General features: G+C 45.6%; 1 protein-coding gene across 1 annotated transcript; it reads right to left on the bottom strand.

Moving 5' to 3' along the window:
* Nucleotides 1-5,044: 5,044 nt before the first annotated feature.
* Nucleotides 5,045-45,813, bottom strand: RAB12 (RAB12, member RAS oncogene family). Its single transcript, XM_063923491.1, has 6 exons — nt 45,315-45,813; nt 37,094-37,154; nt 19,457-19,595; nt 17,524-17,613; nt 14,290-14,394; nt 5,045-6,372 (listed from the first exon to the last, which is right to left on the bottom strand). Exons 1-6 carry the CDS (start codon nt 45,565-45,567, stop codon nt 6,259-6,261), a joined length of 762 nt encoding a protein of 253 aa, XP_063779561.1. The 5' UTR covers nt 45,568-45,813; the 3' UTR covers nt 5,045-6,258.
* Nucleotides 45,814-72,089: the final 26,276 nt, after the last annotated feature.

The raw sequence follows: 72,089 nt of genomic DNA on the forward strand, positions 1-72,089 counted from the left end.
CTCGGCGGCCTTATCTCCCGTTTTTGTGTGTATTCTGGCAGGGGTTAAATTAATCCATATAGCCCAGGAGCTATATGTGATGCATTTTTTGCCATCCAAGGTGTTTTTATTGCGTCTCAGGGCGCCCCCCCCCAGCGCCCTGCACCCTCAGTGACCGGAGTGTGAAGTGTGCTGAGAGCAATGGCGCACAGCTGCAGTGCTGTGCGCTACCTTGTTGAAGACAGGACGTCTTCTGCCGCCGATTTTCCGGACCTCTTCTGTCTTCTGGCTCTGTAAGGGGGCCGGCGGCGCGGCTCTGGGACCTATCCATGGCTGGGCTTGTGATCGGTCCCTCTGGAGCTAATGTCCAGTAGCCTAAGAAGCCCAATCCACTCTGCACGCAGGTGAGTTCGCTTCTTCTCCCCTTAGTCCCTCGATGCAGTGAGCCTGTTGCCAGCAGGTCTCACTGAACATAAAAAACCTAAAACTAAACTTTTCACTAAGCAGCTCAGGAGAGCCACCTAGTGTGCACCCTTCTCGTTCGGGCACAAAAATCTAACTGAGGCTTGGAGGAGGGTCATAGGGGGAGGAGCCAGTGCACACCAGGTAGTTCTAAAGCTTTACTTTTGTGCCCAGTCTCCTGTGGAGCCGCTATCCCCCATGGTCCTTACGGAGTCCCCAGCATCCACTAGGACGTCAGAGAAACCCTTGTTAGGTATGATAGCCAGTGTGGGTATGCAGTGGTGGCTCAGCACGCCCCTCACAGCGGGACACACGTCTGTGTATGTCCTCTGAGCCCCCTGGAGCGCAGCCTGCACTCAGAGCTGCGCTCCTACCCTTGTGCCGCCATTCCCATCGGCGACCCACTAACCGGGATGCCGGTGCTGTACTCGCCACTCTTCTATCTTCTGGCTCTGTTAGGGGTGGCGGCGTGCTGCGGGAGGGTACGCTCGCCGTGGTGGGGCTTGCGAATGACTCCCTCAGGAGCTCAGTGTCCTGTCAGCGGAGAAACATGGTACAAATGTGGACCCCAGTATCCTCTAGGACGTAAGAGAAAAGGGTATATGGATAGAATGTGGATTTAGTTTAAATTTATGCCTTAATAACAGCCACATTCTTATCCTTGTCATAAGAAGGGGATTTATCAAGAATTTTCATGAGGTATGTCACGACCCTCCATATGTAAAAAAAAAAAAAAAAAAAAGTCACCAAAGAAACCCGAGACAAAACGTTTTGCTCCAGTGAAGTATTGCCATAAATCTGGGGAGCAATCAACCAATCCTTCAAGTAGCGAAAACAATGCCACATAATTATAGGTCAACACATCTGGGAAATTGATGCCCTTATTCCATTCAGGCTGACATAACTTTAATCATTCCAATCCTTGCTCGTTTACTGTTCTAAATTAAATGACATAACAGACGAGTAATGGATAGGGTATCCTTCTGAGATAAAAGAATATTAATAACTTGGAGGAAATATAGGAGCTTTGAAAAATAAACTATATGTAAAAGATTTGCCCTTCCCAGATAAGATTGCTGGAAATGGCTGGGCTCAGCTCTCCCAGTTCAGCAGTAAGCTTGGTAAAAATGTTGTCAATTATATATTTAATACAGATTATGAATATTTTTGTGAAGAATAATTCCAGGTGTAGAAATTGCCCCTGCGCACACTTAAGTGGCAGTTGCGTTGCCCATGCAGAATGAATAAACTCATGTTTCAGGTAAACCCATTTAAGAAAAAAAAATCCATACTATTAACTCTAGTCAGCACCTATATAAACTAGATATACCTACTTACTGTACTTACTGGGCACTTTTTTTTGAGGTTGTACTGTAGCAACTATGTCAAAACTATAAGATATAAAAGTGAGTTCTGAGTTATGTTTGATGTTACTTGATTTACATGTGAAATACACCTGATCAAGTCTATTATAGTTTTCAAAATATCTCACTGGGATGAAAGAGAATACTTTATTTCCCAATCTGCATAGATCAGCAGATGACTGATAAAGTCTATGATACCTGTAATTTAGAGATTAAAAGAAAGGAAAATACCTGCATGGAAAAGTAGCCGAATATAGTTGACCACTTAAATGAATCTCTGATCCGGCAGTCTGACTATCTTATTTAGTCTTTAACAAAGCTGAAACTAGAACCATTAATTATTTCAAAGATCATCCTTTTCATCATTGAGTAAAATTGTGCACTGGAAAGCCCCCTGGTTCTTATCCTACACATCTAAGGGGCCCTATACACGGGAGAGATGTGTGCTGAGCGAACCCCCTCAGCACACATTTCTCCTGCCACTCAACACAGCGCGATGTGTGCTGAGCGTGCGGGGGGAGACGGGGGGGCACTCATTTCACCCAGCAGGTGAAATGAGCGACGTGCTAGATTGGCCAATCTAGCACCAGCGATAGCAATTCGCGGGGCTGCACTGTAGGGGGTACACACGAGTGATCTATGCTTAAAATCTAAGCAATCTAGTCAGATTGCTTAGATTTTAAGCATGGATCTCTCCGTGAGTACCCCCCCTTTAATCTCCAAGAGCAGGTGATTGTAATTGTCCAACCCCCAGCACATGAAGGAGGCCCAAGATAGACATGACATCCCATTGTAATCTGGCCATATCTACATCACAGTTGTATAAGGCTGTCGCATCTCCGCAATATACAAGCCCCAATGGCCTCACTGCAAGGGAGACAGCACAACCTTAGGAGAGGAGGAATAGGTTCTAGGGTAAATAAGCCATTCAGACAGGAGGCAGAACGGTTGGCAGACTATAGAGCAAGAAAAGTGGCTGCGCTGTGTGTCAGCAGCTATATAAAATAGAGAGCACAACGTATAAAATGTAAAGAATTTATTCTCTTAATCAATATAGTTATAAAACATGTAGGTTAATAATACACCTATATCTGTCTCAGGTGATATAAAGGTTCAGCCGTGTGATAAAAATGGCTATCCAATATATTAAATCCTAATTGTGCAATAGGGAGGGAACAGGAGAATTTGTAGATGTAGTTCCAGATAAATGTAAACATATACTACCTCTCCGGCAAGGGCTGGTATAAACTTGGCCGGGCGTCCCCGGCTAGTGAGTCCTGCGTTGCCCGATGTTCTGCACAGAGGAGAGGAGTATTGCGGTGCCCAGTGCCGAGCACCTCCCAATAGAAAGAGATGTATAATCGTCTCCTGTATTCCTGATCGCCAGCCGGCGATGAAGCAAGCTGCTGAAATGCACAATGTGATTGCACAGCGGAGCGGAAAGGTGGGTAACCCAATGCTGAGTACCTGCCGCCAGGAGGAAATGTGCGGTCGTGTCCTGTTCTCGTGATCGCTGGCCGGCGGTGATAGCAAGCTGCTGTCGGAGAGTCAAAGGCGGTTTCTTGCCGCGGTCAGCCGGTCAGCTGGATGGAAGAGAAGCTGTGTGGATTGCACAGGATAAATTCACCTGGACCAGGTGTATGGAAGGCGGGGTCCTGACGTGTTTCGTCACGATCACGTGACTATCAAAGTTACCTTTGATAAAGTCACGTGATCGTGACGAAACACGTCAGGACCCCGCCTTCCATACACCTGGTCCAGGTGAATTTATCCTGTGCAATCCACACAGCTTCTCTTCCATCCAGCTGACCGGCTGACCGCGGCAAGAAACCGCCTTTGACTCTCCGACAGCAGCTTGCTATCACCGCCGGCCAGCGATCACGAGAACAGGAGACGACCGCACATTTCCTCCTGGCGGCAGGTACTCAGCATTGGGTTACCCACCTTTCCGCTCCGCTGTGCAATCACATTGTGCATTTCAGCAGCTTGCTTCATCGCCGGCTGGCGATCAGGAATACAGGAGACGATTATACATCTCTTTCTATTGGGAGGTGCTCGGCACTGGGCACCGCAATACTCCTCTCCTCTGTGCAGAACATCGGGCAACGCAGGACTCACTAGCCGGGGACGCCCGGCTAAGTTTATACCAGCCCTTGCCGGAGAGGTAGTATATGTTTACATTTATCTGGAACTACATCTACAAATTCTCCTGTTCCCTCCCTATTGCACAATTAGGATTTAATATATTGGATAGCCATTTTTATCACACGGCTGAACCTTTATATCACCTGAGACAGATATAGGTGTATTATTAACCTACATGTTTTATAACTATATTGATTAAGAGAATAAATTCTTTACATTTTATACGTTGTGCGCTCTATTTTATATAGCTGCTGACACACAGCGCAGCCACTTTTCTTGCTCTATAGTCTTCCAATCCATCTCACATAGTGGTGTGGCAAGCGCAGTGTCTCAGGAGCCTGTTGTACCTTAATTTGTTGGTTTTATTTAAATGATTGATTTGTTTGAGGCGCTGAACAAGTAGTTTCTTTTGTTGTTCTGTAGAACGGTTGGCAGAGACTCAGTTGACGAGTCCATTAAAACTAGTACCAAAATAATCCTGTGCATTTTTTGGGTAAAACTCACTCCCCGACTTTGCAAACCTTAAGTACAGCTGAGGTAAACAAATGTTTTTGATAAAGGGGGAGAGCTTTACTATAGTGTGTTATCAGGAAATTGCTTTTACCACTGTGATGTGACATCGCAGAGAGTTATTGGCTATTTAAAAATAGCATTGCTCGATCTGCTATTAAAAAGCTGCAAAAAAAAAAAAAAAAAAAGATTTGGAAAAATTAAAAAGCACCTGTGTGATACCACCCTTAGGGGTATAATTGCTAAGATGTGAGTTTTTTTTTTTTTTTTTTTAGAAGTGGAGATGTTTCCCATAGCAACCAATCAGATTCCACTTAACATTTAGCTGCTTCTAAAAGATAACAGCTAGATTCTGATTGCTTGCTATGGGCAACATCTCCACTTCTAAAAAAACTCACATCTTAGTAAATATACCCCTTAGTTTCTGGAATTGGTTGTAACATGCTGAAAAAGAAAGCAGGGGGGTCCTGTGTGGCACGGCTGGTGGACCCTGCGGGCTTCAGTCTCAAGGATATCTTCAGAACAACGTTCAACTAGCAGTGTCTAAAAATATCTTTTGGAAAAGAAACGACACTACACAGACATTCATAAATAAAAAAAGTTTATTTTCACTTCATTAGTTAGAAATACTATGTTGTTTCAAATAACACAAGGACACACATTTATTCAATGCATACCTGTCACTGTTTTCCCCACAATGAAAAATACAGTGCATTTGAATAGAGATATATCAAATACGTAAGTCACAAAACCATCATTATTAGAAAACCAGTATGTGCCATTTAGGTGTAGGTCATACCTTCCCACTAAAAAAAAAATACCCCCCAAAAAATTCCACCCTCCCATAAAAAGTGGCAAGGTTATATGCACAGATTAGTAAGTGAATAGAAAAACAGACATTATTTTCAGTCCTCTTGTGGACCCAAATGGAAGAGTGGTGCTGCATACGCATTGCTAGCAGCCTTTTCAGGTATTATTTCCCAGTAAGCCCAATAAACGGTGTGTGTAATCACATCTCAACAGAGTTCATGAATCACATACTGTTATGCTTGTCAGTGTGCCTTAATACCAACCGCACAAAAGGATCCTGTGCAAGGAGCATCAGAGAAGAGGGGGGAAAACTGGCAGTTCTGAGAGAAAAACAAACAAAAAAATGGAACACAAATGTTCTTCATCTACTGAAATGTTAATAAATACTTAAAATAAAATAAACTACTGGAACTAACATTAATACTCATGGCAAGTCCAGTAAACATCTAATGCTACAGATTAAAAATGAAAATTGCTCTGTATAATAAACTAAATATAATGCTGTATATGGAAGCATTTTTCTTGGCGACCTTAAATACTTAAATATTTTGGAGTTATAATACAATCAGCAAAGCACCATATATATGTCTAGATACAACAATATAACAAAAAAATTAAAAAGAATAAAATAAAAAATGAATTGAGCAAATTGATGCTTGATGAAATAGCCAAACAGAAAATGCCACGATTTCAACACTAAATCCTACACAACTGGTGGAGCCTGAAATAAAGTGCTTTGCAGGAACCACTGCAGTACAGCGCTTAGAACATGGGCCAATCCTTTCAATCCAGAGTCCATCGACATTAGTGTGCAAACTCTACATGGAGAAAAAGACTTCCAAACACAAACCTATCCCTCCCTTGCTGCTTGTATAATTAAATGTATTTTCTGAGGAAGAAGTGCAAAATGGGACCTTTCTGATGATTGTATTACAGGACACAGGTACGACGTGTCACTGTTTTGCTGTGTTAGGAGTACAGAACAGAATCAACAACAACGGACAGGAGGTCGAGGAGGAGGCAGCTCTGGTGGAAATTCTGGCTCTGGCTGAAGAGACAGGATGCTGTTGGATAACTCATTCCGTATTATATCCAAAGGCATCTGTGAGAGACACATATAGGTATTATCATTTGGGTTAGAAATATAAGAACAAATAAACTATGAACAAATTACAAAAAAAGGCAATTGAAAAGACATAACATGTACATGTGCAATGCTGATTCATTACTGTGCGCCCAGATTTATAAAAAAGATTTATCAAAAAGAATATCGTGCAAAAGTTCATTTATTTCAGTAATTCAACTTAAAAGGTGAAACTAATATATTATATAGACTCATTACATGCAAAGTGGGATATTTCAAGCCTTTATTTGTTATAATTTTGTTGATTGTGGCTTACAGCTTCAGATAACCCCAATCCAAGATGCTTGAAGTCCGTCCAGTGTGAAGTTTCAACAGTCTGTTGATTTGGGGAGCAATGTCATCTGCTGGTGTTGGTCCACTGTGCTTTATTAAGTTCAGAGTCAATGCAACCGTCTACCAGGACATTTTAGAGCACTTCATGCTTCCTTCAGCAGACAAGCTTTATGAAGATGCCGACATCATTTTCCAGCAGGACTTGGCACCTGCCCACACTGCCAAAAGTACCAAAACCTGGTTCAATGACGGTGGGATTACTGTGCTGGATTGGCCAGCAAACTCACCTGACTTGAACCCCACAGAGAATCTATGAGGCATTGCCAAGAGAAAGATGAGAGACATGAGACTGGACAATGCAGAAGAGCTGAAGGCCGCTATTGAAGCATCCTGGTCTCCATAACACCTCAGCAGTGCCACAGGCTGATAGAATCCATGCCACGCCGCATTGAGGCAATAATTCATGCAAAAGGGGCCCAAACCAAGTACTGAGTACATATGCATGATCATACTTTTCAGAGGACCGACATTTCTGTATTTAAATTTAACATTTTCTGAGATTTTGGATTTGGGGTTTTCTTAAACTGTAAGCCACAATCATCAAAATTATAACAAATAAAGGCTTGAAATATCTCACTTTGCATGTAATGAGTCTATATAATATACAGGTTGAGTATCCCATATCCATATATTCCGAAATACGGAATATTCCGAAATACGGACTTTTTTGAGTGAGATAGTGAAACCTTTGTTTTTTGATGTCTCAATGTACACAAACTTTGTTTAATACACAAAGTTATTAAAAATATTGTATTAAATGACCTTCAGGCTGTGTGTGTATAAGGTGTATATGAAACATAAATGAATTGTGTGAATGTAGACACACTTTGCTTAATGCACAAAGTTATAAAAAATATTGGCTAAAATGACCTTCAGGCTGTGTGTGTAAGGTGTATATGTAACATAAATGCATTCTGTGCTTAGATTTAGGTCTCATCACCATGATATCTGACTATGGTATACAATTATTCCAAAATACGGAAAAATCCCATATCCAAAGTACCTCTGGTCCCAAGCATTTTGGATAAGGGAGACTCAACCTGTATTAGTTTCACCTTTTAAGTTGAATTAGTGAAATAAATGGACTTTTGCACAATATTCTAATTTTCTGAGTTTCACCTGCACTGAGGTATAAATTGATGCAACAAATTAATTCTTGAATTTAATACTGGTGGCAGTTGAGCTTCTGCCTTACAGTAGCCGTGCACAGACTTTCCCCACCAACAGCAATTGTTATTCCATTACATTATGTATAAGCTATTCACCAATGCTCATAAATTAAATTGTAATAGAAAACAAAATTACGCCACCACTAATAGGGTTTTACAATTATCTGCATTTATCCAAACACAGAAAAAGAAAGTGGTGCAAATATGGGGAAATTTCTCTATATATGTGCCACTATCTTTTTGTTTTTTCCTATATTTACTATAAGTAGCTCTGCCAAATGATTTAGGCCCAGATTTATCAAGCCTTGGAGAGTAATAAATTGCACGATGATACAGTACCAACCAACCAGCTCCTGTTATGTTTCAGGCTGTGTTTCAAAAATGACAACTAGGGGCTGATTGGTTGGTACTTTATCACCGTGCAATATATCACTCTCCAAGGCTTGATAAATCTAAGCCTTAGTGAGGTCTTTGGGGGAAAAAAATAAGATTTTACTCACCAGTAAATCTATTTCTCGTAGTCCGTAGTGGATGCTGGGACTCCGTAAGGACCATGGGGAATAGCGGCTCCGCAGGAGACTGGGCACAACTAAAGAAAGCTTTAGGACTACCTGGTGTGCACTGGCTCCTCCCTCTATGACCCTTCTCCAGACCTCAGTTAGGATACTGTGCCCGGAAGAGCTGACACAATAAGGAAGGATTTTGAATCCCGGGTAAGACTCATACCAGCCACACCAATCACACCGTATAACTCGTGATACTATACCCAGTTAACAGTATGAAATATAACTGAGCCTCTCAACAGATGGCTCAACAATAACCCTTTAGTTAACAATAACTATATACAAGTATTGCAGACAATCCGCACTTGGGATGGGCGCCCAGCATCCACTACGGACTACGAGAAATAGATTTACCGGTGAGTAAAATCTTATTTTCTCTGACGTCCTAAGTGGATGCTGGGACTCCATAAGGACCATGGGGATTATACCAAAGCTCCCAAACGGGCGGGAGAGTGCGGATGACTCTGCAGCACCGAATGAGCAAACTCAAGGTCCTCCTCAGCCAGGGTATCAAATTTGTAGAATTTTGCAAAAGTGTTAGACCCTGACCAAGTAGCAGCTCGGCAAAGTTGTAAAGCCGAGACCCCTCGGGCAGCCGCCCAAGAAGAGCCCACCTTCCTCGTGGAATGGGCTTTTACAGATTTAGGATGCGGCAGTCCAGCCGCAGAATGCGCAAGCTGAATTGTGCTACAGATTCAGCGAGCAATAGTCTGCTTCGAAGCAGGAGCACCCAGCTTGTTGGGTGCATACAGGATAAATAGCGAGTCAGTTTTCCTGACTCCAGTCGTCCTGGAAACATATATTTTCAAGGCCCTGACTACGTCCAGTAACTTGGAATCCTCCAAGTCCCTAGTAGCCGCAGGCACCACAATAGGTTGGTTCAAATGAAAAGCTGATACCACCTTAGGGAGAAACCGGGGACGAGTCCTCAATTCTGCCCTATCCATATGGAAAATCAGATAAGGGCTTTTACATGACAAAGCCGCCAATTCTGACACACGCCTAGCCGAAGCCAAGGCCAACAGCATGACCACTTTCCACGTGAGAAATTTCAAATCCACGGTTTTAAGTGGCTCAAACCAATGTGACTTTAGGAAACCCAACACCACGTTGAGATCCCAAGGTGCCACTGGAGGCACAAAAGGGGGCTGAATATGCAGCACTCCCTTAACAAATGTCTGAACTTCAGGCAGTGAAGCCAGTTCTTTTTGGAAGAAAATCGACAGAGCCGAAATCTGGACCTTAATGGAACCCAATTTGAGGCCCATAGTCACCCCTGACTGTAGGAAGTGCAGAAATCGACCCAGCTGAAATTCCTCCGTAGGGGCCTTCCTGGCCTCACACCACGCAACATATTTCCGCCATATGCAGTGATAATGTTTTGCGGTTACATCTTTCCTGGCTTTAATCAGCGTAGGAATGACTTCCTCCGGAATGCCCTTTTCTTTTAGGATCCGGTGTTCAACCGCCATGCCGTCAAACACAGCCGCGGTAAGTCTTGGAACAGACAGGGCCCTGCTGCAGCAGGTCCTGTCTGAGCGGCAGAGGCCATGGGTCCTCTGAGATCATTTCTTGAAGTTCTGGGTACCAAGCTCTTCTTGGCCAATCCGGAACCACGAGTATTTGAGGCGGGACGCCACAATGTCTACCTGTGGCCTTTCCCAATGGTTTACAACATTTGAAAGACTTCTGGATGAAGTCCCCACTCTCCCGGGTGGAGGTCGTGCCTGCTGAGGAAGTCTGCTTCCCAGTTGTCCACTCCCGGAATGAACACTGCTGACAGTGCTAACACGTGATTTTCCGCCCATCGGAGAATCCTTGTGGCTTCTGCCATCGCCATCCTGCTTCTTGTGCCGCCCTGTCGGTTTACATGGGCGACCGCCGTGATGTTGTCTGACTGGATCAGTACCGGCTGGTTTTGAAGCAGGGGCCTTGCCTGACTTAGGGCATTGTAAATGGCCCTCAGTTCCAGAATATTTATGTGTAGGGAAGTCTCCTGGCTTGACCATAGTCCTTGGAAGTTTCTTCCCTGTGTGACTGCCCCCCAGCCTCGAAGGCTGGCATCCGTGGTCACCAGGACCCAGTCCTGTATGCCGAATCTGCGGCCCTCTTGAAGATGAGCACTCTGCAGCCACCACAGCAGAGACACCCTGGTCCTTGTAGACAGGGTTATCAGCCAATGCATCTGAAGATGCGATCCGGACCACTTGTCCAACAGGTCCCACTGAAAAGTTCTTGCATGGAACCTGCCGAATGGAATTGCTTCGTAGGAAGCTACCATCTTTCCCAGGACTCGCGTGCAGTGATGCACAGACACCTGTTTCGGTTTCAGGAGGCATCTGACTAGAGATGACAGCTCCTTGGCTTTCTCCTCCGGGAGAAACACTTTTTTCTTGTCTGTGTCCAGAACCATCCCCAGGAACAGTAGACGTGTCGTAGGGACCAGCTGTGACTTTGGAATATTTAGAATCCAACCGTGCTGTTGTAGCACCTCCTGAGATAGTGCTACCCCGACCAACAACTGCTCCCTGGACCACGCCTTTATCAGGAGATCGTCCAAGTATGGGATAATTAAAACTCCATTTTTTCGAAGGAGTATCATCATTTTGGCCATTACCTTGGTAAATACCCTCGGTGCCGTGGACAGACCGAACGGCAACGTCTGGAATTGGTAATGACAATCCTGTACCACAAATCTGAGGTACTCCTGGTGAGGATGGTAAATGGGGACATGCAGGTAGGCATCCTTGATGTCCAGTGATACCATGTAATCCCCCTCGTCCAGGCTTGCAATAACCGCCCTGAGCGATTCCATCTTGAAGTTGAATCTTTTTATATATATGTGTTTAAGGATTTCAAATTTAAAATGGGTCTCACCGAACCGTCCGGTTTCGGTACCACAAACATTGTGGAATAGTAACCCCGTCCTTGTTGAAGGAGGGGCACCTTGACTATCACCTGCTGGGAATACAGCTTGTGTATTGCCTCTAGCACTGCCTCCCTGCCTGAGGGAGTTGTTGGGCAAGGCAGATTTGAGGAAACGGCGGGGGGGAGACGTCTCGAATTCCAGCTTGTACCCCTGAGATACTACTTGAAGGATCCAGGGATCCACCCGTGAGCGAGCCCACTGATTGCTGAAGTTTTTGAGACGGGCCCCCACCGTACCTGGCTCCGCCTGTGGAGCCCCAGCGTCATGCGGCGGACTTGGAGGAAGCGGGGGAGGACTTTTGCTCCTGGGAACTGGCTGTATGCTGCAGCTTTTTCCCTCTACCTCTGCCTAGAAAGGAAGCGCCTTTAACCCGCTTGCCCTTATGGGGCCGAAAGGACTGTACCTGATAATACGGTGCTTTCTTTGGCTGTGAGGGAACATGGGGTAAAAATGCTGACTTCCCAGCTGTTGCTGTGGAAACGAGGTCCGAGAGACCATCCCCGAACAACTCCTCACCCTTATAAGGCAAAACTTCCATTTCCTTTTTAGAATCTGCATCACCTGTCCACTGCCGAGTCCATAACCCTCTCCTGGCAGAAATGGACATTGCACTTATTTTAGATGCCAGCCGGCAAATATCCCTCTGTGCATCTCTCATGTATAAGACTGCGTCTTTTATATGCTCTATGGTTAGCAATATAGTGACCCTGTCTAGGGTATCAATATTTTCCGACAGGGAATCTGACCACGCAGCTGCAGCACTGCACATCCATGCTGAAGCAATAGCTGGTCTCAGTATAATACCTGTGTGTGTATATACAGACTTCAGGATAGCCTCCTGCTTCCTATCAGCAGGCTCCTTTAGGGCGGCCGTATCCGGAGACGGTAGTGCCACCTTCTTTGAAAAGCGTGTGAGCGCTTTATCCACCCTAGGGGATGTTTCCCAATGTGACCTATCCTCTGGCGGGAAAGGGTACGTCATTAGTAACCTTTTAGAAATTACCAGTTTCTTATCGGGGGAAGCCCACGCTTCTTCACACACTTCATTTAATTCCTCAGATGGGGGAAAAACCACTGGTAGTTTTTTCTCCCCAAACATAATACCCTTTTTTGTGGTACCTGGGGTAAGATCAGAAATGTGCAACACATTTTTCATTGCCTCAATCATGTAACGTGTGGCCCTATTGGAAGTTACATTAGTCTCATCGTCGTCGACACTGGAGTCAGTATCCGTGTCGACATCTGTGTCTGCCATCTGAGGTAGCGGGCGTTTTAGAGCCCCTGATGGCTTTTGAGACACCTGGGCAGGCACGGGCTGAGAAGCCGGCTGTCCCATATTTGGTATGTCGTCAAACCTTTTATGTAAGGAGTTGACACTTTCACGTAATTCCTTCCACAAGTCCATCCACTCAGGTGTCGGCCCCGCAGGGGGTGACATCACATTTATCGGCATCTGCTCCGCCTCCACATAAGCCTCCTCATCAAACATGTCGACACAGCCGTACCGACACACCGCACACACACAGGGAATGCTCTGATAGAGGACAGGACCCCACAAAGCCCTTTGGGGAGACAGAGAGAGAGAGTATGCCAGCACACACCAGAGCGCTATATAACACAGGGATGAACACTATAACCGAGTGATTTTCCCTTATAGCTGCTTATATATATACTACTGCGCCTAAATTTAGTGCCCCTCCTCTCTTTTTTACCCTTTGTAGTCTTGAAACTGCAGGGGAGAGCCTGGGAGCGATCCTTCCAGCGGAGCTGTGAGGGAAAAATGGCGCCAGTGTGCTGAGGGAGATAGCCCCGCCCCTTTTTCAGCGGACTTCTCCCGCTTTTTTATGGATCTCTGGCAGGGGTATTTTTCAGATATATAGCCTCTAGGACTATATATTGTGATTTTTATGCCAGCCAAGGTGTTAATATTGCTGCTCAGGGCGCCCCCCCAGCGCCCTGCACCCATCAGTGACCGGAGTGTGAGGTGTGCATGAGGAGCAATGGCGCACAGCTGCAGTGCTGTGCGCTACCTTGTTGAAGACCGAAGTCTTCTGCCGCCGATTTTCAGGACCATCTTCTTGCTTCTGGCTTTGTAAGGGGGACGGCGGCGCGGCTCCGGGACCGGACGATCGAGGTCGGGCCCTGTGTTCGATCCCTCTGGAGCTAATGGTGTCCAGTAGCCTAAGAAGCCCAAGCTAGCTGCAAGCAGGTAGGTTCGCTTCTTCTCCCCTTAGTCCCTCGTAGCAGTGAGTCTGTTGCCAGCAGATCTCACTGAAAATAAAAAACCTAAAATTATACTTTCTTTTCTAGGAGCTCAGGAGAGCCCCTAGTGTGCATCCAGCTCAGCCGGGCACAAGATTCTAACTGAGGTCTGGAGGAGGGTCATAGAGGGAGGAGCCAGTGCACACCAGGTAGTCCTAAAGCTTTCTTTAGTTGTGCCCAGTCTCCTGCGGAGCCGCTATTCCCCATGGTCCTTACGGAGTCCCAGCATCCACTTAGGACGTCAGAGAAAACACAATAGTTTTTTCAATAATATTTTACGATATTGGGCATGGTGCTCAAATCCAATGCAAAACAGATACTAACGGGTAAATGTACTAGGGTCCGAGCTTGCTGGAGGTGTGGGATTTCGGCCTTGAATGCCCATATTTTTAAAGTGCAATCATTTAGAAGGCAAAACCAAGTTGCATTTGCCTTGTAAATGACTGCCGCTTTACAAATACAGGCATTCACGGCAGAGATCCCGCACCTCCTGCAAAGTCAAACCCTATTACATTTACCCCCTTATACTTTATACCCTAGCTTGATAAAGACATATTTATAGTTATTCACTTTATGCTTTTACTTTTAATGGAAAAACCGACAAACAAAATATAGTTACCTTCTTTAATATATCATCAACCAGTTTCAAAAAGATTTCATCTACATTAAAGTTGTCCTTGGCACTTGCTTCACAAAACCGCATCCCGGTTATCTGTTGTGCAAACTAGGACATAAAACATTTCTATGAGAATTATAAAAACATAAAGAAAGGCCATCTAAACGTGTGTGTATTAGGCTGTGCTATGCATATACGGAGGTATCATAAGCTATGCTATGCATATACGGAGGTATAATAAGCTGTGTTATGCATATACAGAGGTATAATAAGCTGTGCATATACGGAGGTATAATATTCCTATTCTGAAAATTATAGTTTAAACAATGAAATGTGTATATCTGTATCCTCATATTTGGGGGGGAGGAGGGATTAGCAGTACACTGAAAACTCAAATTTGATTGCATGTTTTTTCCAATCCAACTAAGATCTCAGAAAAATGATACACGACGTCTGTGGATAATACTACATGGTAACTGGCTTGAAAATCCTTTGTAGATGCAATGATGCAGATATTTAAGTAATAATGAAAATGAATCAAAGACCCTTCTGATTTTGAGAAGATGACTGTCATCAGCCATGGGCAAATTGCTCCAGGCTCATACTAATAACTGTGTGCTTCTATTTCCAAAAAATTGGAGTTGGCTGTCTTTGGTGACATAGGGGGAGATGTATGAAGCAGTCAAAAGAGTGGAGAAGTGAGCCAGTGGAGAGGTTGGCCATGGCAACCACTCAGTGTTAAAGTAACATTTATCAAGTGCATTCTACAAAATTATATTTAGCAGCTGATTGGTTAACTTCTCCACTTTTTACACTGCTTCATACATCTTCCCTATAATGTGAATTCTCATCTGTTGCAGTCCTTCTACATATCAGCAGTTCTTACGACTTAAGGGTCAGAATTCATTATGACATTTAACACTATACGGATTACTTTACAATTCACATTTTGGCCAGAAAAAAAAAAAAAACAATAGAAAAATATGAAACTCACTTTTGAATTAGTAACGCATGTGTTTATACAAATTAGATTGCTACGTCCATGTTTTAAATAAATATTTAGGACGTAGTCTATGTCTGTTCTCATATCTCAGCCACTGCTCTCAATTACAAACTGTATGCAATTGTCTCCCATAAGATTTACGTGACGGTAGATATCACAACTAATCCTATGCTGCGACACTGAATACAGTCCTTTCATATGGCACAACAGGACTAATGTAATAAACTAGTGCACATGAAATGCAGGCTCTACAACACATTCCAACCAGATATCAGCTTTTCATATCAGCTGACTACACTAGATTAAAAATACTGAAATATGACTTATTGCTATGGCTTGCCCCATATTATTTCCTGCCCAATAATGACCCAATTTTGCCCCTGGATCAGACATTCCCAATGGAGAATAGAAGTTTAAAATCAGCTACAGTTGTAGTACGTGTATTCATTCATATTATTAATCCCGGCCCCCGTTAAATGTTCCCTTCCGCAGGCACTTGAACACACATAGAGTACATAGTAGGGCCAATTCTGCTAGCAAGAAAAAGATCCAGACTCCATATAAATAATCTCTTGCTGGGAGGCAGCAATTGTAACCAGTAACTGGCCGATACCAGTGAAAGATATGAACGATCTCGTTCATTAATGAATGAGATACCGTTCAAATCTTTCAGTGGGTAGGTACTAACGATGACTGATGTGCGGCCCTGCACTCGTTCTTCGCTGGTGCCGGCTCGTTTAAACATGCAAGCCAATATGGACAATCTTGTCCATATTAGCATGCAGTGCTATGGAGCTGGGTGATGGGGGAAGTGAAGAAACTTCACTTCCCCCGCGTCACACGTTCTCCGCTGCCGGGCATCCGTCAGCCGTATCGGCTGTCGGGCACCTCACCCAGCAATCGTGAAGTGTGTAGGGCCCATTACTGTTGACTATAGCACAGTGACTGAAGCGGAATCAAGCTATTGGCATACAGAGGGCTTTATTTCACAAGTCCTCTCCAGGGCAAAGAGGGTAACAAAGAAAGACAATGGTCCAAACGTTACAGCAATTTGCAGGCTATTTAGCCCATAGATTTAAAGCGTTAATAATTTAGAAGGCAAAACTAACTTGGTTATGACTTTTAAATGATTATTTTAAATTTAGGAACTAAGGGCCTAATCCAGCACGGATCGTTATTCTGAAAAATTGCAGTTGTGTGCGAGTAGAAATGCGCAGCCCCAACAGGAAGTAAAAACGCCCCACGCAAGTTGCGAATGCATTGCAGATCGCTATCCATTCGCAGATGCATACGAAATTTCCGGAACATCAAAGATTTTTTTGCAGTCTGAGCAAACGTAAGTAGGCCTGAGGTTGCAACTAATCTGCGGCTGAGACAGGCTGGAAGTGGTCTGCGCTGATGTCAGAGACCCTCCCCAAAAACACCTGGGTACGCCTGCATTTTTCTGACACACCCAGAAAACGTCAGGTTTCCACCCAAAAACACTGGCTTCCTGTCAGTCAAACAGCGGCTACACTGCGATTATGATCTATATGCATTTTCTGTCGCTATTATACCTCGCGCATGCGCAACGAGAGCGCTATGCATGCACGGTCGTTCGATAACTGCTCAATCTGTGATTTCTCTGAATGGCGATCCATGCTGAAATAGGCCATAAATCGTTCATCGTTCATAAAAAGCTCAATGTTTCTGTGAGTTTCTAGCGCCCCGGTGTCCTCCCATAGCCCAAAAACATTCTAAAAGGTTAATATTCGTGTGTGAGTTTTCGATAACATAAAGGGCCCGATTCTGAGGTGGGAGTAAAGCAAAAAAGAGGAAATAACTGGGTACCTGGGCAAAATCATGTTACACTGCAGATTTAGGGGTGTATCCAAACTCAAATCTGATCAGCAGTGTAAAAAAAGGCTGCCCTGCATTTGTGGGCTGCATGCAAAATCAGCCAGTGTTTACCTTGCATGTATTTGCACCCCTTGCATTGCAGCATGGCTTGTCCAAATTCAGTTACTGTACCTGATCTTTTTGCATTACTCACACCTCAGAATCAGGCCCCAAGTGTGTGTTAAATAATACACACTGGGGCAGGGACTGGGATGAATGATTAAACATTCTCTGCTAAGCGCTGCATAATATGTTGCCACTATATAGATAAAATGTTAATAACTACAACAAAAATAATAATAATAATAAGAGAATCCCAACTGGTTCTATTAAGTGGTCTCCATAGAGCCACTTACCTTTTCTCCCTGTTGCCGAGTAATTTCCCTGTCGACTTCACAGTCCAACTTATTTCCAACTAGAAGCAGTTCTGCATCTTCAGATGCGTACTACAAAAACAAAAAGACAGTTTAATCATTCAGGTTTTTAATGAATCACACTGTTGACTACAACAATCAAAAGAAGTCATTACTAAAATATCTCCTGTATTATAGAACTAGCATCTAAAGCCATGAAAGCAATATTTTGCACAAGTTTTTATTATTAAGGGTCCGGTCGGGATCCTGGTGGTCAGGAGCCAGACGCCAGAATCGTGATAGCTGGAATTCTGGCAGCAAGCGCAGAGAATCCCCTCGTGGGCTCGCTCGCTGCGCTTCAGGCCCGGTGGCGAGCTTCCCATGCTATTATATTCCCCCTCGGGTGGTGTCGTGGACCAAAAAAACCCCAGGTTCCCACTCGGGTGGTGGTCCACGCCACCACCTGAGTGGGAACTTGGGGCTCTGCTTTGGATGCTGACCGGCGGCATTTCACCGGCTGGGATCTCGACAGCTAAATGAACTGCATACCTTATTTATTTGTAGCAAATTATACATTTCTCCCTTACAGACTTCATTTGGTCCTATTCGGACTTTCTTGAAACAAAAGTAAATTTCTGGACTTGGGCAGGCAATTATTTCACTTGAACTAAGCCATTAGGCATAGATGGAGAAGTCATCACAAGTATGGAAAGTCTCACCATCACTAAGGGGGACATTTACTAAGCAGTGATAAGAGCGGAGAAGTGAGCCAGTGGAGAAGTTGCCCATGGCAACCAATCAGCACTGAAGCAACATCTATAATTTACATACTATGAAATTATACAGAGCTGCTGATTGGTTGATGGGACAACTTCCCCACTGGCTCACTTCTCTGCTTTTATCACTGCTTAGTAAATGTACCCCGTAGAGTGGTTTCCTTCCCATCTAGAAGAACAGAACAATGCTGAATGTCAGTTAAGTATGGTATGTTCTGTCCTGTTCCATGAGGTGATATGAAGCAACAGAACACCTACATTTCTGACCTAATGGCTGACAAATACCTATTTGTCTATACACACTGCCAACTATATAGTATAAAAACTGCTACATTCCTATTTTCCAACTCTTCCCCCCCCCCTAATGCCTCACTATAAGCGCTCCATCACAACAAAGACCTAGCATGTTATTAATTATTTTCCTGAACAGCAGGCACTATTAAAAAGCTCTTCTTGTTGATGTTTCATTTGGTCTATTATATGCAGCAGGAAAAGGAGAAAAACTTGTTCCCCCTCTGTGGAAAAGGCATATATGAAATCGGCATGCAAATTAAATTGTTAAGATACTGTGGCAGGTACTTGTATATACAGCACACTGTTACATTATAATTCCTACCTCCCCCTGGAATTTTATTTTAATAGAGAAAGCATGCACAGGTTAGGCAACTTTCTGTGACAAACACTAAACTGAAAGTGGTAAAAAGACATTACATAACACACTGTATTTTAGACATGTAACCACAACTGGTCATGTTTTCAGGATAAAGTTTGTCAAGACAGATGAGTTAATTTATTTGACTGTGTAAGTATTTTTCCCCCCACTTAAATCGCATAGATATAAATCCTCAAAACATGACCTGCTGGGGGTACTTGAGAACTGGAGTTGAGGAACACTGCATTACACCAGAGATAGCAGACAGATAATACAGAATTAACTACCTCAATAGTACTTTTGTTTAATGACCTTTATTTTAACAGTCCCTATGTCTTGTTTACTCACAAAAGGATAGAATAGTTTCCCAGTATGGTTGTTACAGTTACTAAATATGTGAAGGTCACACACAATACGGCTATGGCTACCTAGGCTGACAATAAAATCCAGGACTTAGCATCATTTAACGGAGCAAGGAAAAACCAAAAGGAAAGTCCACTATGGCCACCTTATCAATCATCTTCATCCACTTGGGTAAATCTTCAAATGTCTCTTTCTTGGTGAGATCATACACTAATATGATGCCCTTAGCACTTCTGTAATAGGCTGAAGTAATACTGTTGAATCGCTCCTGGCCGGCTGTGTCCCTACAAAACACAAGAAGAAAACAGTATAAATGACAACAAACACAGCACAAGCCTTCAGTGTGACACCTACTCACAATGCCAAACAAAGCCCAATTTGTAAGCACATGAATGAAGAGCCTAAACATCTCGGCACGGAAAAAGTCGTTTCAACAGTGGCTTAAATAAGTGATGGCTTTTTAGTAATAGCGCAATCATGGAACTTAAAAGAGCCCACTAGAATGGCTCCCCCCAAGGGTTAACTATAATTTCATACAACTTCTAATTATTATATTTAATGAGGCATTCTTCTGTAGTGTAATTAGAATATATATATATATTTTTTAAAAGATATCTGCATGGAAAACAAGGCGCAATTAAACAGTAACGATTTTTAAGCAGCACAAAGACACCTACTAGAATCTAGCCTATTCAATTCTATGCCTCACATAGTACGGAATGTCTATCTGAAATAATAAATGCCTGCTGGAGCCAGTAGCAGAGAGAATGCTCCAAAATAAAGCACTTTACTGAGCTGCAGACCCTGACTAATCTAGCGTGTACCAATCACTCACAATTTAAGATGAAGTCAAGAATTGCATAAGGCAAACTGAAATAGATTAAAAAAAAAAATGTAAGGAAAAAAATTGTTAGCGGAATGAGAAGTGACAGACCAGATCTTGGTAATGGAGTTGAAAAGATATATACTGTATATTAGAATATTTCTACTGTACAGTGCTCCATATTTTTTTAACAGGTTAGTAATAAAAGAACACAAAAACAATTTCTCAGGCGCTATAGAATTATATGAAAAAACCCACTTACTTTCGGATCTAGGGATAAATATACATATATTTCTGCTGCTACCCTTTTGTTAACTCTGGATTAACTTGAACAAGAATAGTAGAAAAGATATAGTGGAATATTCCACCTTAAGAAGCTCATTTTAATATATCAACCATCAAACAACGTATCAAAGATAACTAATTTATGAAAACCACAAGCATAAATAAAATCACTATACACTCACACACATAATATCACCACTGCTTGTCACCGACACTTCAGATATTTACTGTAATCGTCCTTAGTAGGAATTATTCGGACAGAGCTTCCAGGTATTATGTGAATTGGGAGTCCAATATATATGTGTACTGTATGTACCTTTCATTTTTAAATGGAAGTGTTCTTGTCCCGATGCCATGTGTCTTTATGAAGTGCAGCAATGGTGTCACTCAGCCAATTGTGACCACTTATGACCGGGGAGCTTTCTGGGACTGTTGAAGAATGGGGGAAAAACATGGATATTGGCCGAGTGACACCATTGCCACACTTCATAATTACGCATGGCATCGGGCTAAGAACACAATTATTCCTGCATAAGCCCTAATACCAACTGCGGTAACTTGCCAAAGGAAACATTCAAGAGAGGTTAAAATAGCGTCGGCCGTTTTATGATACAGAGCAGGCGCGCTCCCTCTTATTAACATCACACACAGGTTAATGCACAGTGCCAGCAATAATTGGATGTAAGGGTCCAGCATAGCGCATGTAGAAGCAGCGATCTCCCCTGCACAGTGTTCAGCAGGAAACAGAAGACTTCCATTTAAAAATTAAAGGGACATACACATATATATTGAAGTCCCAATTCACATAATACCTGGAAGCTCTGTCCGAATAATTCCTACTAAGGACTATTACAGTAAATATCTGAAGTGTCGGCGACAAGCAGTGGTAATATTATGTGTGTGAGTGTATACTGATTTTATTTATGCTTGTGGATTTAATAAATGTGTTATCTGATATATTGTATGATGGTTTGTATTTAATTGCGCTCCCTAAAGGCCCATATAGACGGGCCGATGCGGGGAGAGATGTGTGCTGAGCGAACCGCTCAGCACACATCTCTCCCGCCGCTCAGCACAGCGCGATCTGTGCTGAGCGTGCGGGGGGAGACGGGGGGGGGGGCGCTCACTTCACCCAGCGGGTGAAGTGAGCGACCCGCTAGATTGGCCTGCACGGCAGGCCAATCTAGAAGCAGCGATAGCGATGCGCGGGGCTGCGCATCGCTATCACTGTAGGGGGTACACACGGAGCGATCAGCCTTATATTCTAAGCAATCTAGTCAGATTGCTTAGAATATCGCTCCGTGAGTACCCCCCTTAAGGTGGAATATTCCACTTTATCTTTTCTAGTAATAAAAGAAACCTTAAAAAGGTGTTTGAACCACTGCCATTGTCCTGAGTTTGATAAGATAAAGGACATAATTTTTCGAGTCTTTCCTGAGTTAGCAGGGAGAATACAGGTATGGGTCATTAGGTCGACATGGAAAAAGGTCGACCCGGAAAAAGGTCGACATGAGTTTTTTTTACTTTTTTGGTGTTGTTTTCTTCGTAAACTAACGGGGAACGCTAGTTAGTGCACCGCTTCGCTCGCCATGCTTCGGGCAGGTTACTATTCCCAATCTTAGTCCATGTGGATCGTAAAGTATAAAAAAGTTCAAAAAAATTAAAATAATAATAATTTTAAAAATCTCATGTCGACCTTTTTTCATGTCGACCTAATGACGGTATCCCGGAGAATACAAGGATAAGCAAGGAGAGAGTTCGCCACACCACACTATGCTTACTGGGCCTGATTTGGAAACATGGCAGAAAAAGCACGCAAGTTTGTATCTGGAACAAAACATGTTGCAATGCATGGGGAGGGAATGCATTTATATTTTTTCTGTGCACGGTAAATACTGGCTGCTTTTACATGCAGCCCACAAATTTTACAAGGCTTTATTTTTACACTGCAATTTAGATTTGAGTTTGGACACACCCCACTCAAACTTAATTCTCTCTGCACACGTTCTGCCCCCCTGCAATGCAACATGGTTCTGCCCAGTTGTTTGCTGGCTTTTTTGGTTTGCTTCCACATCTGAGTAACCCCTACTACGCAGATAAAGAATAATACAAAAACAGAAAATAAAAAAATAAAGGAAAACAATATCTGAGCTTCACTAAATATCACCATACAATCATAGCTGTACAAGGCCCAAGAGAAGAAATGAGGAGAATTTCTGATATCAGACTTGTAAAGAGTTATTGGACCTGCATATGCTCACAAATGAAAGAGTCAGTAAGTGCGTGCTCTGCATGCTAAGTAACCTAATGCAGTGACAGAACATACAGTAATAAGTAATGTGTTACCTCGTGATGAGCCAGCAGGACATCTTCTCTAGTAAGTGGTGTTAGACAACCAGTTATGTGGCTACAGCATTCCAGATAGGACACACAGATGAACGACCAAGACATGGCACATACATTCAAGCAATAGCTGACCGGTGAAGCCACTGAGAAAGCGTCAATTTAGTCAGTTGGAAGCAAAATAAGCAGATGGTGAGATTAAAATGAAACATGTGAGTGGATGGAAACGTTAGAAAATGGGAAAGTACTACACAGACATTAATAACAAGGTGAGGTAACTGGAATTAGTCACATTGTTGCACTATAAGTGGTCAAACAGAAGTATGGAGAAAATAAGTATTCAGTGAAACATGATGGCATAAAGAATGCAATTTACAGGCTGTCATTTCATACTACCAGAGCCGGCCTTAGGCATAGGCAAACTAGGCAAATGCCTAGGGCTTCTGGTATGCTTAGGGGCACCAGCAGCTTCTGCTGATTAAAATGAAATCTGAGTGTGATACCACAATGTAATACGATGGACATGTCTGGGCATCACATGTACCAATAAAACATTTCAAGACGACATATGAACACACTCCACAAAACAAAACAAAATAAAAAATGGTATGTGTAGATACAGAATGCTATACTGCTCGATGTTTACAAATAATCACACAATGAAATAGTACCCCACCATCACACTAAGGACGGGATGTAATGTTGCCCGACGTGCGGGATTCCATCCGAAATCGGATGTTTTTTAAAGGGGCAATCACTTACAAGGCATGGTTTTGCCTTGTGATTGCCTTTTTCAAAAACAGTCAGAGTATGGCTGTAATCCCGCACGGCGACCGAACTCAGGCGGCATTAAATCCCACCCCAAAACTGAATCTTAAGGGGTTGGATTCTCACTGAGTTTTAAAATTCACTGCGTATGATAAATGGTGCTCCAGCTAATCAGCTTGTCATGTGTCAAATTACAGTTGAGTTCTGATTGGCTGGGGCCCCATTTATCATACACGAGTTTTAAATCACTCCCGAAAAGTTACTGCAGTATAATTATAAAAGTAACTGAAGCCCCAAGTAATGTTTGTGTATTGTTTGTTTTCAACAAGTTATACAATAAGGGGTACAAGCGCATTATGACAACATGTGTTAACAAATGTGTCCAGAAAACCTGACCATAGCAGGACGCTATGGAAAGCCGTCCACCCTACAGTTCTTCTGCTGGTAATACCAGTAGATGAACGGCGGCTGCCGGCGATGAAGCGGGGGTGCGCATCAGCGCTCATTGCTTGTGCATACACACTGGGCGGTTTTGAGCTGAAAGCAGCTCAAAACACTAAAAGTGTGAGCTGCTTTCAGCTCAAAATATTATCTGTAAAAAAGGCGCCGTCCTGTGAGTAAATATATACAAATATTTCTCTAAAGTATGGGTTAATAAAAGCAGACTAAACCATCATAATTGGGATCAATATTGTGGCGTTCATATGATCATAGAATAACTGTTCTCTTTGCTGTCTGTTTTTGAAACCTAATCACACAATTGGTGTCGGAATGGTACGAATAGCCGCTACTTTAGGCAGCCCTACAAATACTACTTGAAATCTACAGTACATTATTGCTGCTGCAGCAGCGGCCTATGCCTATCTGCATAAATCCCTTGAAACTGTAGAATATCGTTACAACAGTGTTTAAACATTTATGTACTAGCAATCCTGTGGTACATAGCATATATACATAGCATATATCTAGGAATCATCTAGATAATCAGTTACAATTGTTTCTAATTTGTCTCTACCAATGTGTGTATAGCAGAACTGTGACACAATGTTTAACTTATTTGACAGAGTAGCATTTAATGTTATGTAAGCATATATGCAAGTTTTGTTAAAGTGACAGAATTGACGGTTTGATCATATTACAGTGACCTCCGTCTAGCACAGACCATTACTGTGAGAGGAACTTTTTCCAGCATTCGTTATTTATCTCTTTTATTGTCCAGGCTTTTCTACAATTGACTCCAAGGAAATTGATGCATATTAGAGAGATTACTCTCTCAAACAATGAGGAGTCAATATGCTATCTATTTTCACCAGTCTTTTTCACTAAAGTAAGCTATAAAATCTCTTACATTAAATGTATTACATGTTTTTAGGGGTGTGGCATGGTATGCCGGCGGTCGGGCTCCCGACCGCCGGATTACCGACAGTGTGGCGAGCGCAAATGAGCCCCTTGCAGGCTCGCTACGCGCGCCACGCTATTTTATTCTCCCTCCAGGGGGGTCGTGGACCCCAACGAGGGAGAATAAGTGTCGGTATGCCGTCTGTCGGGATTCCGGCGCCGGTATACTGTGCGCCGGGATCCCGACAGCCGGCATACTGAAGACCACCCGTTTTTAGAGGTGGGAGGCATCTCAATACATCCCACACCTTTCACCGGGAGCAGTAGGATTTGCTGGCGCATGGGATCCTGGCACTCGTAATACAGACGTCAGGATCCCGATATGTAAGAATCAGACAGGGGTGACTATTAGGTGTGCCCCCCCCCTCTCCCAAACACCCTAACCCTCCCTCCCCGCAGACTAACCCTAACCTCCGCCCTTGGTGCCTAACCCTAACCTCCCCCCTTGGTGCCTAAACCTAACCCCGCTGCCTATACCTAACCCCTCCACCCCCAGCCTAACCCTCCAAGGGGGTGCCTAACACTAACCCCCCACTCCCCACAGCCTAACCCTAACCCCCCGAGACACATCCTAACCCTAACCCTCCCCCCCGAAGCCTAAAGAGAGACCGTACCACAATGAAGAGAGACCGTACCACAAGGCAGGTAAGCCTAACCCCCCCACCCCACATGGCTTACCTGCCTTGTGGTACGGTCTCTCATCATTCGGGTTCCCGGTTGTCAGTATTCCGGCGCCAGGATGGTGTACCTTTCCCGATGTCGGTGTCAGAATTCAGAATACCGACAGCTGGGATCCTGACTGCTTCCCCTTTCGCCTATGTATGTCTGTCTGTCTGTCTGTATGTCTTGTCTATTTTTTAGGTCTCAAACAAAAGTTATATTTTAATGTTCTAATATGTCTTTTTTTTGTTCAAATTAGGTTTTTATTAAACTTTTATAGAATAAGCGATAGGAGGGGGGGGGGGTACAGAAGAAAGAAAAGGGATATCGGGATGGGGGGGTGTGGGTACATTATAATATAGACATGGTTACATGGTAATTCGCCAACTCAAATGTGTACAGAAAAGCAACAGAAGCACACAAGCATATACCGGCCATTAACTCACTTCCATTATATAAATTTAGAACACACAACGGGCTCAGGGAACACCCGAGGATGGTCAACGAAGGTGAGCTGAATCACAGGTTTATCTCAATGGATTAAGAGACCTATATTTGTCCAGTGGAGAAGATGATTTGATGGAAGACCTGAATATGTCAAACCTGCTGTTTAACATTCGTAATGGGATTGAACTGCGTTTTCAACTGCTGCTAATGTGGGGATTTGTGACGAGCGCCATTTTTGTGCTATCAGAAGCTTAGTAGAGATCAAAATGTGACACGTATCGGTCATTTGGTGAAAGATCACCTTGGAATATATGAGGAAGAGCTAAATTTGGGTAGTGGAGTAATAGGGAAGCCCAAGACTTTAGATAAAAGGGTAAATACTGCAGTCCATAGAGTAATAAGTGCTGGGTAGGACCAGAATATATGAAATAGTGTACCAACAGTATTACAGTTGCGACAACACATATTAGAATGGGATGGCCAAATAGTATGAATTCTAGATGGGGGTCAAGTATAGGTGATGTATAAAATTTATAAAAATGCTCTATATGAGACATACTTTAGATAGATGGAAGTACACTCGGAAGACTCTGCCATTCCTCACCTGAAATTATGCAAGAAAGATAATTTTCCCATTTTAATAGGGAGTTTAATTTCGAGGGTGAATGGAGATCTATAAGGAGATTCTACCACTTGCTTATAACCCCTTTATTATCAACTCTAACTAATAAATCTTGTAGGTGTTTAGGGAGCGGGGTGACTCTATGGGGTGCCTTTGTAACACTATACAGCCAATGATGGGTTTGTAGATATTTATAAAAGTCCCTATGAGATAGGGAAAATCTAGATTGTAGTCGACTATAGGGCAGGAGGGCGCCATCCATGATTACTCCGCCTAGAGTGGGCAAACCGTGCGACACCCATACGTCCAATTTCAAGTCTGGGATCAGGGAAGCTAAACCAAGTAATGACAAATCAGTGGAGTGGAGATGGGTATCGTTCCTTTTAGAAACTAGTTCTAGCCAGGCTTTACGCACTGAACGAACCACCACAGCATGAGCAATATGATGCAGGCCCTCTAACTCCGGAAGACAAAGTACATCGGCTATTGGAAGTGGAGAGACTAAGGGGGTCATTCCGAGCACAGCTACGATCGTTAACTCAGACATGCGGGGGGACGCCCAGCACAGGGCTAGTCCGCCCCGCATGTTAGTGCCGACCCCCCGCACAAATACAAAAGCATCGCACAGAGGTGATGCCTTTGTATTTGAGGAGTAACTCCCGGGCAGCGCAGCTCCTGCGGCTGGCCGGCGCTGGCCGCAGCGGCTGCGTGATACGTCACGCAGCCGCTGCGGGGCCCCCCCCCCCCCAATGGTTCGGCCACGCCTGCGTTGGCCGGACCGCCCCCCCTAAACGGCGGCTTAACGCCGCCGTTCTGCCCCCTCCCGCCTAGCGACCGCCTGTCTCAGAGGCGATCGCTAGGTAACGAAAGCTGCCATGCACCGGCGCGCAGTTCCAGCCCAATCGCTGCGACAAACTGCAGCGAGCGATCGGGTCGGAATGACCCCCTAAGCCCCTTTCCAACACTACCCACGGTTTGGTATCAACTTTTACCATCCAAGCACCAAGTAGGGGGAGAAGGCACGCTAGGTGGTATAAACGAATATCGGGAAATGCCAGACCCCTCTCCAGTTTTGGTAGTAACATCATAGAGCGAGCTAATCTAGGTTTTGATCCCGTACACATATATATATTATAAACACAGAGTTACATTTGGCTATTAAAGCTTTAGGCAACAGAATGGGGATCGTTCTGAACGCGTATAATAATTTGGGGAGTACCATCATTTTTATAGTGGCAATACGACCCATCCAGGTCACATGGTGCATCATCCAGTCCGATAATAAGGTTATTTTATTCAGAAAAGGTGGGTAATTACTAGTTACAAGATCTGAAACTCTCGGTGTGATCTGAATCCCCAGGTATTTAAGGCTCCTATCCTGCCAGGCATACTCATATCGAGATTTCAACACTTGTAATTGGGATGGGGAAAATGTATTGGTAACGCTTCTGTTTTGGAAGTATTCAATTTATAATATGAGACCAAAGAATATTCCTCCAGAATCAAATGTAGGTGGTGTAATGATGTGTCTGGGTTTACTAATGTGAGGAGAACATCGTCCGCAAATAAGCTGATTTTATATTCACGACCAAAGACAACTGGGCCCTGTACTGTCCCCTCAAGTTGGATAGCCTCTGCCAGAGGTTCTATCGCTAAAGCAAAAACCAATGGAGATAACGGACAACCCTGGCGAGTGCCGATAGTAATCTGGAATGTGGGGGAAAGGATACCATTTACAAAGACTCTAGCAGTCAGATGCGAGTACAATGCTGTTATAGAGGACAATGCTCCGCCCCCTATCCCAAACTACTCAAAGACCACATACAAGTACCTCCAGTGTAATCTATCAAATGCCCTCTCCTCGTCGAATGAGAGCAATAAAAGCTGCTCCGAGGACGCGGAAAGGACATCTAGGACATTAACAATCCTCCTAGTATTGTCTGGGGATTGTCTACCTGGACAAACCCAACTTGCTCGCGTGTGACCAATGCGGGGATCAATGGATTCAACCTATTCGCTATTAATTTTGCGTAAATCTTAACATTGGTGTTCAAGAGAGCTATTGGACGATAGTTAGTCACTAAAGCTGGATTCTTCCCCGGTTTAGGGAATGTGACTATTCTAGATTCTAGCATTTCAGTGGGGAAAGACCCCACAGCTGAGGCATCATTAAAAACTGGGATCAACACTGGGATCAAAACCTCTTGGAAGCAATTACAGAATTTGTTAATATATCCATCAGGGTCCGGTGCTTTGTCTGCTGGAAGGGTTTTAATAACCTGTTGGAGTTCCTTCTCCATCCAGGGGAGTTCCAAGGTCTGCAGATCTGACATCTCCAAACAAGGAAGGGACATCATCCCTAAGAAAGGATTGATATCTTCAGATGTCAGTTGGGGAATTGTAAGATCAACTGTCAGATTATACAGTGAGGCATAATTGGCAAAGGCAGAAGCAATGTCTACCGGGTCAGTTACTTTTGCACCTTGAGAATTGGTGACTACCTTTACTCGATCTCTTGCAGTTTTAGCTCTTAGTTTCCTGGCCAATAATCTGCTCGCTCTATCCCCTGGAACGTAAAACCTCTGTTTCAACCTAAACAGATTTCTTTGAACTTATGGCAGAGCAAGAACGTTCCATTCCTCTCGAAACCATAAGAAGTTCACGGTAGATGGATTTATTAGAGGGGGAGGATTTGAGTTTATTCTCGAGATATGTTCTAATATTTCTAAGTGTGCCCCCAAAAAGGAGTAGCTCTCTTCTGTCCTTCCTTGCCTATAGGAAGGGACTTTAGTTTATGTATAGCTTTTTTTGTTACAGGTTTTATTATGATACACCTTTTTGTGTGAATAAATGACATTTTCTGAAGCCATACAATACTGTGTAAAGTCTCCTTGCAAAACACAGATAAACATTATTGTAAATTGCAACACATTCAGTTAGAAAATTAATTCCAAGATCTTGTTGGTTGCAAATGGGTTAACAACAGCAGCAGCTCCTAACTGGGTGGAGGAGAGGGGGCTGCTGCTGGTTGTGCTACATGGTCCCCGTCACTGGCCGGGTACCGGCACCTGCACAATATAGCGGACAGGCGCCGGGACTGGCGCATGCACTTAACTGGGACTGCGCATGCGCAAAAACCCTGGCTTCTATGGACTGTCTCAACATAGAAGACGGCAGTGGCTGCCCGAAAGGCAGGAAGTAGCTTCCCACAAGGAGTCCGCTAATTGCAGCACAGTCTGGCAGTCCCAGAGGGAGGAAACACCTCCCAGTGGGACTGTCTGTCTTGCAGGTGGCTGACAGGTAGGACATCCAATAGGAAGTCACTGCTAGTCACAGTATAGCCAGCGCCGCATCAGGCTCGCTGACATGGGCTAAGGTGGCGGATTTAACTTTTTTTTTTTTTGGGGGGGGGGGTTTCTTGGGGCTTAATCTAGTTCATCATTTCCATAAATGCAAGTCAAACTGGCAAGGTAGCTGTCCCAAACATGGCGATGAAATAGGTCATTGCTTGCATATTATGATCAATTCTTACTCTTGATGTCACAGCAATCTGTTGGATGCTGAGCGCACAACTCTAACATCTTACGGGAATGTAATGATCTGTATGAATAACTATATAGATACAACAAAGTTTTCAGAGCTTAGTATCAGCGGTAGAGTTATAAGTGTACTTTTAAGGTTACATCAGATGTCAGAATTGGCTAAGGAAATAAAAATGTATCAAGAACAAAATGTTCTAAGGACATTAGTAAATAAAAGCATCAAACGATCAGGAAATAGTATACCAATGATACGCATAACATGAACATTTATAGAAAATAACATTTTGCACAATAGGCATAATTATGTCTAGCCATTCTACAGATCAGAATTATATGTTCAGATCATAAAATGTATGTGTATATTGATATGAGAATAAATACTTAATACACTGAAATAACTGTCGCTATGACAACATGGATGGATCCCAGCATGCCCTCAATTTGCTGCAGGACCAGCTAATTATACACAGCTGTGTGTGAACTATACCTGTATATAAGTATGAGCTGATACACATACACAAATATAGTACAGGTTGAGTATCCCCTGTATTACATCATTGTAAAATCCAATAGTTGCAAATGAAATGATCAACCAGTGCTGTGTGTGTAGAATTATTCTTCCATATACAGCACAAGAGCCTTATCCTGCACTGTGAGCAAAGTAAAAAAAAAAAAAAAATAAAAATAAGAAAAAAAAATGTAAACTTGCATCTGGACAAACCATTAAGGTTACAAATAATTTTTTTTTGCATGCAGGGTGAACCAATGGCTGCGTTTGCATGTTCAGATGTGTCTGAATAAACAGGGTATAATTGGATAAAGAGAAAAAAGAAAAAAAAATTGTGAAAGTAAAATAAATGATAGAAAACCACAGTTTTTCGCGGCTTAAAACATTTCAGGGCCATTACATCTGCCCCCCATGATAAATCGCTACATATACAGTAGCTGTAGCAATATACCGTATTGGGTGGTATTCATGTGACTGGCGGTCAGCATACCAATGGTCACATGACCTCCCCCAAAATCCCACCCCCTCACTATCCCGACTGTTGGCATGCCGACCAACAGGGACTATTTCCACTCATGGGTGTCCACGACACCAATAGAGTGGGAATAGAACCCACCGAGCCCACAAGGGGCTTGCTGCACTCGGCTCTCCCCGCTGGGATCCCAGCGTTGGTATGCTACCGGGATCCCGGCGTCAGTATGCTGACCAGCGGTTAGGAGACCATCGGTCAGTCATACTACACCCACTGTATCATGTCTAAAATTTTGCCCTTCAAAATGAAAGTACGCCCTACTCAATGATCAGGTGCAGGGTGCTAGAATGAAAACTGCACATCTGTAGCCCACAAATGCTGGACAGCCTTATTTTTACACTGCAAATACGATCTGAGTGTGGATACAGCATTCCCAAATCTAACTTTTACACCTCCCCCAACTGCACGGTGCAGCACGGTTTTGCCAAGGTGCATACGCACTTGCTTTTTCTGCACTGCTCAAAACTCAGAATCAGGGCCAATGAGTCAACCTGTATATGTGGATATTATTATTTACAGTTGTGCTCATAAGTTTACATACCCTAGCAGAATTTGTGATTTTCTGGCCATTTGTCCGAGAATATGAATAACTCACAAATTTTTCTTTCACTCATGGTTAGTGGTTGGGTGAAGCCATTTATTGTCAAACAACTGTGTTTACTCTTTTTAAATCATAACGACAACAGAAACTACCCAAATGACCCTGATCAAAAGTTTACATACCCCAGTTCTTAATACCGTGTATTGCCCCCTTTAACATCAATGACAGCTTGAAGTCTTTTGTGGTAGTTGTGGATGAGGCTCTTTATTTTCTCAGATGGTAAAGCTGCCCATTCTTCTTGGCAAAAAGCATCCAGTTCCTGTAAATTCTTGGGCTGTCTTGCATGAACTGCACGTTTGAGATCTCCCCAGAGTGGCTCAATTATATTGAGGTCAGGAGACTGAGATGGCCACTCCAGAACCTTCACTTTATTCTGCTGTAGCCAATGACAGGTCGACTTGGTCTTGTGTTTTGGATCATTGTCATGTTGGAACGTCCAAGTACGTCCCATGCGCAGCTTTCGTGCTGAGTGCAAATTTTCCTCCAGTATTTTCTGATAACATGCTGCATTCATCTTGACATCAATTTTGACCAAGTTTCCAGTGCCTTTGTAGCTCTCACATCCCCAAAATAATATATATATACATACATACACACACACACATATACACTGGGGCGTCAGAACGTTTTAGGTTGGGGGGGGGGGGAGATATCATTTCAGTTTGGCGTCCTTGGCTTCCCAGCACACTGCGACAGTTGTAATCATATGTGTGGGTGCATCATTATTGTATAATTAGCATTACCTGCAGTATGGTGACCACATGACAGGGGTTCAGCAGGTATATGACAGTTTTGGTGGCAAATTCAAAGCCAACCTCCACTCCAAACATCAGGCAGAGCACCACCAGCAGCAGGTTCTTGCCCAGGCTATCCGTCTGCCGAAAGGTCCCTGTCCCCTAGCTTCCCCCGGTGATCCTACGCAGAAAAAGCCCAAGCTCCAGTCGTGACACCAGCAGCAGGACCAGGCTCTCACTTAGCTGCTCCTCTGCGGACAGGAAGGACGTGACCTCCGGGCCCCATTGCTGGACTGGGGTCCAACCCTCCGTACAACCAGTCCGAACAGCAGGACATGATTTTCTCGGTCAGCAGCATACCCCCGCTGCCTCTTTCCTGGCAGACGATGATCAAATGCATGGGCATATGTTTATACCTGGCGCCCGGAGGCAAAACAGACAGTGGTGCCCCTCCCCACCAGTGGCTCCAGCCGACGCATGTGCCTAACCCTAACATGCAGCCTAACCCTACCGTCCTTCCCTCCAGCCGCAGGATCCTGTAAACTGGGATGTCAACGATAGGCAATCAGTTTGCCGGCTGTTGGGATACCGGCAGTTAGGATACCGACGCTGGAATCCCGACAGTCGACAATGCTGACGGCTGGAATACTGGCTCATAAGGGCTATACGCACTCGCGGGTGTCGACGACACCCATGGAGTGGGAAAAGAACCTGTGGCGAGCGCAGCGAACCACCGAGTTCGCAAGGGGCTTCATAGCACTCGCCTACCTGCTGGCATTCTGACGGGCAAGATGCCGCTGTCAGGATACTGACAGACGACATCCCGCCCGCAATACATATGTATTCCATGTCAATTACAACGCATATCTATATATATATATATATTCATATATTAATAAATGAAAACAATGCTTACCTGGCATTCTTAAGTGGTGTTGAATGTGGTTGGTCGTCCATTCCGTCATGCGTCCTCTGATCGGCAGCCAGCAAAGCCATTTTGTGAGGAGCAGAGGCACACATTGACAGGCCCGCCATCAAGGGGGAATGTCGGATACTCCAGTCCTGGGCCAGGACTGAGATGGGGCCCGGGTGGTTGTAGTGAGGATCAGGTGGCCAGGCCAGCTGCCTGCGCATCGGCAGGTAGCCACGGAAGGACAGAGGCAGATGCTGAGCCGCGGTCATATTCTTCAGTGTTGACCCCTGTGGTGACCTGCTTGTGATCTATAGAAGCAGGTCACCATCCTATACAGTGTGACTGTGCTGCTCACGATCGGGGGCGGAGATTCCTACGGACATTGCTAGGAAGCCTGTCACTAACTTTACATGCACAAACAGTGACAGTGAGAAAGAGTGAGGGAGCTCCAGATGCCGGAACATTGTGGGACTTCGCGTGTACAGTGTATGGCCAGCCCCAAGGGCATATTACCTTATCTTTTTTTTGTATAACCCGCAACTGGCTGTGTCGCATGGCCTGCCAATCTGTGCCCCCCTAAGAAATTTCCACCACTGGGCGGGAGGGGGAGCATGGAGAACATGGTAGGAGGAGAAGGATAAGGTAATGTCATGTGCGGCAGCGGCGGATGTCCAGCGCTCCCAATCGCCAGTGGCGGTGTGAGGCTGTGAGTGGGGGCAGAGGCTAGTAAGCAGGGTTAAAAGCAAGGGCACTGCCGAAGCATGGGGAGGACGGGGTGTGTGTTAGGGATGTCCATCGGTGGGTTATCCACCGATGGTACCATCGGTGAATAACCTCGATGGTGGTAAACCATCTGTAAGGGAACCATCGACGGTCACCATTATTTTAGTACTGGGCTAGCAGCGGCCAACCAGGGCCCGGGGGTCTGGCTTCATGGGTGTCAGGGGGCGGAGCTATGCTCAGTGTACCCGACACCCTGGATAAAAAAATAAAAGATATTTGACAGCTCTTTATCATTGATGGTGGTTCTCCCTCATCGATGGTAAAAGTAGTTATCATTGGTCATAGACCATCGATGATTTTGAATCATCGATGGTCATCCCTAGTGTGTGTGAATGTTATGGTTCGGCAGGCATTGAGTGCGGCAGCAGTACTTCACCTAGAAGCTCCTCTGTCCCAGTATTATCGGCGCCTCTCTCATCTTTATAGACACTGGTGACCGGCACTCCAACAATATAGCAACTGGTCCTGGTGCCCGAATCAAAGTAACAAATACAGCGAATGGAAGAGACGGCACTCCGGAAATCAATAGTTTGAAATCGACATGGTCAACGTTTCGGAGACCTTTAATCTCCGTCGTCAGGACATAAGACATAAGGTCCTCCTTATGATGGACAGATAAGCTTTTAAAAAACTTTTATTTTGTATGTGTGAAACCTGCTAAAATTTACCCTGGATTTATTTGTGTATTTTTATTAAACAGATGTGTAATATCTTGCTATATCATTGTAGAGTGTGATATTTTGGGAATACTTTAGAACCCATTAACACCCACTTATTAGCACAGTGTTATGAATGCATGCAGGTTAAGATGTTACACACCATTTTTGCTTCTTCTTTTTTACATATTACTATGAACTATCATTAGTCTGAGGACTGAAGACTCCATTATTGAGATAAGTGATTCTTTCTATCATCCTCCCAGTATCTAGTCCACTCAACCCTATCTCCTTTTTTGGCATTAACAGGCGCTGGTCACTTTCATGTGATCATATTTTTTTCCTTTATTGGTTACCAGCAGCCACTCGTGATATAGAGGAATGTATAGAAAAGGACTGTTTTTATTAAAACATTTGTTGAATTAGGATATATACCTTTACAGATTATAACTGACCACCTTGTGCGCATATCAACACATTTACTAAATACATATATATATATATATATATATATATATATACATACACACACATACACACAACGTACGCAGTTGCAATACAATAGTAGTTAGAGGTGGCACTCACTCAGCCGTCCAGGTCAGTAAGAACAACTGTAGCCACAGTGTAGTTCTAACGTTTCTGAATTTTTAGCTCTCTGATAACGGAATAAAAGTTATATATATTAATATAACTGGACAGCTGAGTGAGTGCCACCTCTATCTACTATTGTATTGCAACTGCATGTGGATGGTAGCGGGGCATGATAAACTATATTGTTGAGTGCTGGTTCTTTTGAAACGTCATATTGTATCATTTAAACATGATCATAGATCCCTTAATTCCTAGTAATTAGTGTACCTATCACAGGATCGGTATGTAAAGCCGGTGGGCGGGATCCTGGCCGTCAAACCACTCGCTGCGCTCGCAACACTGCAGGCAAGATTTATTCTCCCTCTATGGGTGTCGTGGACACCCATAGAGGGAGGAAATCCTGTGGCGCCGGCATTCTGGCGTCAGTATTTCACCACTAGTAGGGATTCCGGAGTCGGCATAGCGACATCCGGGATCCCGACTAGCGGTATGGTGACCGCTTCCCCTTGTCACGTACAGTAGTTGTAAAAAAATTAACATTCATAGTACATTCACAGTCAGGCTTTTACTTTTTTATTTATCAACAGACACCACATTTTTAGAGAATCAGTTACAACAAGCCCTGTATATGTTATCTTTGCTTCAGGCATTATTTATATTAGCCATTATGTGTGGGCTAAGAGTCCAGTGTCACTGATACAAGCAAAAGTATTATGTGCAAAAAAATAAAATAAATCCAGAAAGCACAGGTGGGGGACTGGGTCCTCACCACCACTTTACAGGTACTTTCATGTGATAAGTGCAGCACTAGAAATGCACCATACAATGCAATAAACTTCAGATTACCATATTATCCCTTTAAACCAGGACACTCATAAATTACACATGTTCTGTGGCTAGCTGACTACAAGCCTGCACTGGTTTTAATCAGCCACAAAACCTGTGTAATTCATGAGCACCCAAGTTTAACCACTTGCCTGGCATGGTCGCATTGTTGCGACTACACCAGGCAGTGAGTTATCTGATCTGGTCACAAAAGATACGACCAATCAGATACAGTGTCGGCGGCTGCAGGAAGAGAATATTCCTCAGCTGCTGCTCTTGCCTCCCTGCACCCTCCCCCAGTGTCTGCCATGCTGCTGATCGGTCAGAACAACAGGACCCCCCACCCAGCAGCTGCAAACATTAGCAGCCGCTGGGGAAATGTCAATTAAACCCACAGCACCCTCAGTGTGTACCTGGTGGCTGTAGCCACTGGGAAAATGAAAGTCGCAAAGGTCATGATGTCACTGATATTCCGATGGTGACAAACTAATGTTTGGATGTTTGCCAAAACATTTAATTTCTGATTGTTAATTGAAAGGCCCTGTTAATCATGAAGAGCAAATATCAAAACCCTGACCCCAACTTCTGCTCTTAGAATACATGTCATGTGCTATGGTGTCTTACTGCAGATCAACTGAAAGGAACACTCATTTTATTACAGGTCTGTAACACAATCACTTTGAAGATTGTATTTCCAGAGACAAGTAAATATAACCCCACATCACAGACTTAAGCCATAATGTGTACTTACCAAATTTGTAACCTAATTTTCTTTCCCCTTAACTCTACAGTTTTGATTTTAAAATCCACACCTGCAAAGACAAAAATAAACAGATAAATATAGCACCATCTATACTATATCACAGCGGGAAACAGGAAAATAAATGTAAGGTAACCAGTGGTTTGTCAGCTATTACTAAACTACAAGTCACAACATTTTATAACAGATATAGTGGTTTATCTGCCTCTTATGCTGAGCGACAAGTACTTTATAAACACACAATGCATACATATAGCTTACACGGGTGTAGTATGGTATGCCGGCGGCCGGGCTCCCGGCGACCAGCATACCGGCGCCGGGAGCCCGACCGCCGGCATACCGACAGTGTGGCGAGCGCAAAGGAGCCCCTTGCAGGCTCGCTGCGCTCGCCATGCTGCGGGCAGCTACGCGCGCCACGCTGTTTATACTCCCTCCAGGGGGGGTCGTGGACCACCACGAGGGAGAATAGCTGTCGGTATACCGGGTGTCGGGATCCCGGCGCCGGTATACTGTGCGCCGGGATCCCGACATTCAGTATACTGAAGACCACCCAGCTTACACCCTGAGCTGGTTTTGGAGCATTTAGTCCCATTTTGAAAAACTTTTCAAAAGGTTCATTAAAATTCTCAGAAAAACAAATGTACTATAACAGGCATGGCTAAGTGTACATGGTTAAACATTTTTAGGCGTGTATTACCAAGCTACACAAGCATTAGGACTAGTACACTTTGTACAGTTACTTTTGAAACCGAATGTAAACAATCAACAGAAATATAATACAGACGAATAACTTTAAAAAATGTGGTTAGGACAGCGCTTCCAAGTATTACTGGGGGGCTGTATTTCAGCTGCTAGACCTTAGGGTTACCCAATTACCTCTTAGAACAATATTGGTAGGTACCAACTGATAAGTTGATGGAGGTCAGCGCTAAGTAGTATTAGGTAGTATAATATTCTAGTGCTGTGCAACTCATCTGCTAAGTGAAATGACTGATCGAAGTTTATGCAGACAAATGTGAATATATAAAAGGTTAAAGTAGACAAATATGAGTATAATACAAATATAAAGGTTTTAATTGATACTGAAGTCACAATGCTTCATATGATGGGTATGGGTACAAATCCCAATAAATCAATGATTGCACTCAAATAAAGTTTAAAAGGTTAAAGAGTTAATATGGGTATTCCGTCAATACAGTTCAAATGATGAAGGGATGATTAATCAAAAACAATGCTGGATGTAGAGGTTCTATGTCCTGGTGGAGCGGCGGCCTGCATCCGCCAGTTGCATACACGTATCGGCCCCAAGGGCCTTCCACAGGGAGTGTTATATCATATTCCCTGAGAAAGGTCCATAGGGCCGATACGTGTTGGAGGATCAAGCAGCTACATTCAACATTTGCCTGATATCTTCTACCCCCTGGACGGCACCCTAAGTCTCCTCTCCAGCAAGCAGAGTTGAGCGGTCAGCACGTTGATGGACTATCGGGAACAGCGTGTTCTCGTAAGAACACGTAGGACCCGGAAGTCTCGCGGCTGCTGGCGGTACCGGGCTGTGTGGAAACGGGAGCGCAGGCCTGCATGCACCGCCACCGACTCTCAGCAGTAACAGGGACGGGGCACCAGGAGACCACACAGGAATAATATCGGCGGCAATCACCGCTCACCAGCCGCGGAGAAGAAGGGGAAGTTTTATGCAACTAGCGGATGCAGACGCTGCTCCACCAGGACATAGAACCCCTACATCCAGCATTCTTTTGATTGATCATCCCTTCATCATTTGAACTGTATTGACGGAATACCCATAATAACTCATTAACTCTTTAACCTTTTAAACTTTGAGTGCAATCATTGGTTTATTGGGAATTGTACCCATACTCATCATATGAAGCATTGTGACTTCAGCATCGATTAAAACCTTTATATTTGTATTATACACATATTTGTCTACTTTAATCTGTACATATTCACATTTGTCTGCATGAACTCTGATCAGTCATTTCACCTAGCAGATGAGTTGCCACTGGTGAATAACATTATAGATCCAAAGGACTCAGGAGTAGATGTAGGATTGTGCATTACAGGGGGAAAGTGGTAGCAGCATGTTATGTGCACTGATACTGCTTCTCCCGCATGTATTAATGTGGCAGTCAGTGTGTGCTACATGATAGTGGCGTCAAGTCCTATCATGTCAACTAATGATCAGCACTGATAAATCTCAATACTTAACAACCTTGTATCTTTCCTACTAGACTTAGGACACAAACTAACGTAACTAGACAAGATAGATAAAGGAAGCATAGCAAGAAAACATGGAAAAAAACAATTTACTTAATTTAATATTTTTCTGAATAAGAAACTTTTGGCCTAGGGGAGTCGTGAAAAAAATTCCGATACTTCATGGCTGCGTGAGTCTAAAAATTTAAACCAAGTTCTAGGTATCAAGGTCTATAAACCACTGGATACTAGGAACTACCTACCACAGTGAGAACTGACAGCAGCAGCCAAGTGATGAAGATATTGATGTAGCATAAGAAAAATAATGAACTTGGGAGTGAAAAATACCTGCTCCTTACACCAGGAACAATACACACACACACACACACACACACACACACACACACACACACACACACACACACACACACACACACACACACACACACACACACAAGAAACAAAGGCCTAGGCTGCTCTTCACAAATTTGCACTCAAATAAAAAATCCTCAAAGATGAAACCAAAGGGGTAATTTCAGCAACAACCAAATGTACACAACAAATACAGATTCAGAAATTAGATAGGCTAATATTAAGTTTCAATCTACAGATGAGGACAAATTTGTTGGGACCCTTACCGCTCACTGAAACAATGCTTCATTCCTAATGAGAATTGCTGAAATGAAAAGCTATTGTGTAATATATACCTGCATGCCATTGCTGTGTCATAGACTAAAGCAGTGGTTCTCAAACTGTGTGCCATGGAACCCTGGGATGCCTCGGGACACTTACAGGGGTGCCTTGGATTGGTGGTCCAAGACCAATTCAAATTAGTTATGGTCAATGTAATAGGCAAAACCAGTGTTGGTGGTCGTCAGTCATAAAATATGTGGACAAGCAGAAACAAATCTTATCCATCACCACATAATTGAATCTAAGATGACATATAAACACAACTTAATATTTCTTTCCAAATTTCTCAATAAGAATCTTTTGGCCTAGGGGTGCCGTGAAAAAAAAATGGATGCTCTAGGGCGCCGTGGACTAAAGCAAAGAAACTGTGAAAACAGATACATTATTCTCCAAAGACATTCTAAAATCGCCTGGGCAGATATGTTGGTACGCCTTAAAAAAAGATAATAAACAACTTGATTATAGTGACGTTTCAAACTAATGGCTTTCTTGAATTAGCATCACACATGTCTTCAATCTTCTTAGTCATTCAGCCTATTTAAATGTAGAAAGTAGTCACCGTGCTGTTTGCACCACACGTACCAGAGAAAGCAAAGGAGAGAGGGCTTGGTGATATGCACAGTGTAGAAAAGCGGCTGAGAAAAACCATACAATAAATATTCTAATGCGGCAGTAGGCACCTGTAGGAAAAATGCACCTCCTGCCAGAAACTGTGACCCAAGCGCCGATGGGGTCTATTTTCTAAGCCTGGAGAGAGATAAATTGGAAAGAGATAAAGTACCAGCAAATCAGCTCCTGTCATGCTGCATGCTGTGTTTTAAAAATGACAGGAACTGGTTGGTTGGTACCTTTCTCTCCAAGGCTTAAGGCTCACATACATCAGCAATCACGAAAACAAACTAAAAACACAATTTGCAGATTCTGAGACTTTTTCCCTGATTTAAAGAGTCCCCAATCCACCAATCTGTGTGGATACATTACAGATCTATTCAGGGATTTTCAGATCATTTTCAGCAAATACAGATCTGACAATCTTGAAAGGCTCATCAGTTTACTAGAAACGGTCCGCAAACTAGCTGATTGTTACTATAAACTTGCAATCTACAGTCCCAATTGCTCGGTGAAATCCAACAAGTAGGACAACCTGATTTATTATTTCCAATCTCTTTTTGGATGGAATCTGTGAACCCCATACAATGTTGATTTATTAACACAATCATCTGCAAAACTCCAAATGGCCACAATTTATTTCTGATGTATGGGGGCCTTATGTAAATAGACCCCTATGTCTGTTTATATTGCATCATACCAATCAGAAGCAGTTACTTTTATCTGTGAAAATCTCATACTGTACCTTTATTAATGTATAGAAATATTGATGGGCCAAGATGCATCTTTGCAGTTATTATGAGCGGAAGCCAGCAGCAGCGTCCAATGCCGGATCCCACCCATGAAGGACCCGTTTACAATTCCCGGGTGGGATCCGGCATTGGCGGTGTGAAAGGGGTAATAGTAACCTGCACCCACTATTTAGCTTAGCCAAATCATACCCTTTCACACCTCAAATATATCCCGAGATATTGCCGGGTCGAGCCGGCCCGACCCAGATTGAGGTGTAGTCTAAAAGCCCCACTTTTGAATATCCCGGGTCGGGTAACCCTGCATTTCAACCCGGTATAAAAGCAGTGTTAAACAGGGATTGGATCCGGGTCAATGTGCACTCTAATACCCCTTTCACACCGCCAATGCCGGATCCCACCCGGGAATCGGAAACGGGTCCTTCCCTGGTGGGATCCGGCATTGGACGCTGCTGCTGGCTTCCCCGACCCAGCAATATCCTGGGCGGGTTGCCATAGCAGCAGGCGGCGGAGGCGGAGCTGGAAGATTAGATCATCTCCGCGCCGCCTCCGCCTGTTGTAGTGAACGGGTCCGAGCCCGTTTACGCTGCCATTGGCCAGTATTCAACCCGGGGATAACACTGCATTATTCCCGGGTTGAATTGCCGGGTCAGGCGACCCGAGATTTCCGATATGGCGCTTTTACATCGCACGCCCACCCGTGTCGACCCGTCAATATGCCGGGTCGATACCAGGTTATTTGTGCGGTGTGAAAGGGGTATAAAGTATCCAACCCGGGTTATTTAACCCTGCATTCATGTAAAAGTGCTGATTGGCTGTTCTTTGTGTGCGTTCATGATGTCAGCAGCCTGAGCCCTGCTACACAGGAGAGAACAGAGAGCATTAAGAATTAGAACTATTAAGAATTAGGTGTGAGGCAAAGATTGATAGGCAGCTTACTGCATACCTCCCAACTTATTAAAAGTAAAGAGAGGGAGATTGAGGCGCGCCACGCGCATGTGCGCCCGGAAAGGGGGGGTGGCCTATATGAAAGGGGGCATGGTCTAATGGCAGAGCTGAGATCGGGAGTCACGCCCCCTTGTACCGTCACTAAGGGGGCATGCCCAGCGCTCTCTGAGCTGCTCGCATGCCCCCCCCTCTCCCTCCTGTGAATAGACGCTGTGCGCACAGCATCTATTCACCGCTGCTCTGCTAAGCAGAGCAGTAGTGACAGGAGCCTCCAAAATGCCCCCTCCCACCGTGGAACACTACGGGTGGGACAGCCCCCAAAAAACGGGACTGTCCGCGCAAAAACAGGACTGTTGGGAGGTATGTTACTGGAACAGGTAAAGATGCAATTGTGTATAAAAACATAGCTCGGTCAGCCATGATTCCTGCAATGCTGTTAGCTGTACCCACCCTCTCCTTTTGTCCCCTTCTGACACCTCATCTTTCTGAGACAAAAAAAAGTCCATTTCAAATTACATACACAGTGTTTTAAATGCGGGTTGAGTTAAAAAGAGCCAACCCTGTAATAACCTGGGTTGAAAGTATAGTGTGAAAGGGTCTGATCTGTGTCCGACCTGGGTCAGAGCTGGATTCAAAATACCGGGTCAGACCCGGGTTTGCGGTGTGAAAGAGGTATCACAGATATATCCCTTTTACACCACAGCAATAACCCGGGTTAGTGCCGGTCCAGTGACCCGGTAATCCAACTGGGTAGTGAGCAAAGAAGAACCGGGTAACGGGGCAGTGTAAACTGGTCCCATTACAAGCATATCGAGAGCTGACTGCCCAGCGCTTGGAAATTATGTAATCTCCAAGCGCCAGCAGAGGGATGCCCCGGCATTAACCCAGGTCCATCCTGCTATGTAAACTGATTTCAAGCCGCTGTGACACTGCCATAACAGTGTTCAGTGACCCAGGCTGGACCCAGGTTTTTGGTGTAAAAGGGACATTACTAGCGCACATGAAAATGGTCCACAGCAACCAGTCACACACTACCTGATTTTTCTGTAGTACAGGTATAACCAACATCTAATTGGTTGCTGAAATTTCCATCAAATTTTTCAAAAATGCTCTTTCATGATCGGGGCAGCCCTGGCACTTTTTTTAGTTTGTTAGGATCATAGCAGTAATAGTTGGCCTTGCCTTTCAGAAAAGGCTACATGAATAGGATAGGTCAACACATGATACTGTATCAAGTTCTGTCACTACTGCAACATGTGATCTACAGTTACTCTTCAGATTCCTCAAGGACTAAAATTAGATTGTTATGGCTTTATGCTTTAATTCTATACACACTGACCGTTCTGGCTACAACTATGTTTTCATCTGTCACATATTGTTGAGCTTTAAATATTGCAATGGTATGAAGATGCTACTAGCTACATATTAGTAATGGATATTATATTGAAAAGCAGTATAACCCACCTCAGAACCTAAATAGTTTGCTGAGGGAAAGGCAGTCACATTAGCAAGGAGGGGAAATCAGTAGAGGTCTGCTGACAGTGGGGGTCATTCAGACATGATTGCTAGGCAGAGATTTTTGCTGTCCTGCGTTCAGATAGTCGCTGCCTACAGGGGGAGGGTAGTTTCGCTGTGCAAGTGTGCAATCGCATGTGTAACTGAGCTGCACAAACTGATTTTGTGCAGTCTCTGCGCTGCCCAGGACTTACTCAGCCGCTGTGACCACATCAGCCTGTTCGGTACTGGATTTAACGTCAGACACTCTCCCTTCAAACGCTTGGGACACCCCTGTGTTTTTCCAGACACTCCCTGAAAACGGTCAGTTGCCACTCACATACGCCTTCTTCCTGTCAATCTCCTTGCGAACGCCCACGCAAATGGATCCTTCGCACAATCCCGTCGCAGTGCGCCGATCCCCGTTGCAGCCGCACAATGCGTCAGTGCAGTGTGGCTCTGACGCATGCACAGTTCAGATCTGATCGCCCGCTGAGCGAAAACGCACAGCAGCGTTCAGATCTGAATGACCCCCCCAGTGTTCTAAGAAGCTGATTTCTGCCTCTTTCTGTGCATTGCATTCTGCACCTCTCCTCCATCTCATCTGGCCTGTCACAAAAGCAGGATGGGCCTGGTCTCCAATAAACATTCCCCACGCTCCAGGGATATAACAATCTCATCATGAACAAGATGATGTAATGCCTTCAGTGGATAGTTTGTCTGAGTATCTTATCATACGGCTATTCTATATCTAGGTGGCACCCAAAATGACGTTATCACACGTGCCAGTATAATAATGTACAGAAGAGGTGATACCTTGATCCAGATTTTCACACAACACATTGTGATCTGTGATTCACAACTTTCATTAACACAATCCCAGCTAGATTGTTTGTTTTTTTCACACCAGCAAGAAAGTAATATTTAGGGTCTTCCATAACCAGTCCTTCCTAATACATATTTTAATGATTTGAGTTCCTACCCATGTCTTCATCATGTGTATACAACTGTATGGCTGCATGCCGCTGTAGGCATATACCAGGCACTTACTGTACGTGCAGACCTGCAAAGCATTGCTCATGTTGTGCTGTGACACTGGGGGAGGAGAGCACTAGGCCAGCTGGGTATGGACATCAAAGACCACTGTTTGTGCCCTCAGATTAATGTACCAAATTAGAACAGGAGCTCAATAACAAGTGTGTAGATGGTGACCTTCAGCTAATACTGTCCCATACATGCTGGTTCTGCAACTATGGTGCACAGCGTCGTACACTGTAACAGTACAGGTAACACATCCCAGTAATTGCAGACGAAATATGTGATCCCATGTACAGTATACACAGCTTCCCCCTTACCCCGGGCGCTGGCTATACCAGCTGCCTGTAGATAGTGACACAGCATCACACTGGCTCCATCCCCAGCACAGAGCGGGCCCGGGGAGGCCGCTGGTGTAACAGCAGCACGCTGTGGGCATTACGTGACCCCCACGGCCCGACTCTTACCCACGGTGGACTTGCACGCCTCGCAGAAAGTGTCGTCCGTGAACCTCTCCATCAGGCTGGTCTTGCCCACTCCCCGGGAGCCGATGATAATAACCTGCAGCTTAAAGTCTGCCGGCCTCGGGGGCTGCTTCCGCCTGCGGCCCTGAGCTCCAGCCAGCGCCGGGGAGTTAGAGGCCGACCCCCCGAAGGAGATGTTGTTGCTGCTCCCACCGCCTCCTCCTAGTCCCCGATGGTATCCGGGCCTGGAATCCATTTACACATCCGCGCTGCTCACAGCGCCGTCACGTCAGTGCGAGGCCGGTCGTGGGTCGCTTCTGGCCGGGGGTAGCGCTGGGAGGGAAGCCGGTGCGCCGGGCAGCAGTATGGTGCTAGTCACAGCCTGGGCGCTGGATCCTGCTGTACACACACTGCTACACCACACAAGGCAATCCCTGCTGCTGCTGCTCACAGGAAGGGGCTGCCTGGCAGATGGGAAGCTCCCTCTATGGATGTGGAAGACTCGCAGGTTCCCATCGTACACTAGTGGCCAAAACTGAGGAAACCTTTTGGAAAATGTGCATTATTGAAGTTTAACAGCTTCTATCACTAATATATTTTAGTATTGTGCCAAGTAGCATACATCATTACAACGGCAATTTAATTTAGAACATAATACAACATAATACAATGAACTTTATAACAAAATTTTACATTTTGAAAACAGTTTTAAACATAGAAACATAGAATGTGACGGCAGATAAGAACAACTGGGCCCATCTAGACTGCCCCTTTTTTACCATATTGTTACTTAAACCTTATTTGATCCTTATTTCTTTGTAAGGATATCCTTATGTCTATCCCATGCATGCTTAAATTGCTCTACTGTCTTAAGGGCCCCATACACTAGAACGATCAGAGGCGGAACTACCGGCAGTGCAGGCAGTGCACTGCACTGGGGCCCGCCTCTGTCCAGGGGCCCAAGCATGTAATGAGTCAAACTGACTCATTACATGCCGCTGTGCGCTGCAGGCAACCGCTGCCCGCAGCGCACAGCCGACCGGAGATAGGAGCTGAGCAGCGGTACAGACGGGGGAAGGAGGAGGGAGCCGGAGGACGGAGCCGCAGCAGCGCTTTGTTACTGGTGGAGGCGCTGCTGCTGCTGCTCCTCTGCTTCCCTATAGGCTGTCTTCCGAGAACAGCCTATAGGGAAGCAGAGGGGCAGCAGCAGCAGCGCCTCCACCAGTAACAAAGCGCTGCTGCGGCTCCGTCCTCCGGCTCCCTCCTCCTCATTCTCTACTGCCCGGGAATCGTCGTCTGACGCAGCTGCACCGAGGAGCCTGAGGGTAAGTATAATTCTTCTTTCTTTCTTTTTTTCTTTCTTTCTTTCTTTCTTTCTTTCTTTCTTTCTTTCTTTCTTTCTTTCTTTCTTTCTTTTTCTTTCCTTCTTTCTTTCTTGTGCCTGCCTGCCGCAATGTGTAAAAAGGGGGGACTACCTGCCGCAATGTGTAAAAAGGGGGGACTGCCTGCCGCACTGTGTAAAAAGGGGGGACTGCCTGCCGCAATGTGTAAAAAGGGGGGACTACCTGCCGCAATGTGTAAAAAGGGGGGACTGCCTGCCGCAATGTGTAAAAAGGGGGGACTGCCTGCCGCAATGTGTAAAAAGGGGGGACTGCCTGCCGCACTGTGTAAAAAGGGGGGACTGCCTGCCGCACTGTGTAAAAAGGGGGGACTGCCTGCCGCAATGTGTAAAAAGGGGGGACTACCTGCCGCAATGTGTAAAAAGGGGGGACTGCCTGCCGCACTGTGTAAAAAGGGGGGACTACCTGCCGCAATGTGTAAAAAGGGGGGACTGCCTGCCGCACTGTAAAAAGGGGGGACTACCTGCCGCAATGTGTAAAAAGGGGGGACTGCCTGCCGCAATGTGTAAAAAGGGGGGACTGCCTGCCGCAATGTGTAAAAAGGGGGGACTACCTGCCGCAATGTGTAAAAATGGGGGACTGCCTGCCGCTATGTGTAAAAAGGGGTAATCTGCCCGACGCAATGTGTAAAAATGGGGGACTGCCTGCCACTATGTGTAAAAAGGGGAATCTGCCTGCCGTAATGTGTAAAAATGGGGACGCTGTCTGCCGTAATGTGTAACAAGGGCACGCTGTCTGCCGTAATGTGTAAAAAGGGCACGCTGTCTGCCGTAATGTGTAACAAGGGCACGCGGTCTGCCGTTATGTGTAAAAAGGGGTAATCTGCCCGACGCTATGTGTAAAAATGGGGAATCTGCCTGCCGTAATGTGTAAAAAAGGGGGGCTGCCTGACGCTATGTGTAAAAATGGGGAATCTGCCTGCTGCTATGTGTAAAAAGGAGGAATCTGCCTGCCGTAATGTGTAAAAATGGGGACGCTGTCTGCCGTAATGTGTAACAAGGGCACGCTGTCTGCCGTAATGTGTAACAAGGGCACGCTGTCTACCGTAATGTGTAAAAAGGGCACGCTGTCTGCCGTAATGTGTAACAAGGGCACGCGGTCTGCCGTTATGTGTAAAAAGGGCACGCTGTCTGCCGTTATGTGTAAAAAGGGCACGCTGTCTGCTGTAATGTGTAAAAAGAGGAATCTGTTCGCTGTAAGGTGTAAAAGGGTCTCTACCTGGTGTAGTGGTGCTACTGTGCGGCGTAATTTGAATAATGGAGACTACTGTGTTGGTATTATTTTGTGGCCACACCCCTTCCCCACGAAGCCACGCCACTATGTATTTTTGCGCGCGCCTACGGCGCGCACTGCCCCCGGGGTGGACTTGGATGGGGGGGGGGGGCCCAAAGCATTTTGTCGCACCTGGGCCCACCGCTTGCTTGTTCCGCCACTGAGAACGATAATGCCCGATTTCGGGCATTCGGCATTTTGGAGGTGTTTCCGATCCAATGCGCATTCCCGTGAGCATCGGATCGGATCCTCCAGATTGACTGTGCTGCACTAGCGATCAGGTCTGACCCCGCAGGCATGGCTGGGATCAGTACCGTAACTAGACATTTTAGCACTGTGTGCAAGATAGGACATCGGCACCCCCCTCTATGTAAAAAAGGGACAGTGCGTACCGTAGGCGGGCGCAAAAAATATAGAGGCGTGCCTTCATGGGGAAGGGGTGTGGCCACAAAATAATACCAATTCATATTACATATTATAGTAGTCTGCATTATTCAAATTACGCTGCACAGTAGCACCACTACACCAAGTACAGCCCCTCTTACACATTACGGCGGACAGATTCCCCTTTTTACACATTACGGCAGACAGCGTCCCCTTTTACACATTACAGCAGACAGCTTCCCCTTTTTACGCATTACAGCAGACAGCATCCCCTTTTTACACATTACGACAGACAGCGTCCCCTTTTTACACATTACGGCAGACTTCGTCCCCTTTTTACACATTATGGCAGTGTCCCCCTTTTTACACATTACGGCAGTCAGCGTCCCCTTTTTTACATATTACAGCAGACAGAGTCCCCCTTTTACACATTAGGTAGACAGACCGATAGATAGATAGACAGACAGATAGAATAGATGATACTTACGATTTCTCCGCTGGCTCAGGCAGTCAGGCTCCTCAGTGCTGGCAGCTCCGGGGGCAGGGGAGGAGGGGGAGGAGGGAGCCGCAGCAGCGCAGTGTAATTGCTGGCGGCGCCACATGCAGCTGTCCCTCTCCTTCCACACAGACTGGCCGCTGCCGCTGTGAATGCTGGGATGAGGGAAGCGCATCCCAGCATTCACAGCAACGCCGGCCAGCCAATGCAGAAGGAGAGGGACTGCTGCAGTGGCGCCGCCACCAATTACATAGCGCTGCTGAGGCTCCCTCCTCTTCCTTCTCCGCTGCTCCTCTCCTCCTCCGTAACAGGCGGCTTGTAATGAGTCAATTTGACTCATTACAAGCCGCTGACTTGTACATCGTATGCAAAATGACAGCACACAATGTATCTTGGGTGATCCTGCCGCCCGGGAGGCTGCCGGGGTGATTGCCTGCGACATGACGGTCAGACATGTCGCATAAGTGTATGTGGCCCTTTAGCCTCTACCACCTCGCGGTGGCTTGGGGGCGAGGGGCTGCGGGGGCGCCACTGACTTAGCACAGATTGACATGCGGACGAGCGTCCGCATGTCAATCTGGGGTCTCCTTCCCTCCGCTGCTGTGTTGGAGGGACACGGAGGGCACAGCGCGCGCCTCTCCCGTGTCCCTCCTGGGTCTCCGGCCGGTCTAATAAAGGAAGTGCCGTTCGTGAGCTCTGATTGGCTCACGAACCGGCACTTCCTTTATTAGACCGGCCGGAGAGCCAGGAGGGACACAGGAGAGGCGCGCGCTGTGCCCCCTCCGTGTCCCTCCAACACAAAGGAGCGGGGGGTGGGGGGGAGCAGGTACTTAGGAGGGCATATGTGGCACTGTAGGGGAATATCTGGCACTGGGGGCATATACCTGGCACTGTGGGGGAATATCTGGCACTGGGGGGAGCAGGCACTTAGGAGGGCATATGTGGCACTGTGGGGGAATATCTGGCACTGGGGGCATATACCTGGCACTGTGGGGGAATATCTGGCACTGGGGGCATATACCTGGCACTGTGGGGGAATATCTGGCACTGGGGGGAGCAGGCACTTAGGAGGGCATATGTGGCACTGTGGGGGAATATCTGGCACTGGGGGAATATACCTGGCACTGTGGGGGAATATCTGGCACTGGGGGTACATACCTGGCACTGTGGGGGAATATCTGGCACTGGGGGGAGCAGGCACTTATGAGGGCATATGTGGCACTGTGGGGGAATATCTGGCACTGGGGGCATATATCTGGCACTGTGGGGGAATATCTGGCACTGGGGGCATATACCTGGCACTGTCGGGGAATATCTGGCACTGGGGGGAGCAGGCACTTAGGAGGGCATATGTGGCACTGTGGGGGAATATCTGGCACTGGGTTGAGCAGGCACTGAGGGGGCATATGTGGCACTGTGGGGGAATATCTGGCACTGGGGGCATATACCTGGCACTGTGGGGGAATATCTGGCACTGAGGGGGCATATGTGGCACTGTGGGGGAATATCTGGCACTGGGGGCATATGTGGCACTGGGGGGGTATATTTGGCACTGGGGGCATGTACCTGGCACTGTGGGGGAATATCTGGGACTGGGGGCATATACCTGGCACTGTGGGGGAATATCTGGCACTGGGGGCATATGTGGCACTGGGGGGGTATATGTGGCACTGGGGGCATGTACCTGGCACTGTGGGGGAGTATCTGGCACTGGGGGCATATGTGGCACTGGGAGCACGGCCCTAGCAACAAGCACTACCCCCTAGCAACGAGCATGACACCCAGTGCATGAAACCCCTGGAAACGAGCATGACACCCTGAGCATGAAAATCCCTGGCACCGTGCATGGAACCAAGAGCATGAAACCCCTGGCAACGAGCAGGTAATTTAAAAGTAATTAGAAGCCTTACTGTAGAACTTAATGTGTAATGGGCATTACGATGTGTGGCATAATGTATCACGGACATTGCAGTGTGTGTCATAATGTATCAGGCATTACGGTGTGTTGTATACTATATCACGGGCATTGTGGTATGTGGTATAATGTCTCAGGATCATTGCAGTGTGGCATAATGTATAACGGGCATTGCGGTGTGTGGCATAGGGTATAACGGGCATTGCGGTATGTGTCAGGCATTACGGTGTGTTGTATACTATATCACGGGCATTGTGGTATGTGGTTTAATGTCTCAGGATCATTGCGATGTGTGTCATACTGTGTCACAGACATTGTATGTGCTATAATGTATCAGGGGCATTGCAGTGTGTAGCATAATGTATAACGGGCATTGCGATTCCAGTCATAATGTGTCACAGGCATTACGGTGTGTGGCATAATGTGTCGGGGGCATTACAGTGTGTGCATATTGTGTCATGTGCATTATTGTGTGTGGCATAATGTCTGAGCGCCTTTGCAGTATGTGGCATAATGTATACTGGGCATTACTATAAGGAGGAAAAATGACAAATAATGTAAGGGGCATGAATCAGGATTATTTTTCTTTCCTGTGGTGGCTAACGTCTGGGCGTGCAGGTTGCAAAACTGGGGTATAAGGTAGTCTTTTCCTGCAATGCCACGCCCCTTTATGCAATACCACGTCCATTTAAATGAAGCCACGCCCCCTTTTTGACGGCGCGCGCATGTTTGTCCCTTTACTAGTGCCAATCATGGGAGGGCGCGCCAAAGAATTTTTTGGCTTGGGGGAGAAAAATTTCTAGTTACGCCACTGGGTAAAACCCTTGATATATTGAAAGTTTCTATCATGTCTCGCCTTTCCCTTCTCTGCTCTGCTATACATATTGATTTTTTTTTAGTCCATCTGGGTATGTTTTGTGATGTAGGCCCAGTGACGTGCAGTGAGGGCAGTGACTGGAGAGGCACTGGCTGGTTGCGGCACAACCTCCCCCCTCCCCCCCCCACACACACACCCATTAAAAACAAAACAAAAACATAGGATTCCCTTATTTAAGCAAAACCAGCACTAGGCTGAACCAGCCAGGGGTGATAATGCCATAGCGGATGAGACACTCACTGCGGGGTCCCCCTGTCAGAGCATTTAATATTCCCCCCCCCAAAGCAGTCAGCCCAGGGTTGGAATTCCACAATACAAACACCTGATGGCGCGAATGAATAATTGAAATAATTAAATATAAATTAAGTTGATATAAAATGGATCAAATAATTGGCTCGATTGCGACAGACCACAGAGACCTGTCTGCACAAGTCTCAAATGAGGACAAACTAAAAATAAATAAAATAGGCCGCGCTAGGGAGCCAAAAACAACAATACCGGTGGTACCAATTATTATATATTTATTTTACAAATAATAAAACATTAAAAATTGCTCATTTCTGAAGAATAAATAAAACCGTTAATGGATACATATAACACTGTGAAAGGAAACAAAATAAATGAGTTAATTGGATCTGCTACATATGTTGCAGCTCAAGCTGTATGTGTAACTTTTTACTGGTTAAATTGCAGTCCAGATAAATAGCTGGAGGAGTATGATTATTTTCAGGTTGTTTGAGGAGCAAATCAACTTATGTGGTCCATATATGCCACTGTAAATAAAAATTAAAATCCAACACGAAGTTCTGATACAGGTGATATTACCTTCTGCACACAGTTTGGGTTCACTTTCTCACTGTGGCCCTCATTCCGAGTTGATCGCTCGCTAGCTGCTTTTAGCAGCAGTGCAAACGCTAAGCCGCCGCCCTCTGGGAGTGTATCTTAGCTTAGCAGAAATGCGAACGAAAGGTTAGCAGAACTGCTCGTGAAAATTTTCATGCAGTTTCTGAGCAGCTCCAGACCTACTCCTACCTTGCGATCACTTCAGTCAGTTTAGTTCCTGCTTTGACGTCACAAACACGCCCTGCGTTCGGCCAGCCACTCCCCCGTTTCCCCAGGCACGCCTGCGTTTTTCCCTGACACGCCTACGTTTCTTAGCACACTCCCGGAAAACGGTCCGTTACCACCCAGAAACACCCACTTCCTGCCATTCACTCACCGATCAGCAGAGCGACAGAAAAGCGTTGCTCGACCTTGTGTAAAACTGCATAGTTTTGTGTGAAAATACTTTGCGCGTGCGTACTGTGGCCCGTACGCATGCGCAGAAGTGCCAATTTTTAGCCTGATCGCCGTGCTGCGAACAACGGCAGCTAGCGATCAACTCGGAATGAGGGCCTCTGTCCCTGCTGTCCGGAACCCGTTTGTAGGCTTGAGACAATGATGCCCGAGCGTCCTCGGGTGATGCGGCAGTGGCTTCTGAAAAAGTGGGCATGGTCTCTGGGAAAGTGGGCGTGGCCTCCTGTAAAGTGGTTGTGGTCTCCTGGAAAAGTGGGCGTGGCCTCTCAACTTCATATTATCAAACTATAAATAAATATATTTTCACCCCCCCTCTACGCACACAATTAGCAGCCTTACACATAACAGCCACAGTAGTGTTCCTTACACACAATGGCCCTCATTCCGAGTTGATCGCTCACTAGCTGCTTTTAGCAGCAGTGCAAACGCTAAGCCGCCTCCCTCTGGGAGTGTATCTTAGCTTAGCAGAAGTGCGAATGAAAGGTTAGCAGAACTGCTCGTGAAAATTTTCATGCAGTTTCTGAGCAGCTCCAGACCTACTCCTACCATGCGATCACTTCAGTCAGTTTAGTCCCTGCTTTGACGTCACAAACACGCCCTGCGTTCGGCCAGCCACTCCCCCGTTTCCCCAGGCATGCCTGCGTTTTTTCCCTGATACGCCTGCGTTTTTTAGCACACTCCCGGAAAACGGTCAGTTACCACCCAGAAACACCCCCTTCCTGTCAATCACTCACCGATCAGCAGAGCGACAGAAAAGCGTCGCTCGACCTTGTGTAAAACTGCATAGTTTTGTGTGAAAGTACTTTGCACGTGCGTACTGTGGCTCGTACGCATGCGCAGAAGTGCCGATTTTTAGCCTGATTGCTATGCTGGGAACAACAGCAGCTAGCGATCAACTCGGAATGAGGGCCAATGTCTCCAGTATAGTGCCAGCTACACATAATGTCTACAGTAGTGCAGTGCCAGATAGACATGATATACCCCCCCAGCAGTGCCAGAAAGACATGACATGCCCCCCAGCAGTGTCAGCTACACATGACATGCACCCCAGCAGTGCCAGCTACACATGACGTGTCCCTCAGCAGTGCCAGCTACACATGATATGCCCCCAGCAGTGCAAGCTTCACCTGATAGTGTTCACTCTAGGAAATTTTTAGGGCAGGGTGCTGATCACGGGGAGGGCACATTTTTAAGTTAGAAGGGCAAAATTATGTACATACCGTAATGCTTGGTGCTCCACTGGCGAAATCATGGACAGTGCGCGCCGAAGGCGTGCAGCAAAAATTTAGGGGCGTTGCTTCGTGGGGAAGGGGTGTGGCCACATAATAGTGGCAATTCGCATTACACCACACAGTAGTGCCGCTAATACACATTGCACCAGGTAGAACCTCCTATACACACTGAGACAGGTAGAGCACAAATTACACTTTGCGCCAGGCAGAGAACGTTATACACTTTGCGCCAGCCAGAGCACATTATACACTTTATACACACCAGGTAGAGCACTGAGACACGGGAACACTACATGATATGCCCCCCAGCCGTGCCAGCGACACATGATATGCCCCCCAGAAGTGCCAGATAGACATGATATGCCCCCAGCAGTACCAGCTACACATGATATGCCCCCCAGCAGTGCCAGATGCACGACATGCCCCCCAGCAGTACCAGATGCACATGACATGCCCCCCAGCAGTGCCAGATACATAAATGCCCCCACAGTGCCAGATACATAAATGCCCACACAGTGCCAGATACATAAATGCCTCCACAGTTCCAGATACATAAATGCCCCCACAGTACCAGATATGCCCCCACAGTGCCAGATAAATTAATGCCCCCAGTGCCAGATATGCCCCCACAGTGCCAGATAGATAAATGACCCCACAGTGCCAGATATGCCCCCACAGTGCCATATACATTAATGCCCCCCACAGTGCCAGATACATTAATGCCCCCACAGTGCTAGATATGCCCCCACAGTGCCAGATACATTAATGCCCACACAGTGCCAGATATGCCCCCACAGTGCCAGATACATTAATGCCCCCACAGTGCCACATATGCCCCCAGAGTACCTGCTATGCCGGCAATGAGGGAGGGGGAGTTCTGCTGTAGGTGGTCCTATGCTAAAGTGATCTGTGCATGCTGTGCGGCGCCTGTAAGTAATCTGTGCGCACTGTGTGGCACCGGTGTCTGACATCAGATGCCGGCGCCTCACAGCGCGCACAGATCACTTTAACATAGGACAGGGCCAGCTCCAGGCTCCAACATGGCGGCGCCAGCGTGCGGCGCCCTGCACGGGCGCTCGAGTTGAACATGCCTGGACCCGGCCCTGCGAACACGCACAGCACTGATCAGGTCTGAATTACGCCTATGGTTTTGCCCAACTGCTAACAAATTTGCTGCTGCGATCAACTCTGAATTAGGTCCATTGTTATGCTACATGATAATAGCACATACATGAATATATCTAAATAGAAAACCAAATCACCTGGAGGCACCCCAAGATTCTCCAACTGGCACTACAAGCACCAGAATGCCCTCCAAATGCTGGTCCCATCCATGCTTCACAGTAGAGCAATATAAAATCACTGCTCAATAAGTTTCATAATTCTCAGGTGCATGAAAGGGAGGGATAATTCTAGACAAGAAAAAAAAAGGCAAAATGTTCCCCACAGCACACTGAAAAGTATTTGCAAAGATATAATTATGCCTCTAGTGCTGCCAGAAACAGAGATGCCTTGACGCAGACTGGCGGCTTAATAATATCTTTGCAAATATATGCAACTGAGATCTCTATATTTCTGTTATTATGTAGTTATTCAAATGTCATTGCTAAAACCTTTCAGTGTGCTAGAAGAATATTTTTCCTTTTTTTTTCTATTCTAGAATTACTCCTCCCTTTCATGCACCTGAGAAGGATTCTTAAATTTAGCTTAAATATCATTTTATACCACTGAATAAATATAAGTGCAGATGAAACCCGGGCATCTTGGTTGAGTGGATGAAGTGCGACAGGCTTGGCCCCACCCACCCCCTGGAGTGGGCAGAGCTACATGTCTGGGGGGCTGTTTTTTCGCCGGAGCCCCGGCTTCCCAGTCTGACCCTGTTAGTAGATACAGTGTTCAGGAACTTTTCAAGACAATTTGGCTCCCAGTGCAAACAGTAGAAAATGCGTCGCCATCCCTTCCCTCCCACATAGACATTACAAAAGGCGCGCCCCACCATAGGTATTGTAAATATGAAACATTTGCGTGCACCGAAAATGGATGTGGCCTTGCTGCAATGGGCATGGCCTTATTGAGATAGACTACCTTACACCCCTTACGCACTATACCACACACCGTAAAGCCCCGTATAACATTAAGTGCTCCTTACACCTTATTATGCCCCACACAATAGTGCCCCTTGCATCACATTATGCCCCTGACACCATAATGTGCCCCACACAATTATACCCCTGACACCATATTATGCTATACATAGTAATGCCCCTTGCGCCATATTATGCCATACACAGTCATACAGTAATGCCCTTTGCACCAGATTCTGCCCCACACAGTAATGCACAGTCCAGCACACCAGATTATGCCCCAAACAGTAATGCCCAGTCCAGGACACCAGATTATGCCCCATACAGTAATGCATAGGACACCAAATTACACCCAGTCTGTGAGTGAACAGAATGCTATTTCACTCACTGTGCTGTCTGCAGCGGCCGCCTGCCTTTTCTAGGGGGTCTCTCTTTCTTAAGGGTCTATTTACTAAGCCTTGGATGGAGATAAAGCGGACGGAGATAAAGTACCAGCCAATCAGCTACTGTCATTTTTCAAGCACAGCCTGTGACATGACAGTTAGGAGCTGATTTGCTGGTACTTTATCTCCGTCCACTTTATCTCCATCCAAGGCTTAGTAAATAGACCCCTGAGCCTGGGTCCTCCGAGTCCTGGCTGGCTGTGCTGTGGCTGGCTGTGCTGTGGATGTGTGCACCTCCTCACTGCCAAAATAAAACCCGCCAGCTTCTTTGCAGCATCACCCGCTTAACTGCGTGATGTGTAAATTTACTACGCCATATGGGTGGCTGTGTATTCTCCTTACCATTATTTAAAAAAACAAAAAAACAAACATTCATTTGGGAGTTTTAAACTCATATTTATACCACTTAAATAATAACATCTTCATGTGATGGTAAAGTTTATTACACCCATGTGGGTTGTCAGTTATGTTCCTCTCATCTTTTTTGAGAAAAACTCCTAAAATGATTGTACAATCAAACCAAAAAGAACCATATAATCTGGCAGTCTTGGCATTGGATGCCACACTGAGACAGCAAGTCATGATATCCTTCTGATATGCGATCTGATATGCACTAAGGACTGCAATTGCAAAGCTGCTGCAAGCATGTACTATGTTGTCACGATTTCCAGCGCGCCAATCCTCCAGATATGCCAATCGGAGTATCGCTGTCTGTGACACCTTTCTGGTTACCTCAGCATGTGTGGTAAATCAACACGGTCGCTGCCTCCAGCAGAAGTACCTTTTGCTATGCCAGCCAGGCTAAGTGTACTTTGAGAGATCACACCCAGGACGAGCTTCTGCTCTCCCCCGCACACACAATTATTAATACTTAAAAAATATATATCAGTAACATGGGCCACTCGGGGTCTTGGGATAAAAACACAGAAACCGGAACTAAAAATTATACTGTAGATATTAATTTCAAGAAAATCTTCAAAGCTTATAGTTACAAAAAAGGTTACAAGATTATAATAGTTTAAATAGTCACACAAGTAATTACAATCTCAAGAAATAAAAATAGGGAGAAAACACAACACTCAAGTCACCTGCAGTATAGAATGCTGTAGCAGTGAGGCCGCTTTGGCTTTCTGGTGTCATTATAGGACCAAGTTGCTTCATTGTCCCACCTCAAAGATAATGAACAATTTGCAGAGCGAGTTTCCCATATTTAAACCTACTGCAATTCATACACAGCCCCACCCCCTTGGGATTCATTTTTACCCCTTTAAAATTCAGCTTACACTTTGGTGTTTCTGATTCATTCTAGCAGGGGTGGATTCCCTTTAATTGCTTGTTTGAAGTTGGGGAAATAGGACTGTGTAAACAAACTCTTAGCATTTCCAGGTAGAAAGCTTCACACTTTGATAGACATAGTGTCTTCCCTGGATTGTATAACCAACAGACCCTGCCTCAAAACTTTGATCATGGCTTCATAGAGAATTCCGGGGCCCTTTTGTCTATGGACTGCTGGTGTATATGAGGAAACACTAACAAGGCAATTAGCTTTCCAACCATTTGACATGCAAAGACATTTAACAATCACTCAATACATTACATTGATACATCACTCAATTAGAATAATACAAATTTTAATCATGCCCATTCCAATATAAAATTGGGCGTCCTTTATACACGTGTTCCTCCTTATTTAAGACAACCTACTGATTTAAAGTTTTGTCTAATCTGCAGTAGATAGATTATAAATAGATGATAAATATATAGCAATGGTAAAATGCAGGTAAATTGTGAATTATAACCTCAATAGGCTGATCTTGTGATTTGCTATAGAACTGTCAGTTATTAATTGTGTCTGTTAAAATGTCTACAGTCTATGCATAGAATACTGTGAAAACGTCCCTGCCAAAATGGCTGCCGCCAGAGAGAGGACAGTTTTTAAGAATGCTAGAGGAGGCGAAGGCCATTTTGGGAGGGACACATAGATGGAGACACAAGAGAGCAGTAGGAGATGGAAAGCGACACAGTAGTTCCAGGGATGCTGCTGCAGCAGAGGGAGCAAGTCTGGCCAGCAGCATGAAACAACCCCTTGACCAGTGCTTAAAGTGGTCCTAGAGAGGTGGTGGAACTCACCCCCCCCCCCGCCAGCACCCATGCAGTAAAGGTATTGCGCGCGCCGTTAACGCACGCCCCAAAAAGGGGGCTTGGTCTAAAAAGAAAGGGGCATGGTCACACAATAGTAATAATGCCCACAGTAGTAGCACCCCCAATACACATAATGCCGACAGTAGTAGCACCCCGTAATACACAATGCCCCCAGCAGTAGCGCCCATTTTACAATGCCCACAGTAGTAGTGCTCCTTATGCAATGTACACTGTACTGGTAGTGCCCACAGTGGTAGTGCCCCTTATATAGAGCCCCCAGTAGAAGTGCCCCTTATGTCCCCAGGAGTGATTCCCCTTAAAAAGTGCCCCCTTTACAATGCCCTCGTTAGTAGTGCCCCCATTAGTAATGCCCTTAATGGTAATGCCCCTGTGTAGTATTGCCCCCAGTAGCAATGTCGCCTCTAGTAATGCCCCCAGTCGTTTAGCCCATGTAGTTTAGCCCCATGTAGTTTGCCCCAAGTAGTAATGCCCCCAGTAGTAATGCCCCCAATAGTAAGGCACCCCTGTAGTTATGCCCCCAGTAGTAATGCGCCCCTGTAGATTAGCCCCATGTAGTTTTCCCCAGTAGTTTGCGCCAAGTAGTAATGCCCCCAGTAGTTTAGCCCCTGTTGTTATGCCCTCAGTAGTAATGCCCCTGTAGTTATGCCCTCAGTAATAATGCACCCCTGTAGTTATGCCCCATGTAGGTTGACCCCAGTAGTAATGCCCCCAGTAGCTTGCCCCAAGTAGTAATGCCCCCAGTAGTTTAGCCCCTGTAGTTATGCCCCCAGTAGTAATGCCCCCAGTAGTAATGTCCCTGTAGCTATACCTTCAGTAGTAATGCGCCCCTGTAGTTACGCCCCCACTAGTAATGTGCCCCTTTAGTTATGCCCTCATCAGTAATGCGCCCCTGTAGATTTGCCCCATGTAGTTTGCCCCCAGTAGTTTGCCCAAGTAGTAATGCCCCCAGTAGCTTGCCCCCTTGTAGTTAGCCCCTGTATTTTAACCCCCCTGTAGTTGTGCCCCCAGACGTAGTCACACGTTTATAAACAAAACAAAAAAACCCCTTACTTACCAATCCCCGCTCCCGCTGTGATCCTCCTGGTGTCCGCTTCACTCCGCTCCCCAGCACTATGAGAGAGACATCATGACGTCTCTCTCATAGCGCGCACTGAGCCGGGAGCAGGAAGCAGAAGCTCAGTAGTGAGCTCCTGCTGCCAGCTGTGCAGGGAGAGCCGTGCGCCGCTGATAATACAATCTCAGCGGGCACCCGGCATCTTCCTGCGGCGCTGGCACACATCGGGTTAGGTGAGCCAGAGGAGGTGGAACTGCATTCCGTCTACAAGTGGAACTGACGGAACGCAGTTCCGCCCCGTTCCGGGTCACTTTAACCCCTGCCCTTGACACAAGCAGGTACAGTGACAATTTTATGTGAGGCATGGTGATATGGGGCATTACTGTGTGGGACATATAAGGTGCAATGGGCATTACTGTGTGGGGCATAATAAGGTGCAAGGGGCATTACTGTGTGGAGTATAATTTGGTGCTAGGGGCATTACTGTTTGTGGCACAATATTGTGTAAAGTTGTATTTTCTGCAAGACCACGCCCATTTCCGCAATGACACACCCATTTTCTGCGAGACCACTCCCCTTTTTATGGCAGCATTTATTTATGTTCTAAGAACCAAATTGGCTAGAAACAGCCCAAGATAGATAGATAGATAGATAGATAGATAGATAGATAGATAGATAGATAGCAATTATAAAATACATACAGGATGTGATTTTTCATCTCAGTATGCTGACCATGTGACTTGTTTGTATAATAAAAAGCCTTAGCTTTGGTAGAAATGTCACTGATTTGTAGAAAACTGTCAGATATGAACTGTACATGCTGACGTGACATCACAATGTAATATATGTTTATTTTAAACTGAATGTTATATTAACACAGATAGACAGATACAGATGTGTCCCGCTACACTATTGCTGCGTATAGCAGCGTTCCGTAGTGGGATTGCAATGTGTATGCAGTGCGTAATGTCACCCCGTACACATTGCTAGCAGGCTCCCTGAGCCGGGCATAGGCAAACTAGGCAATTGCCTAGGGCATTTGATATGCCTAGGGGCATCATCAGCTTCTGCTGATTAAAATGATATGCGGCATGCCTATATTCTGGATGTAGCATTTCATATGCAGATACAGCCACAGTCTCACACAGTATATTGGCATGCTGCATATCAGTTTAATCAGCAGAAGCTGCTTGTGCATCCTAGCCACATAGCAATGCAAATAAGATGCATTTTCATTAAAAAAAAGGTGCCCAACGTTAGCATTGATGCAAGATTTGTGAGGACACATCTGTATCCAAGCAGAGGCAGAGGTCACAGTGTTAGTGGAAGTGTGAGTGCTGTGTGCATGTGAGTGGGTTGGTTGTGCAATAGTGTTCAGAATATGTGTAAGGAGCATAATGTGTGTCATGTAAAAATGCTGTGCAACATATGTGTAAAGGGCCACTATGTGTGTCATTACGTGTATAAGGGCATTAATAATGTGCGGCATATGTGTAACAGGGTACTACTGTATGTGTGTCATTATGTGTATAGGGGCACTAATAATGTGCAGCAAATGTGTAGGGGGCACTATGTGTGTCATTATGTGTATAAGGGCATTAATAATGTGCGGCATATGTGTAAGGGACATTATGTGTAAAAGGGCATTAATAAAGGTTGTCATAATGTGTAAGGTGCATTATGTTTATAAGGACATTAATGTGTCTCATATGTGTAAGGGGCATTACTGTGTGGAATTGTGTATAATGCATTACTAATGTGTGGCATTATGTGTATAAGGTGCTCTACTATGTGGCGTTGCATATAGAAAGGGCACTACTGTGTCGTCTAATGTGAATAAAGAGCAATAAGGTGTGGTGTAATGTGAATAAGGAGCAATTCAGTGTGATGTAATGTGAATAAAGGGCTCTACTGTAACATGTATAATGTAAAATGATACTACTGTGGGATGTAATATGAATTATGGACACTATCGTAAGATAAAATGTGAATAAAGTTGCAGCACTGTGTGGCTTAATTGGAATTGGGGTTACTATTGTGTGGCCATGCCCCTTCCCAGCAAGAAGATGCCCCTTTTTGGGCTGTGCGTCAAATGTGCGAACTGTTCCTATTTAAAATATAGGGGGTACAAGGACTGCTATGGGTGAGGGGTGATAGTGCTGGGAAAGAGGTGCAAGGTCAGAGGCAGAACCAGCGGTTGTGCTAGGGGGCACCAGCCAAAATCTTGCCTAGGGCATCATATTGGTTAGGGCCTGCTCTGCAGGCTCCCATAGACTTCAATGGGTGGCGTGGCGGGCACATGCGCACACTGGCTCCCACTGAAGAGAATGCATAGCGGAAGTGCATGCATAGCATACACCCCGCTATGCATCAACTCATGTGCTGCATTGCATATGCATAACAGCCACGATCTAAAAGTACACATTTGTAGATAGATGACAATGGTGAAATGCAGGAAAGAATTGATTTAAAACCTCAATAGTCTGATCATGTGACTTGCTATGGAACTGTTAGTAATCAACTGTATCTGTTAATATATCTACATGTAGTGTAATCTTATTTTAAGCTAAATGTTAGATATCAATAGAAAAATGCATGCAGGATGTGATTTAACATTTTGTATGTAGGCTGACTATGGGGGTCATTCCGAGATGATTGCTAGCTGAATTTGTTCGCAGCGCAGCGATCAGGCTAAAAAATGGCAGTTCTGCGCATGTGTATGCGGTGCAATGCGCACACACGACGTACGGGCACAACGAACGATGTAGTTTTGCACAGGGTCTAGCGATGCATTTCAGTCGCACTGCTTGCCGCGGAGTGATTAACATGAAGTGGGTATTCTGGGTGGCAACTGACTGTTTTCAGGGAGTGTGTGGAAAAACGCAGGCGTGCCAGGAAAAACGTAGGCGTGGCTGGGTAAACGCTGGGTGGGTTTGTGACGTCAAAACAGGAACTGAACAGTCTGAAGTGATCGCAAGTGCTGAGTAGATTTAAAGCTACTCTAAAACTGCACAAAAAAACTTTGTAGCTGCTCTGCGATCCTTTCGTTCGCACTTCTGCTAAGCTACAATACACTCCCAGTGGGCGGCGGCACAGCGTTTGCTAAAAACTGCTAGCGAGCCTTTGTGATGTCACTCTGCTTAGTTAGAAAGGTCACTGCTGGGATTAAGTAACAACATGTATACATACTGAAACACTGGTATTCAGATTCCACTAATGAACCCATGTATTTGCATATTTGGACTACGTTTACGGGACTCTCTCTACTCATCTTCGCCTCTATGTTAATAATCTCCATACACTGTCCCGTGTTTGTATAGCTCATACCTGGATGGCCCACGACACTCCCTCCTCTGCAGCCTGGGTGGCGTTAGTTAGCATCACACTTTCCCATGTGGGTGATTCAGACCTGATCACTGGGCTGCCAACTTTGCTGTCCTGCGATTAGATAGTCGCCGCCTCCAGGGGGAGTGTAAATTTGCCGTGCAAGTGTGCGATCCCATGTGTACACCGAGCTGCAAACATCAGCTGTGTGCAGTCTCTGCGCAGCCCAGGACTTACTCCTACAGTGTGATGAGAAGATGCTGATTGGGGCCGGAGCTGACGTCAGACACCCTCCCTGAAAACGCTTGGACACACCTGCATTTTTCCGGACACTCCCAATAAACAGTCAGTTACCACCCACAAACGGCCTCCTCCTGTCAATCACCTTGCGAACGCCTGTGCGATGTGATTTTTCGCACCATCCCGTCGCTGACCGGCGATGCCCTTTGTTGTTGTCCAACGCATGTGCGCATTGTGGTGCATACGCATGCAGAGTTAGGTGCTGATTGCCCGCTGTGCTGAAGCATATAGAGGGTTGAATTCCACCTCGTTACCACTTCTTGCTTCAGATGATGGCAGGGCAGGTTCAGGCGTTTTTGGTGGTGCTCCAGTCTTCTGTACATGGTGCCTGTACGCCGAAAGTGTCCCGCAATTCTTCTGGCCACCGACAGCATCTCTTGCACGCCCCTCTCGTTTTTTAAATAATTCTGCACCACCAAATTCAAGGTATGTGCAAAACATGGGACGTGCTGGAATTTGCCCATATTTTATGCACACACAATATTGCTGGCGTTGTCCGATGCCACAAATCCACAGGAGAGTCCAATTGGGGTAAGCCATTCTGCGATGATCTTCCTCAGTTGCCGTAAGAGGTTTTTAGCTGTGTGCGTATTCTGGAAAGCGGTGATACAAAGCGTAGCCTGCCTAGGAAAGAGTTGGCATTTGCGAGATGCTGCTACTGGTGCCGCCGCTGCTGTTCTTGCGGCGGGAGTCCATACATCTACCCAGTGGGCTGTCACAGTCATATAGTCCTGAGCCTGCCCTGCTCCACTTGTCCACATGTCCGTGGTTAAGTGGACATTGGGTACAACTGCATTTTTTAGGACACTGGTGAGTCTTTTTCTGAGGTCTGTGTACATTTTCGGTATCGCCTGCCTAGAGAAATGGAACCTAGATGGTATTTGGTACCGGGGACACAGTACCTTCAACAAGTCTCTAGTTGCCTCTGCAGTAATGATGGATACCGGAACCACGTTTCTCACCGCCCAGGATGCCAAGGCCTCAGTTATCCGCTTTGCAGCAGGATGACTGCTGTGATATTTCATCTTCCTCGCAAAGGACTGTTGGACAGTCAATTGCTTGGTGGAAGTAGTAAAAGTGGTCTTACGAGTACGACTTCCCCTCTGGGATGACCATCGACTCCCAGCAGCAACAACAGCAGCGCCAGCAGCAGTAGGCGTTACACGCAAGGATGCATCGGAGGAATCCCAGGCAGGAGAGGACTCGTCAGAATTGCCAGTGACATGGCCTGCAGGACTATTGGCATTCCTGGGGAAGGAGGAAATTGACACTGAGGGAGTTGGTGGGGTGGTTTGCGTGAGCTTGGTTACAAGAGGAAGGGATTTACTGGTCAGTGGACTGCTTCCGCTGTCGCCCAAAGTTTTTGAACTTGTCACTGACTTATGATGAATGCGCTGCAGGTGACGTATAAGGGAGGATGTTCCGAGGTGGTTAACGTCCTTACCCCTACTTATTACAGCTTGACAAAGGCAACACACGGCTTGACAAATGTTGTCCGCATTTCTGTTGAAATACTTCCACACCGAAGAGCTGATTTTTTTGGTATTTTCACCAGGCATGTCAACGGCCATATTCCTCCCACGGACAACAGGTGTCTCCCCGGGTGCCTGACTTAAACAAACCACCTCACCATCAGAATCCTCCTTGTCAATTTCCTCCCCAGCGCCAGCAACACCCATATCCTCCTCATCCTGGTGTACTTCAACACTGACATCTTCAATCTGACTATCAGGAACTGGACTGCGGGTGCTCCTTCCAGCACTTGCAGGGGGCGTGCAAATGGTGGAAGGCGCATGCTCTTCACGTCCAGTGTTGGGAAGGTCAGGCATCGCAAACGACACAATTGGACTCTCCTTGTGGATTTGTGATTTCGAAGAACGCACAGTTCTTTGCTGTGCTTTTGCCAGCTTGAGTCTTTTCATTTTTCTAGCGAGAGGCTGAGTGCTTCCATCCTCATGTGAAGCTGAACCACTAGCCATGAACATAGGCCAGGGCCTCAGCCGTTCCTTGCCACTCCGTGTGGTAAATGGCATATTGGCAAGTTTACGCTTCTCCTCTGACAATTTTATTTTAGATTTTTGAGTCCTTTTTTTACTGATATTTGGTGTTTTGGATTTTACATGCTCTGTACTATGACATTGGGCATCGGCCTTGGCAGACGACGTTGCTGGCATTTCATCGTCTCGGCCATGACTAGTGGCAGCAGCTTCAGCACGAGGTGGAAGTCGATCTTGATCTTTCCCTATTTTTGGAACCTCAACATTTTTTTCTCCATATTTTAATAGGCACAACTAAAAGGCACCTCAGGTAAACAATGGAGATGGATGGATACTAGTATACTTATGGATGGACGAGCGACTGCCGACACAGAGGTAGCTACAGCCGTGGACTACCGTACTGCGTCTGCTGCTAATATAGACTGGATGATAATGATATAAAAAATATATATATATATCACTACTGCAGCCGGACAGGTATATATTATATAATGACGGACCTGCTGGACACTGTCAGCAGCACTGCAGACTCCTAAAGTAAGCTACTAGTAGTATCAAGAAGATAGAAAAAAAAAAAAACACCACAGGTAGGTGGTATACAATTATGGATGGACGAGCGACTGCCGACACAGAGGTAGCTACAGCCGTGGACTACCGTACTGCGTCTGCTGCTAATATAGACTGGATGATAATGATATAAAAAAAATATATATATATCACTACTGCAGCCGGACAGGTATATATTATATAATGACGGACCTGCTGGACACTGTCAGCAGCACTGCAGACTCCTAAAGTAAGCTACTAGTAGTATCAAGAAGATAGAAAAAAAAAAAACACCACAGGTAGGTGGTATACAATTATGGATGGACGAGCGACTGCCGACACAGAGGTAGCTACAGCCGTGGACTACCGTACTGCGTCTGCTGCTAATATAGACTGGATGATAATGATATAAAATATATATATATATATATATCACTACTGCAGCCGGACAGGTATATATTATATAATGACGGACCTGCTGGACACTGTCAGCAGCACTGCAGACTCCTAAAGTAAGCTACTAGTAGTATCAAGAAGATAGAAAAAAAAAAAAACACCACAGGTAGGTGGTATACAATTATGGATGGACGAGCGACTGCCGACACAGAGGTAGCTACAGCCGTGGACTACCGTACTGCGTCTGCTGCTAATATAGACTGGATGATAATGATATAAAAAATATATATATATCACTACTGCAGCCGGACAGGTATATATTATATAATGACGGACCTGCTGGACACTGTCAGCAGCACTGCAGACTCCTAAAGTAAGCTACTAGTAGTATCAAGAAGATAGAAAAAAAAAAACCACCACAGGTAGGTGGTATACAATTATGGATGGACGAGCGACTGCCGACACAGAGGTAGCTACAGCCGTGGACTACCGTACTGCGTCTGCTGCTAATATAGACTGGATGATAATGATATAAAAAATATATATATATCACTACTGCAGCCGGACAGGTATATATTATATAATGACGGACCTGCTGGACACTGTCAGCAGCACTGCAGACTCCTAAAGTAAGCTACTAGTAGTATCAAGAAGATAGAAAAAAAAAAAAAACACCACAGGTAGGTGGTATACAATTATGGATGGACGAGCGACTGCCGACACAGAGGTAGCTACAGCCGTGGACTACCGTACTGCGTCTGCTGCTAATATAGACTGGATGATAATGATATAAAAAATATATATATATCACTACTGCAGCCGGACAGGTATATATTATATAATTAATGACGGACCTGCTGGACACTGTCAGCAGAATGCGTTTATAGAATAAAAACACCACACGACGAGTGTTTATCTTTTTCAGGCAGACAATCACAATATACTGGTGGTCAGACAGTGGTCACTGGTCAGTCACACTGGCAGTGGCACTCTGGCAGCAAAAGTGTGCACTGTTAAATAATATGTACTCCTGCTACTGCTCCCCAGTCTCCCCCACAATTAAGCTGTGTGAGCACTGAGCACTCAGCACAGTCAGATATACATAGATGATGCAGCACACTGAGGCTGAGCACAGATATGGTATACTGTTACTGTGTATCGTTTTTTTTCAGGCAGAGAACGGATTATATTAAATAATAATATAATAAAAAAACTGCACTGGTGGTCACTGGTCAGTCACTAGTAAACTCTGCACTCTCTGAGTACTCCTAAGCTCCAGTAAATCAAGTGTCTCACTCTCACTCTCTCTCTTCTAATCTAAATGGAGAGGACGCCAGCCACGTCCTCTCCCTATGAATCTCAATGCACGTGTGAAAATGGCGGCGACGCGCGGCTCCTTATATAGAATCTGAGTCTCGCGATAGAATACGAGCCTCGCGAGAATCCGACAGCGGGATGATGACGTTCGGGCGCGCTCGGGTTAGCCGAGCAAGGCGGGAAGATCCGAGTCTGCCTCGGATCCGTGTAAAAAGGCTGAAGTTCGGGGGGGTTCGGATTCCGAGGAACCGAACCCGCTCATCACTAGTAGAACTCTCAGTAAATTCTCGATTCCAGCTCTTAAATTATGTTGTTTCTGGTTCATTCACCAACTTTTTGCTTTCAGCACACGCCGACCTGCCTCCATGTATACCTGCATATAGACTTGTTCTCACCTATTTTGTTATGCAGGGCTATATTTATCTGTTTTCTGGCTTATACATGAACTGTATCGATTTTCACAATCCTAACTCGAAATTGGTGCTCTTTGATCCATGTGATTTACGTCACATTGTTCTGTGTTGTCTACCCTATTAGGTAAAACTATGTCAGTATTTCTGACCTGATTCTACTTCATGAAATGCACATATTTTCTTTGTTTTTGTTATGTTTTGGCTTGTTTTTCTCTGCGTGTATTGAAAAGCAATGTGATTTTTTGCCTCAATATGCTGACCATGTGACTCGCCTACTGTACATCATAAACAGCCTTTGTGATGTCACTTAGGGGGACATTTACTAAGCAGTGATAAGAGCAAAGAAGTGAGCCAGTGGATAAGTTGCCCATGGCAACCAATCAGCACTGAAGTAACATCTATAATTTGCATACTATAGAATTATACAGAGCTGCTGATTGGTTGATGGGGCAACTTCTCCACTGGCTCACTTCTCCGCTCTTATCACTGCTTAGTAAATGCCCCCCTTAGTTTTGGTAAAATGGTCACTGCTGTGTAGATAACAGTCAGATATCAACTGTATTTGCTGATATGATATCTCACAATGTTAACTTAGGTATGCCTATTTACACCTAATTGTTATATGAATGTAATGTTATATGAATGTTACATCTCTATACATCTCAGTAGCTCAGTCGCGCCAGGCATCTCACATTGTATGGCATATTGAGACTAGAGGGTATATTTATATAATATTTACACGATTATAAGTTCTGCAAACAATTCTGTCTCTGATGAGCTCCCTTGCTAATGCATCATAATCACATTTACAGTATTTGCTAGTAGTTTCAACCTGGCAGCATATGACTGGATACTATGGTGGTTATTCCGAGTTGATCACAGCCAGCAACTTTTTGCTGCTGCTGCGATCAACTAGTACACGCCTATGGGGGAGTGTATTTTAGCTTTGCAGGGCTGTGATCGCCTGTGCAGCCCTGCTAAGCTAAAAAAATTTCAAGCAGAACAAGACGAGCCCTGGACATACTTACCCTGTGCGACGATCTCAGCGGTGCTGGGGCCAGCTTTGACGTTAGACATCTGCCCTCCGTTCTCCTGGACAGGCCTGCGTTTTCTTCACATCTCCCTGAAAACGGTCTGGTGACGCCTAGGAACGCCTTCTTTCTGTCAATCTTCTTGTGGTCGGCCCTGTGACCGTTTTCTTCGTTGGGCGCGATGTAACCTGGCGACCCCTGTTTCCGGGCAATGACGCGCGTGCGGAGTGCGGCCGCCGTGCATGCGCATTCCAGACCCGTTCGCACCGCAGCGACAAACTGCTGCGTGCGAACGGGTTGGAATGACCCCCTATGAGAGGAGCTCCGCACAGCAAAGTAAAAGCATGTGTGTCCATTATAAAATGTTTCACTGGTAAGCATATCTGTCCAACAGACAGCCTTATGCCCTCACAGTCTATAATGGCAAAATCCGATGTAGACATTTTCTTCATGTGTGGTTTGCACACACTTGCATGATTGATTATCTGATGTAGTTATACTTACCCACTCTCGCGGACGTTGTGGGAGACTCACAAATTTTGAGGTGAATCTCCAGGCTCCCGGTAAAGTGAGGAAATTCCCCACTATCCTCCGGTTGATCCTTGGGTGGGATGCGGGTGTTGATGATGTGATTCACTATGAATCACATAATCACAGCCCTGCCCTCAACGCTTAAAAGGGGGTTATGCTGGCAAACTGTTGAAGGGTTGGGACCACGATGATACAATTTGCAGTGCTCCACCCCCATCACACCCACACAAAGCCGGGAATACCGTCAAAATATCAAGTGGGCAGAACCGCAAATTACTGTGCTCTACCCCCATCCCACCCACCTGCCTCCTCTTTTCTTGGGCTGAGATTTGGCAAACTCAGCAACTATGATGTACCCCAAATTATTTATGCTTGGTAGCTACATCTTTACTGTCATAAAAAAAAAAAAACATACAAATTTGAGGTTCCCAAGTAATGTAGGAACATAACCCTTAAGTGATTAAAATGCATTAAGTAGTCTGTTTACATTGTAAAGTATTGTTTGGGCTTTACTACAATAAATTATGTTTGTCATGTGCACCAAAATTGTTTGTTTCACATTCTCCCACTATGCAAGGGCACTAAAATGGAATTGCCCTGTTTAATCTGCTTTAGGTATGTGTTTTCAATAGACAGGTAAGTTTGATGCTGCTCCCATAGCAAGATTTATTTGTTTATGATGTCACATATCTTGTCATACTTTTTGATATGACTATATATATATATATATATATAATATATATATATATATATCCTATATAATAGTCCAGATCTGTCACTCTGTGACTGTGTGGCTAACGCTGGACGTAGCTAGGAGCTCTCATTGGGTTAGCGGCAGGTCTATCACACCCAGTCCACAGCTGATTTGGCGAGAAACGCCCACCCACACAGGTTACATCCAATGGGAGGCTCTGTCCTTTGGCTGCTGTGTGTTCTCAGAGCAGGAATAACAGTGGGGCTGATGGAACTGCAGCTCCAGCTCCACACCCCAAAATAGGCCCACTGCATCTGCAGCAACATACCCTCCAACAATTTACACATAAAAATCGCTACAAATTTGGAAAGGGGGCATGGCCACAGGTACAGTGGCGTGGTCACGCCCCTTTCCCTATACTTTCAATGGAAGTTTGGAGAGCCAAACATCGGTACAGACCATAAAAAAAGGTACTGTACCTGCCAAAAAGGTGCAGCTGGAGGGTATGCCACTGCATCTGCAGCAAGTCTCTGCGCTGTAGATAGGGGGAAAAAATCCTTTTACTGCAGCGTCCTATGGGGGTCATTCTGACCTGATCTCTCGCTGCAGTTCATCGCAGTGCAGCGATCAGGTCAGAACTGCACATGCGCCGGCACATGGCTGACAGCCGACGGCTCTCGTTGCCTTGCGATCACTTCTGCCTGATTGACAGCTGCTGCGGCCACCGGCATAGATGTGTATGAAAGCGGCGCAGCGGAAGGCTTTCATAGCCCTCCCAGTGCCGCATACTCTCTGAGCCCTGGAGCCTCCTCTGCGCGTGATGTCACAGAAGTGCCTCCCCGCCACAGCCACGCACAGATCCCCAGAGGCCTGACTCCGCAACACAGCACCTGGCCGACCGGCCTGGAAGCCCCGAGATGGCTTATGTAACGGATAGAGTGGGTGATATCGCGGAGGGTAATGTCTGGACGCTGAATCAATGTAAAAGGGGACAGTGCTGTGCAGTGCAGTGGGTGTGCAGTGTCACTGACACTGCACAGCACTCTCACCTTTTATATTGATTCAGCGAGTCAGTCAGTTCTGCCAGCCAGTCACTATTGTTAGCGCCGGTGTCCCATGGTGCCGTATTACAGGGAAGTATACGCACTAAATAAACTACAGCTCCCAGCAACCCTTAGTGCCAAAGCATTCAGGCGCTAAGGGCTGCTGGGAGCTGTAGTTTATTGAGTGCAGTTTCTTCCCTGTAATGCGGTGCGTTGGGACACTGGCGCTAACAATAGTGATTGGCTGCTGTGCGAGTCTCCGGGAGAGCCACTGCCAAAGGGAGGACAGCAGCCTAGCTGCTTCAAGGAGGAGAAGCAGGAGAAGCATTACCTGCAGCTCCCCCACTCGCGGTACCTCCAGGCCCCATTCGCGGCACCCGCACACACACCCTTCACCACCCATGGTGGCTCCGGACCCCCTCCTCCACCCGCAGCACCCCTGTACCTGCCCCACCCACGGCACCCCCCGCACCCGTGGTTGCTCTGGACCCCCACTCGCTGCACCCGCCCCTCCCCCACCACCACACCGCGTCTCCCCCCGCACCCGCCACTCCCCCAACCACAGCACCT

The sequence above is a fragment of the Pseudophryne corroboree genome, chromosome 5, assembly GCF_028390025.1.
Source record: "Pseudophryne corroboree isolate aPseCor3 chromosome 5, aPseCor3.hap2, whole genome shotgun sequence".
Classification (NCBI taxonomy): domain Eukaryota; kingdom Metazoa; phylum Chordata; class Amphibia; order Anura; family Myobatrachidae; genus Pseudophryne; species Pseudophryne corroboree.

Excerpts from the sequence above, each read along its gene's own strand:
- RAB12 (XM_063923491.1), bottom strand. The coding sequence starts at position 45,567 with ATGGATTCCAGGCCCGGATACCATCGGGGACTAGGAGGAGGCGGTGGG. Across the intron at positions 17,614-19,456 it reads GGATGAAGATGATTGATAAG|TACGCATCTGAAGATGCAGA; the intron begins GTGGCCATAGTG and ends TTGTTTTTGTAG. Across the intron at positions 6,373-14,289 it reads TTGATGATATATTAAAGAAG|ATGCCTTTGGATATAATACG; the intron begins GTAACTATATTT and ends TGTCTCTCACAG.